The 72,089-nt window shown below is 39.1% G+C and overlaps 2 protein-coding genes across 3 annotated transcripts in view; both read right to left on the minus strand.

The window, feature by feature from the left end:
* Positions 1-6,323: 6,323 nt before the first annotated feature.
* On the minus strand, positions 6,324-57,149 carry EFNB2 (ephrin B2). Its single transcript, XM_028526285.2, has 5 exons — positions 56,358-57,149; positions 34,089-34,372; positions 11,783-11,875; positions 10,950-11,063; positions 6,324-9,534 (listed from the first exon to the last, which is right to left on the minus strand). Exons 1-5 carry the CDS (start codon positions 56,477-56,479, stop codon positions 9,146-9,148), a joined length of 1,002 nt encoding a protein of 333 aa, XP_028382086.1. The 5' UTR covers positions 56,480-57,149; the 3' UTR covers positions 6,324-9,145.
* A 6,521-nt stretch (positions 57,150-63,670) lies between these two features.
* Positions 63,671-72,089, minus strand: part of ARGLU1 (arginine and glutamate rich 1) — a 23,702-nt gene continuing 15,283 nt past the window's right edge. For both annotated transcript variants that reach the window (XR_004899918.1, XM_028526729.1), the window contains exon 4: positions 63,671-64,525. Coding sequence is in view for 1 of the 2 variants with exons in the window: in XM_028526729.1 (XP_028382530.1) it covers positions 64,361-64,525 (165 nt within the window). In the remaining variant the exon portion in view is untranslated. The remainder of the gene's footprint in view (positions 64,526-72,089) is intronic.

The raw sequence follows: 72,089 nt of genomic DNA on the forward strand, positions 1-72,089 counted from the left end.
AATGTTAGTTATCGAATCCACATTGTATATACGTGGGAGTTCATCATCCTGATCTTTAAACTCTTCTGTATACTTGAAATTTTTTAAAGTAAAAAGCTAAGAAAAATGAAATGAAACTAAATGATAAAAAGCATCCCACCATAAAACAGGAGGCTTCCCAGATCTCCTGTCTTTTTACTTCTGGGTTGATATGGATGGAATTCAGCAGTAGCCATATTAAAATCTCAAAAGCAGACATCAAAATCTGAATTCAAGACACATCAGAGAAAGGACTGGTGATGATAGTCTGTAGTAGAACAAGTTCTCTAAAAGCATTTCTATCCAGGCCTATAAAAGGTTAGGGCAACCTTATTAAGCGTAACCAGACTATTTAAACTGCTTAATCACTGTCATAATCACAGTACCTGCTTGGCCGGTAATGCCATTTAAAACATTCTGTAGCATATTTCAAACACTCTTCTGGAATCTGTTCTTCAAGTTAGCATAAATGAGACTCTTAAAAACAATGCACAGGGGGATGAAAAGCCAGATGACTTTAATTTATTCTTTCCACGTCCTTGAGGTGGTGGTGACTCAAGAAGAAAGTATGTCCCTCCAGGTCATTCTTTAGGGGGCAAGATATGCTGCCATTCCACTTGACAGCTGCCTCTCCCTGTGTCCTTAATGATCTCTACACACAAAAGCTAATGAGTCCTGCTGGTTGCATTACACACAAACCCTGATGGTTCCCACATTTGGCAATTCTCTGTAGCCAAAACCCTGTCCCTGCGGCATGCGGCCAGGGAGCATGAGAGAAGGAACCACCAAGGTGTATTTTTCATTGTTTGACAAAATAAGCCATAACTTCCTCTCTGGGAATGGGGAATAGTGCTTCTGCCACGTCCAGGAGACATTTTTTATAAACTCATATGTGACTGCTACATACAGTCTGAACTTCTGACACTCGTGCTCCTGGAAAATGGTGTGTTCCAGGCTTTTCCTGAGAGTCAGCCAACAATATGGAGAAATAAGTTCATGTAAGTTAAAGTGAGATTAACACAGTCATTATTTTTATCTGAAATATTTAAGGGAGTTGGTAGCAGCCCCTTATCTTTCCTCTCCCCTTTTACCAGGAGGGAAGTTAAAAGGCAGAGACCTGGGTTTCTGCAGGAGGAGCCCTGCGTCTGCTCTTCTGAAATGCTTATGCTGCCTGTAATTTGCAGGTCACTCTGGCAAACATCCAGCCTCTCAGACTTTATTTTTTTCCTGCTGTTTTTGAGCTCAGTGCTAACTACTGTTAGCAGACATAAAGCTCTCTGCAATTCTTTCCTCAGAACTAGTTACAAGAAAACTACCAATTATAGCCAAGAAACAGTCTTTCAAATACACATACACATTGTAATGTGGGCTGGAAACCAATTGGAAACATTTTGATTTGCCCTTTAAGGCCAGAGGCAGGCACTTAAGGCAAACTCCTAGGATGTTCTGAAGAACAGTCATACTAAATTTAGCATCTAACCAGCAGTTGGCATATATGTAATGAAAGATTTAAAAGGGGAAAAAATTCAACCCACACTAACAGAAGATACAGGTGGATGTAAACAGGACTCCTAATAAACACCTTAAAAAAAGATATTCCAGAAATAAAAGAGTGGTTATGATCACTATTACTTCTTATAAACGTGTCTGAGTTGCTTAATTGTTATTCGTGAAAGTTTTTAAATTGCTGACTGAACTGTGCACTCCCTAACAGGAGGAATCCCATGCTTAGTATACTACACTGCCCCACATATGTGAAGTACAAAATAGATGCCCGTTGGTTAGGTGAACAAATTAGTGTGTGTATGTGTGTGTGTGTTCAGCATACAGAAGCTTCTAGACTTGTAGAGAAGCATGAGTCTGTCTGGGTGGGCTGGTTGTTAGCATTGTGGACCAGTCCGATGAAAGGGCTTTAGCTGAGAATGGCTGAAACCATTCTTTCTGCCTCCACATCGTGGCTCTCTACTCAGCTGTATGTGTTCATGGCTGATAAACTACAGAGATAACATATTTGGATATGTTGTGTTTCATAAGCTACACATCAAAATGAGATGCACGTAATCAAGTTAAACCTTGGGAAATCTCCATGAATATCTCACAGAACCCATGCTGGGAAGGCTGGCCTCGGTGGAGGAACAGCTATGCGGTTTGTCTGAGGTCTAAGAAGGAGCCAGCCATTCCAGACAGAGGTGTCCCGATGCTGTGGGCTGTATGCTTTTTCTCTGAGTCAAATGACACTTCATCCAAAGGGTGGACAGGAATCCAAACTATGCTAACATACACATGTAGAACAAAGAAATTTGGAGTTATGTTGACAGAAACCTCTCCCATCTGAGTAATATGAAGATTACAACCAGTTAATAAAGGACCAAGAGACCAAATATGTACCGGAATGAAAGATGAGTCTGAACAATTCCCACAGCTCTTTCTTCCCCCCTTTCTTCACTTGATGGATCCTAGAGCTAAACATTTCTACCACATTTTTGTTTTTTTTTAATGCTGTGTTAAGGAAGCCACTGCACAAAAATGACATATTTTTTTGTACAAAAAATGAGGAATCTTGTAGTTCTTGGCTTCAATTGATTATACACAATTTTCTTTGATGACATTTATCTCCCCTACTGTTTTTGGACTTTCAAAGATAGTCACCATAGCTTTAAAAACAAAACACATACACAACTGCTCATCTCATTACTAAGCATGCATGGCACTTGGGAAGTAATAGCACTATTGTCAACTAAAAGATGTTTTTCAGTTATATAGTTCTTTGCAACCAAATACAGAATCAGAGATATAAATAACAAATGAGGTACAAATAATAAGGATGTGTTCCACATACCAGCATAAGAATGAACTATTAAGTAAGTAAATTAAGCTCAAGACTACAAGGAAGACAAAGTGAAGCTGAACTAAGTTAACCAGTAGAAGAGACCACCACCAATACCTAACATGGTTCCTGGCCCATGGTGAGCCCTTATGAAATATTTAAATAGAAGATGGCAGCCTGCTTGCAGGGAACTGAGAATGTTTTTTAAGAAAAGAAAGCCACTTAATTATGTATGAAAGGCTGGAAACACAAGAGCACAAGTCTCAGTTTAATCAGTCTAAATCAGTTGTTGGTTATTGGATTTTCTGAATTTTGATGCTAGGAATGGGAGAGAACCAACAGCAGAGCTCTGAGCCCTGACGTGGGTTTGTGATGGAGAAGCAGTAGGCAAAGGGTTAAATGCAGCCAAAGGGGAGGGGGTCCACACAAACAACTCTAGTGGTCTTCAGAGGCTTGCCTGTCAGATGCCAGGATAAATAGAAGCTTGCATTAAGATACTTTTGTGCAGATGAAAATGCTGAGGGCTTTGCTTCAGATCCTGCAAAAAGTTAAAAGTGACCTTTATTACAGTCCCACCCTCTCACTTTACAGGTGTGTCTGAGGAGGCACAAAACATGAAAGGATTTGCTGAAAGGTCGTGGAGCAATAGGCAGCAGAAATAGAGGTGGGAGCCAGGTCTCAGCTTCCATTCGTTTAACACATTTTATCAACTAATGCTTTGTAGTTATGTATGTGGAGGTTGTTTTTTTTTTTTTTATGAGAGGGTGGTTGTTTTTTAAAATATAATTAACTTCAACAAAGAATTGTTTTTAGGAGATTCTATTAATCAATTTGTCACAGTATAAAAATCTTGCAGTGAATGAATGTATCTTTAGCTTTTGGCACACAGTTTAATCACTAAGAATGTTTCATGTACCTGATGTACTGTACTTTATCACAAATAAACATAGCATTTTAATGTCCTCAGATCACTGTTTCTATACTTAAATGAAGGGTAGGAAATAGTCCTTTCCATTACAACACTGAAAATCTGCCTTCAAATATGTCTAGAGTATAAATATCACAAACAGTCAATTGCAAATCCTCTGAAAACAAAAACAAACGCAGAACACCCAGGTTAGTGTCCTTGTACTACATAGCACTTCTCCCTCCTTTTGAGCCAGCAGCAGGCCTATTTGCTTCCCAACCAAAAAGGAGAGTTACTCTTTTTCTATATGCATGAACAAATTGAATTTTCCTCCTTTGGATGTCACTTTTTAGCTTTTCCTGATTCTTCTAGGGGCTGGGTGCAGAAGACTGACAGTACGCTGCACAGTCCAATGATTGATGTTTTATTGATTTTTTTCCTCATGTCCATCGTGAATCTTCACCACCGTGTTTGAATGGACAACTGTTTTACCAAAAAGGGAACTGACAACAGCGAGCGCTGTTCTGAAGAGCGGCCAGCTGGCCGGGACAACACTCAGTGATGCAGTGCAGTGCTGTTGCAACAGCAGGTTCACCTCTCAGACAGCACCAAGAGCGCCTGATTATACAACCTCTGCGAGAAGTGTCTCTATGTGAGACTCCTCACCAGATGAAAAGAAAAACAACTGGGCCCATTTCATCCTCTCTTTGTTGAGTTTGGAGTTTACTCAATTTGGAAAATGTGGTTTCAAAAACAAAGTGGAAACAATGACATGGTGTATTTGGTCATTTAAATGATAAGAGAGGCCGCAAAGCAAATGTTGAAAATGCAGTACTTCTTTTTCTTTATTTTATTTTTACCCAAACCAATCATTAGTAATCTTAGTATATAGAGTGGAGCATTCAGCTTAGTGACTTGGCTATGAATTGTGCCTCAAAACTTGGATTTGCAATGGAGGGTATTTAGATGCAGCAGAATAAAATGCTGAAGATGAAACTACTATTCTGGCATCAACTAAAATTGTGGGCCTCTGGAGTTTTTGTTTTAGGAAGGAGAGCATTTGACATGCATTGCTTTGATCCAAGCACTGTGCTAACTAAATGCGGCAAGCCCCCTGCTTCTCAGACCAGCCTTTCAGGAGAATCCCCTGGGGAGGGCTTTCAAAAAAAATTCTACACTTACTAGCACTATGAGCTGGGGCAAGCCAGTTGGGCCTGGAAAATCTTCTGGATCACTTCCTCATTTCAGTGGCCTTGCTCATCTTCTCTACCTAAAATACCTCCCTGCTAGTGGTAAGGATTAACCTGAAATAATGTTGATAAGAGATCTGAGCACCTGTCCTACCTAGCAGCTGCCTCTGCCACAGCTCCAGCACCTCTCAGGTCCTGCAGGTGATGATGATCTCTCCTGAGGGAGGTAAGTCTGGTGACCAGTCTATATATACACCACAAGAGCAAGGGAAAACCCTCCCGACTGTCAGAGTGCTTGGTCACCTTCCCCAAAAAGGCCAGCATTGAAAATGTGGTTGAATTCACTGCTGGCCTATCACTTGCCTCAATCCAGTATCACAAGGCAAAGCATGCATTTATCAATGTTAAAATTTTTCCAAGAACATTTGACTTTTTCCTTCCTCTGGGATTATTCTGAGAAGAAAAGTGAAGCTGTTGATAGCAAATTGCTTTGTTTGAATGGAAACTAGAGCAATCTGGATTAAGCACTGAGATAACAAAAGTGTGTTTCCCTCCCTTTCTTCTCACAGCTCACTTTGTATGTTTACTATTCAGACTGTGCAATCCAGGTGAAATCAGAGCCATTTTCTGTTCAGGATGATTAGGACTTTATAAAACTTTATGATAAAACAATCCTTGTGTGAGTTCAATCGTTTTCTGGGGAAACCAGTGGGCTATCTGCAAGGTTAGCACTCCCATTAAGTGGGTGTCCTGCTTTGTTTGAAAAATGGGCACAGAAATGTCCACAGGCAGAAGGCCCCAGATAACTACCATAATGAATAGGGTATAAGGTAAATTAAAATAAACAAAAAAAAGAAAGAAAAATGGAAAGAAAAAAGAAGAAAAGGAAAATACTTTGAAGGCACTTTTTCCATAGGAAAAAATATTTTATTTTTTTAAGAACAAATTCAATTTGAAACAGACGTGGAATATGACTTCACGGATTTCATTTTCTGGGGGCTAACTGCAATGTGGAACTAAAGCAGATTGAAACCTATGACAGGCTATTAAAATAAAACAAAGAAAGAAAAAAATATTTATAACTCAAGCATAATACTGTGTTACTTACAAATTGGACAACGAAATTTTAAATAAATATTCATGGTACATAATTACGGCACAAATATGCAGCAATTTGGCAACCTTTTATACCATTTTTTTCCTCATTACAGTGCAAAGGGGAATGACACTGCCGTTTAACAAGCTGTAGCTAAATACATTGCAAAATTCAGATTTTATACAAAACATCTTGCTTAGACTTTATAAAAAACCAACATTGCTCTATGTACACAATCTGGGTAAGAAAAGCCATTTCTGTCTTGTTTGCATGTGTATTTTTATTAAAAAGGTGAATAAGGCTACTGTAACACCCCAAATCCATATACAGTAAAATCTGAACCTATTTACAGCATCTTCACTTAAACATTATGGTGCAAATTCCAAAGTCAGGTGACTACGGATGATAATACAAGCAAGGCATTTACAGTAACTTTCCAAAGCTGAACCAACTTCAAATAAAGGGACAGTTGGTAGATTGTCATATTCTGCACCAGACACAAAACAGACGCACAGAACATTTTTCAATTGGTCGCAGGTAACTCTTCATCATCTGATTTTTCACAGTTTAGAATATAACCAAAATGTAGCCAACCAACGATACACACATTTGATTTCATTAAAATCAGACTATTTCCCATTTTGCCCCGTCTTGCCCCTCTCCCCCATCCTAAAGGTAATTTTAGATGGCTTACAAGAAATTCTTGTATGAATGCACATAAAGGAGAAGGTTGGGGTGATGGAAAGAATTACATATGTACTGTGGCTGGTCACCATGGCAACCTTCCACAGAAATATGATATAGATATATATAATATATATTGCAGATATATATTATACATATATGTACACATGTATACCACATACCCATTCATACATACACACACACACACTTTGGACCAACATCATTTTCAGGTTCAGGAAATAGAGAAGAATAATTTCTGTTGCAACTCATTTTTGCAGGTCTTCACTGGAGGTTCAAGAACCTTAAAATGCTGTTGCTACATTTTTTCCTCCCAATTCAGAAAGCAAAGTGTTACCATAGTAACAGGACTATGTTAAAGATGTCTATTTTGCATAGCACATAAAAAGTAGGTTTCCTGTTTACTTATTTTGTTTCCCAAAGGAGAGGGGCTGGGGGGAGGGGGTGGGAGGAGGGAGCTAAAGCCAGACTTTAAGCTGAACCCCTCTCGATGTGACCTGGTGGATTCTAGTGAACACTTCAGCCATAAGGCAAGGGAAAACACAACGCAGAAAATAAATGCCGGAACATCTTGTCATTGTTAAATATATGATGCAGTAACATCGATTTCCTGGTATTTGGGGCTTGCATTTCCTAGTCTACACTTACGTGAGATGCCTTCAGAGGGCTTGGTTATTTTTGTATTTGCTCTCATTATTGTTATTTTTGGAGCAATGTTGTTTTTCCAGAAGAAGCTGTCCAATTTTTTTTTCTTTTTTAAAGCACTGAGCATTGGGACCACTTAATTGCCACAAATGAATTTCACATCTTCTGGTGTATATTGTGTGCAATCTTAAAATATATATTAGTAAAAATCTTTCACTTTATATCCCTTGTGTTCTATACACCTATTATAAATACGTCCTACACTCCTTTCCCCCCTTGACATCATAATTTATTTCTGTCTTAAGGACTCTAAGAGGTTTGCCATATGTGCTTCACCTTGACACAGAGCACCTGTGTGCAGCCTTGCTCAGTACCTGCACCGTTGGTCCCCGCAGCCTGGACAGCACCGCCAGAAACCAAAGTGTCGTAAGGCTCGATTGGGGAGGAGGGATGGGGAAGGGGCATTAGGGGGACAGGGGAATCTGACCTACCTTTAATATATGAGAATTATTTAATGATGTAAATGATGATGAAATTACAGCCTGTTTGACCTTTGGCTTTTAAACTTCTAGGTCAGATTTGGCTCTCTGCTATTCTCCTAAATGCTTTCCCTGTGTTTAATAAAATGTGATAAGTATAGCAGCTGAGTCTGCTTTAAACATCATCCAAAGCAGACTGACTTCCCTACAGCTTCGGAGCTGTACATCTTATTGCCAGTACCACAACAGTCCTGTGGGATCTCCCATCAGCGGCCTGCTTTCTCCCTTCCCTCTCCAAGCCTGCTTCTCTACCATCAATGCCCCTTTGTTCCACCCAGTGAAGAGGGACTATTTTTTCCCTGCACATTACTATTTGATAAGAGTGAATCCTTTAAATGCAGCCAAGCCGCTGTGTGTGTTGTTGTGTCTCCTATTTGCCTCTTAAAATCTTAGTGAAACCAAAGTGCTGTGCTACCTAATTGTTTTTTTTTTCCCGTTTCCCAACTTTCTGTTTCAGAGGCAGCAGCGTTGACCTGTGTTTGCAAGACAACCCTTTCTCCTAGCCCACTCCTTTCCACCAACTCCTAGTCTTCCTCACTGACAGTCTAGTGTCTGGCAGGAAGGCTCCTTCTTAGCAAACACAATTTCTATAAATGTATTATTACCCATTCAATTGTAGCTGTTGTTGCAAATGGTTGGAGCAGGAGACCCCAAACATTAATGTTCGATTAGTGATACAGAACGTGGTGTGAGAGGAAATCTCATGTGAAGTACGGCAGAGCCCTGGATAACAGGAGTGTGCAACAGTGAGGACTAAAAGTGAGAGCTCTTTACAAGCCCCACTTAGCCAGAGGTCTGTGCGACAATCGTGGAGCACACCCGAGGTATTTCCAGGTGTGGCATCCCCCCCGGGGCACCTACCCAGGATGCTCAAGGCTCTCTTGTCCACCAACCACTCTGTCTCTTCCCTTGGCTTCGAGTAGGCCTGAGTGACTGCGGCACATGGCTTCGAGGATCAGAGGTGTCAGGCAAGCGCCACAGTCCTAACGGGCATCTTCTACACAAGTCTTCCAGCTGTCGGTGAGCATCTGTATTCACCACAGCCGAAACGCTACTGACTAGGTAAGCTGTCCAACTCAACGGGGCTCTTCCGAGAAGGAGTGTTCCCTCCCCCCGCTGTGCTTCAGTCCACTTGAGACACAAGGGGTCATCCAACCCTCCATGGGCTGGTGGCAGCGGGACAGTAAGTTTCCTCCGGGAAAGCGAAGGCACTGCCAAGTCTCAGACCTTGTAGTAAATGTTTGCTGGACTCTGGGGAGGCATCTCCTGGACTATGTACACGGGGTGCCCATAATCCCCGCTGACCTTCTCATAGTGGGGGCAGAAGACACTGTCTGCAGTCCTCAATGGGATGATAATGTCACTGGGCTCCGAGCCATTGTTGTTGCCACTGCGCTTGGGTGTGGCCAACGTGCTAAGGGACAGCGTGGCCGTGTGCTGCGGTGAGTGCTTCCTGTGTCTTCTCCGGTACTTCAGCAAGAGGACCACCAGCGTGATAATGATGATGATGAAGATGATGCATCCTGAAGCAATCCCTGCAAATAAGGCCACTTCGGAACCGAGGATATTGTTCCCAGAATGTCCGGCGCTGCTGCCGTCTGTGCTAGAACCTACACGGGTTGAGAAACAACCAGAACAGTTATCACTGCCCGGAGTGCTAACAGGCTGCTTTTAGGGCCCTTGAAAAATGTGAAATTTAAGCAGGGCCAAAGATTTAACTGGCAGGTAGACTTTGGAAACCAATTACCTTGTTTAATAGCTAAATGTAAAAGGTAGAAGTCAGCAATCAATGTGAAAGCAGATGTGACTCTAGATGTGCTTTTCATGCTGGTCCCAAATCACGTTTCTTTTTCATACCACGTGGATGGGCTGTGACAGTCAGCCCTTGATCTTGCTTCATACCTGAATCCTTGTCAGCCAGCCTGTGGCCACGGCAGGGGTAAAAAAGGAGTGGCCTGCACTGCTCCTCTGCTTTCCTCTAGAAATGGGGGCTTCCTGGGAATCCAAACCCCTGTCTTCTCCAGACAAGCCCTGCCTACCCGCAAAGCGGCACAGAACACCAGGGAGTGATGGAGCCTGGGAGAGTGTTCAACTCGTAACTCGTTTGTATTATTTGATTTACACTTAAAATATATTTGGAAGGCAGCAGAAACTCTTATGCTGAACAGACTGCCAACCCAAATGTTAAGCATTAAAAAATTGCCTGGCACCATTATATTATCCATTTATCAGTTTGTCATAAAAATTTGACACATCTTATCACTGAAAGTTAGAAATAACAACTCCCTTGCTTGACACTTGGAAAGAGACAGAATATTGCTACAAATGCTAAATTCGCATGACTACCAACCAGGCATACAGATTCCTAATACAAAACTGCTGATGTCTGCTCAACAACTACCATATAAAAAATCCATTAGCATGGTAACAAATGCATAGCTATTTGTTCGAAGACTGTTAAGTAAATGAAGTTAAATGACAGCCAATTTTGTCTGGTATCCTCATCTTTAGCCAGGAATCTGTTTAATATTTTATATTACACTGAAAATGTACAAAAAAAGTTTTTCTACAATAACTGCCTAAAAAACATGGCATTGTGTAATATTTTAAGATGTTACCATCTAAAATGTAGAAGAGGATCAGTCAGGCACTTTGTGGATTAGATATAATTAGATGAGGGATTAGAACATTAATTATATATACATTAACATTGGTTTTAAGCTAGTGTTGCAAACAGCATGAAAAAGTGTCAGCCAATGGAAATAACTTTGTTCTGAGAAAGCAATGCTAATAATCGGCACTTACATCTGATGAATTCCATTCTTTTGAATGTAGGACTTATGTGCCAGTGAATTATTTGTTCTTACTTAATAATTAATAACAGCTAACTGACAGCAAAGATTACTGACTTCAGTAACTACAATTTAATCCTACTGGTATGCATGTACTTCGACTGTGTTCTTCCTCTTGAGATACTAAGTGTATTGTGCACACAGACCTACACACACAGGTCACACTGATATACCTGGATTTGGCTTGACAAAGGGACTTGTTGTTGAACTTCTTCCATTTGTACCAGCTTCTAGTTCTGAACGTCTTGTTGGATCATTATGCCTGGTTGACCCAGCAGAACTCGCATCTATATGGAAAACAAACGATTACTTACAGCACAGACATCTGATAAAATCTAGCTTTAGGATCTGGATATATATCTCAAGAGGCATGGATAGCAGTGAACATAAGATTCTCTATGCAAACTACTATGAGATATAAGAATATCATGTTCCTTTTAAAACAAAACAGTTATACTAGTTATTTCAGAGTTTTAGATTGTGAGGCCATCTGTGGAAACTATAGGGATTCTTGCATTTGGCAGGCAGAGCATTGCAGATGACATTTCAATTTAACTGAGCAAGTTGATTAACTACTATCCCAATTTCTAATTAGAAGGATAATTTTTTTCTGCATAATAGGTTATCTGTAAATGAAAAGGCTCAACAAACAAAAGTCCCTGTAGTCGAAATGCAGAAATGGGCAAAAATGCAGAAACTGCATTTTTATTCTGGCTATTTTAATTTTGAACCACAGAGGTGTTTTGCTTTTAAGAAGAAAAATATATATATATACACATATGTGGTAATAGACATTCTACCTGGCTGACCTCAACTTTAATCCCCCAAAAAAGAAGTCTGTTACAATGACTTGAGGAAATCTCAGTGGCTCAAGGTGCAGAGAAAGGTTTGCTTTCAAAACTAAACTGAAGAACAACTGAAGGCGAGTGTTAGCAATACTGGTGCCACACTAGCTGGGGGCTCAACCAGATTACAGTGGCTTCATGAAGCAGCAGATGGTCTTTACCTTGTCCAACTTTCATGAGGATCTTCATGGCTCTTGTCTGGCACACCCCTCCCTCCTGGTTATCCAGGCCCTCCAAAGACCCATTTGATGTAGCTGATTAAAAATAAAATGGACAAAACAAAAAAATAAAGAAAAATCAGGAAATCAATAAGCCAACTTTACATGAACATGAAATGTCTGAAAACAATTTGAAAAATAAGAATTACTCTTAGTTACAGGTTTTCTGAAAGTATGGGATGCTGAAAGTCAAAAATAAAATAAAAGAAAGAAAGAAAAATGGATACTTTCAACACTGCCACATGTATGCTATCTAGTTTCAAATTTACTTAAGCACTTTCTTCTTCCATCGTAATCAACTGATTTAGTAAGAGTATATATATAGATAAAAGGGACAGCATCTTCCAGAAAGCTTACTGACTATTTCAGGGTCAAACTCAAAAGAGCAAAGTAGTTAATACGGTAATTTCAAATGTGGTAATCATCACACAACACCTGCTTCCTCTACTACAGATTTCCTGCTTCAAGAACAATTAGCTTGATGTGCCCTGTTTGTCAAGCATCCAAGTTCTGTAAACACTAAAAAAGACTCCCACACCCCCTTTCTTCTTTCCCAGCCTCACTCGAGCTTAAGAAGTATATTGGAATCTAGTTTTTCAAATTCTAAAGTCTGTCCTCTCATTTTGTAGTCGACCAGAAAGAATGTGTGTTATTATTACCAACATCCACCTTAGTGAAACTCTTCAATCAACTCCCTGCTTTAGGACAACGCTGGGTGGGCAGAGGGGACCATACACATCCCACTGCTCCATTAGGGTCCTGTGGCAAACCAGGATGCAAGGCAAGGATTCTAGCAGCCACTTGCCTCATTCCCTTTTTACTTCAAGAGGGAACAGAAAGAGGAAGGACAGGACATCTGCACTTTCGGCATCTCTTTTTTAAACAGTCTATGCTCTACTCCATTTAAACACATCATTGTTTGTCCTTTCAGGACAGTGAGTCCTGAGTTGCTTTGTAACTAAAGCTGTAAAAAGATAGGCTGGCAGGTACTTCTCTGAGGAACAGGATCTAAATTACAGGTCAAGTTCCAGAAGAGAAAAGAAGGTGCTAGACATTTTTATTCCTCCAAAGTTCAAGGGGCAAGGAACAGAAGTGTTTCATAATACCTTTCTGCAATGTAAATTGTTCTCTGCTTTGATTATCAAAGTCTTGTCTACTAACATTGTACTTTTAAAGGCACTGAAAAAGGGACAGACTTTTTGGTAAAAATAAACCCCATAAACATTTTTTAAATGGACTGTTTGTTTTTGAGGGCCAGCAAACAAATCCTGGATATGTGCATAGAAATATGCATATCATGGATAAGTAAATGAGCTGGAAAATAAGACAGTTACTTACTTGGTCTTTGTATTCTTGGGTTATGGACTTTTTACTTTCACTGTTTTCCTTGAAAACAATGGCTACCTCTTCTGTGTATAAATATCTCTTTGCTTATCTGAGCGTTTCCTTCAAGCTCTCAGTCTCACAATCATATCTCACTCTCCTGCTATTGCTGACACAGAGTTTCTCCTGGGAAACTGGGCAAAAGTTGCCATAATAATTTGGGGGGAGTAAAAGTAGATAGTAGCCTCTTGCAGATTGTTGATAAAATGTTTGGCAGATAAGCTAAAACAAATACTTAAAAACTAAAAAATGTGAATCTAAGTAAATCATCCCCCTCCACTTTTTTATTCTACTTTTTCCCTTTTCCCTCCCTCCTCTAAAAATGTGCCTAAATTTCAAAGTACCCTTTTCTCTTAAAGAGTTAGAACAGTATGGATATCTATGAGTAGACACTATTTCTAAATAATTATAGAGCAGCACTATAATCTTTACTTAATTATTTAGTGTTCTCTCATTTGATCTTTCTCAAAAATTAAAATATGTTTTCATACAGAAGAAAACTACAAGATTTATGTCTCTTTTTTTGGCTGCTGGTTTCAAAGGTTTATTTTACTTAGATCAAGTGAAATCTTAATGTTTTCAATTCATATACACATAAATTCACCCATATGGAAAAGTACCCAAACTCAAAGTTAAATGACTATCGGGGATGGCTGGGATGAGGGGGGAGTAGTGGTGGAGGGGGGAAATGGAGACAACTATACTTGAACAACAATAGAAAAGTTAAAAGTTAAATGACTATCTTTTTCTTGCTTAACACTAAGCTGGCAAATGATACTAATAGGAGTTGAAGGGTAATGCACAGGAAAAAGAATAGGGGAGAATATAGATTTATTTTAATCTTGAGAAGAGATGGTCAAAGATTTAGGTTTTAAAGAAAAGTAAATGAAGAGCAGAGAGTTTGACAAGGCAAGGAAGAGAAGAAACACTGACAAATACAATTAAAAATGGTATCTGCAGAGATAGAAGCTACTAACTACTACTACTTTGTCGATCTGGAAGCACAAGGTATGCCCAACATTTGAATAACTTTTTCTTTTGATTTTATTTGTAAGTCAATGCCTTTTCTCAAAGCTCTCTGTGGTTTACCCAAAATGATGTCTGACTAACCCCCAAATATGAAGAACTCTATAAGTATTCAAATGAAATTGAAATCTATAATTTATAATCCACTGACTATAAGACAGAAGGAGGACAGTTGTGAGAATGAAAATGCATTGCATCTTTAAATGGTTAAATTTTGTTTATTCCTTGGGGGGAAAAAAGTCTTTCAGCCCTTATAATGCAGCAGGTCGAGCCCAGGGACCTTGACTGTTCATTCAGGTAAATCGAAAAAAGCTCGAGGAGGACTAGATGGAGCAGACAGACAGCCTTTACTGCTCACATTACAGGAGCACAGGTGGCGGCAGATCAGCCAAGCAGGACTGCATCTCTCTGAGTCACAGACTTGTTTTAAAGGGTCCCAGACAAAGGGGGCACATGTCTTGCATGTGACTCTAAACTACATTATCTTAGTGTGTACATGCAGAGGGAAAAGGTCAAGAAGCAATCACACAGGACAAGAAGCCGCTCCCAAAAGGAGATAACGAGGGAATTACAATCCATTTCCAAAGCAATATACACTCCTTCTGACCAGGGGCCTTCCGGCCAGCCTTCCATTGTGGGGGTTGGAGGAGCCATGTCCAGCACGACACCACACTCCACCCCAACACTGCTCTTCCACCTCACATTCTTTGTATTACATTCTTCCAATAGGGGACCTGTGAGGTGAGCATGTTGGCGCACTGCATCCATATACCACAATTACAGTAAAGGCTACAACCCAAGAACAACAATGCAAGACAAAATCCAAAGAGACCTAGGAGAAAGGAACATCCCCAGGAACCTAGAAAATTCCACCAAGTTGGAAAGGGGTCAGAGGCTATGGCCAATATACAATTAATCTCAGCTCCTAGGGCAGTTAAGGCTTGGGATACGCTGTGAGAATTATTAGGTATATATACGCAACACTCGGTGTGCAGAATGGCACAGATGCCCTCTTGGGCAGTGAGTAAATTTAATGCCATTCTATTCTGCAACACAACTTTCCTCATTTGAGTTACCTCATCAGAATCCAGGGCTGTACTATACCTGGTGTGGTTAAGGGCTATTACTATGTGATTTGCTAGGTCCTTAGTAGCTTCATGGATTAGAATAATACCAGCAGGAGGCACAAAACTGGCTAAGGTGTAGAACCACCAGTCAGAGCACTTGACTCAACAGTGTGCCCAAAATGAGTCCCAATTTCAAGGGACACTTGGAAAAGTATTTGACACTCAACCCTGAGATATATGGTTCTCTCCAGGTGCAACACCCAGTCCAATTAAATAGGAGGTAAGGCCTACCTATTGGCCACAGGCCCATAAAGGCCCACAGGGCTCCCCATGGGAGGGGATGGGCCTATGTCCCACTAGTAGATTGCCCCCAGTGGTCTATAGCAGTCATTACCATTATCTTCTTGCATAGGGCTGCCAGCCTCCTTCCCATGAGCTAAACAGTTTCATTTATAGTACCATTTCTGCATTCAATACACATGGGCAAAGGTTGTTGCATCTCTACCTGTGATAATGACAGCCACTCCACACCGTCCCAAACTGCATATGAAAGCCATGGCTTGGTGAGGTTGGCCTGTTCCCTCATGAGGGAAAACACTTTTTCACGCATCTGCTCGAAGAAGAGGTGAGGAGCTTTCCAGACTTGCAGCTAGTCCCCAACATGTCTGGTTCGCAGGGTGGATCCACCACGGTAGGTTGGCAGGGGCAGCAATGGGAAATTTAGTGCAGACCCAACAATCAGAACGGTTGCTGATGGCTGCTAGTATACCAGCCCACCCTAGAAAGGAGATTCCAGAGAAGAGTCTAAGGGTGATGTTTTGTCCCAGCCCAGGGCGTGGCAGAGACTCCTGTGTACTTAACTGTAGGTGGATAGGTGCTACCCAAGGTCTAGTGAGGAGGTTGATGCGAGATGCTTGTCCTACCCTAGGCCATTAGTTCAAGGTTCATGGGCATTCAGAAAGGTGGGTCATCCACCCCTGAAATGAGCTAGAGTCAGTCTTCAGGGCATCTTTCAAAAGACCATTGTACGTTTCAATGAGGCCAGTTCCAGTGGGCTTGTATGGTAGACACAATCTCCAATTTATATTGAGGGCGTCTGCCCATTCTTGTACTTGATGTCCCATGAAATGGGTGCTTTGGTGGCTTTCAATGACATCCAGTTTCCCATAGGCAGCACAAGCTGCTTTAGGCCTCAGATGGTGGCTCACTGTGTGGCCTGCTTGCCTGGGTCAGCAAGTCAGTAATTGTGTCCATGCACATCAAGGCATAGCATGAGCCTTTGGATAGGGGTAGGGGACCAATGTAGCTGACCTGTCAGTGGGGTATACCCTGTTGCAGGCCACCCATATCTTGGGGCAGCTGGCAAGGTGATTCTCTGCACAGATGGTGCATTCCTGATAGGCTGTGACTACATCAGAATAACAGAGTGGTAGGCTCCAAGCTTTTACCACTTCCTAAAAGGCTTCTGTCCTGCATGGTGCATCTTTCAGTGGAGGAACTCAGCCATATCTTCTGCTGGAGCTTCTTCCAACCAGTGGATGTGTGCCAGGTCATTGGCCTTGGTATTGCCAGGCTTGCAGAGAGGTCAGTGTCTACTGACATGGTAAAGCGTTATTACCTTTTCCAGACTATGTTCATAAATGTCCTTCCATAAATCCTGACCCCACAGGGGTTTTGGAGCCACCTGACAATCATCTTGCTGCCAACAGGGCAGCCACAGGGTCAGTCCTCTGTATACTGCCCAGCGATCTGTCACTGGTCCAGGTTCTCAGGTTATGACTATCCACACAGCTCTCAACTCAGCCCATTGACTTCTTTGTTCTATGTCATCTTTCATCCATATGCTGTCCATACTGGGGTGGTAGGCCACTGGCCTCCAGGGAGGTGGCTAGCCCTGGCAGGAGCCATCACTGTAGCAGGCATCCCCAGGTGCAGGGGCTTCTCCCTCTTTCATAGTAGGCCCAGGCATGGGAAGAGGAGCAGGGACCTCTGTGTCCAGGTCTTGATAAGTAACCAGGCACAGGAGTTGCTGCAACTCTTGGCTCAGAGGGCCAGTCGCTAGTTTGCTTCTCTGTTGGAGTTACACACTCCATTTAGGCAGAGTGGCTGTCTATGCTGCTGAGCCCTTGGGTCGATTTACAATGTCCTGTACCCATCCACCGATGGGATAGGTAGTATGTACTAGAACCTCGATCCAGTAATGTTTACCAGGAGAGCCTGGTAAACAGCATTCACTTGTTATTCTACTAGACTCTATCATGCTTCCACCCCCTTCCAAAGCTGGGACCAGAAGCCAGTTGGCACTTTGGTGCACCCTTGCTGTTGCCCGAGGCCCCAGCCATAGCCCTCAGGAGTGACGTGGACATCTAAATCACACATGTGAGATTGATCTATAACACCCAGGGCTGTCTTCATTGCTTGGTTAGCAGCCTTACAGCTTTTGCCATGCTCTTCCTCCCAATCCCAGGTGGCACCTCTGTGGGTGAGGCGATAAAAAATGGTGCACTAGCTACGTGTGGTATAAACACCAGCCAGTACCCTCCCTAACAAACCTAAAAATTCTTGTAATTGCTTTGGCTTTTGCGGGATGGAGAAAGCCTGAATCTTATCTGATGCCTGGTGGCAGGCATCACTTTATCTCCCCCAACCAAACAACATCCAAGAATTTGGCAGACAATCTGGGTCTCTGGATTTTGTTGGAATTGACTGCCCATCCTCGACCCTGAAGGTGAGCCAAGAGCTGAGGAGTGGCACACTCTAACTCTTTTAAGAGAGAATCAGAGTTCAGCATAATATCATCAATATAGTGGTATAATTTCACAGATGATGGTACAGTCCATGAAGCTAAGTCATCAGCCACACGGCAAACAGTAGGGCTGTGCAGGTAACTTTGAGGCAAAACAGTAAATATGTCAACTGGCAGCCTTCTCAGGTGAAGGCAAGCTAGTTCTGGCTTTCAGGATTAATATCAATAGAGAAAAAGACATTAGCTAAACCTAATACATAATGGTATGTGCCCAGCTCATGGCTAAGCTGGTCTAGGAGGCTAATTATGTGAGGCATGGCTGCAAAGAAAGGGGGGATTACCTGATTTAGTTCTCTATAATCTACAGTCATGCTACAAGTTCTATCCTGCTTTCGGACTGGCCACACTGGAGAAGTGTAGGGGCTGTGAGCTGGGCTGATGATGCTCACCCTAGCCAGTTCTTCTATGGTCTTCCCAATCTCCTTATGACCACCTGGAAGGTGGCACTGTTTTTGTGGCCACTATTCTACAAGGAGTGGAAAGTGACACGGGGATGTCTGGCATGCCCCCTCAAAACAGCCTTCACAACTCACATTTGGAGGCAAAACTTCTCCATGGTGGTCTGTAGGTATGTGTGCCAGCTAGAATGTCAATTCCTAAGATACACTCAGGGATAGGGAAAACATATACCTTATAGGGGCATGGTGGTAAATGCCCTATTCCAAGAGTCAGTGTTACAGCCCGTACCCAAATGGACTGTCCTCCTTAGCCATCAATGGCAGTTGGGCCACCGTAAATCTCTCTGGGTTACCATAAATAAGAGAATATTCTATACCAGTAGTTCAACTAAGGCCAACACTCTTTGTACATTCTTTGGGGACCAGTAAATAGCTACTTGTACATGTGACCTCTGGTCCCCACTGGGTCCTCGTAAGCAGGTCCCTTGGCCATCTTCCTACGCAAAAACCTGTCCCCATGGCTTGTCCTCTGGATGGGCCAGGGGCAACTCCACAAGTGGGGCAGCCATGAAGCCAGCTGAGCTGAGTGTCAGCTTTGGGGGTGCTGATGGGACCATTCCAGCTGACAGTGTCCATTCTGATGTTCAGGCAGTAGATGTCGTTACAGGCTGGAACTGTTGCTGAGGTTTTGTTGGCTGCCACAGACTTACAAGAGTGCAGTTAGGCTTCTTGTCTGTCTTATCTGTATCTACGCCAGTCTCTACCAGATCACTCCATAGTTGTTTGCAGGTTACTTTCACTGGACCTTTCTGCTTATGTTTCACAGATTCTCTCCTTTTTTTCCTTCTTTGTCCTTCATCCCTACCTGTCTTATCCTTCCTTTTGTCTCAGTAGCTCTACTTCCCCTAGGTTGGCAACTGCATGTGCCACTTCCTGTACAAAATTGCCCACCTTTGTGGACAAAATAGGTATCGGGATGCCAAAGTAAGACAGGGGTGCTGTTTGTACAACCTGGTCCCTCATATCTGCAGTAAATCTTTCCATACCTGGACCCTTGGACTGTGAATTATAGATGGTGTGTTGCATCCCCAGCTCTGGAATGAATTGTTGGAGTTCTAGTGACTCTAGTCACTAGACTAGAACTAGTGTTGGAATGACTGTTGGATGGGTTAGAGGAGGGTAGATACTCCTCATTAGGCCATACCACCCTACAGCCAGCCATTACCCATATAAGGAGGGTAGTTGTGTGATTGGCTTGGGCTCTGGCCCCATGAATTCTCTGTCTCAAAGAGGGATGGGTGATGACAGAAGACATATTTTAATTCATACCCCATAAGCAAAATGCCATCAGCCCCTCTGTGGCATAGCCATAACAGCCACCTGATGATGGATCTGGGCCCTTTCTGTCTGAACCCAGCAGCCAGCTCTACTAGCTCAGCAATATAGGGGCACACTGCAGCGTGAAAAGTCTGCTGGCAGAGGCGGCAGTGGAGCGCCCTGCAGTGCCTATGGCTGTTGGGTCTTAATCTTGAGTCACAATCGGACAAGCCATAAGTTTCCCTTCTACCTCTGTGGCCTCCTCGCTCTCATCTATTATGCTTTCTTCATCTGAGACACTTTCATTTGCAGTTGTAGGATTCCACTTGCAGGGGCTCTAGTCACACTGTGTCATGATCGTTCCTATACTGGTGGGTGCCATCCCTGTAAGCTGGCAAAGCAGCATGCTAGGTCCTGTGATTGCACAAGGGTCTGTTCTAATTGTCACCCTAGGGCATCCTTATTGTCTATCCGCCATTAGAAGGCACATGTTCCTGTCTAGTTTCAGTTCCTCTTCTAAATGCAAAGCACATACCTCTGCCTTTATCTGTCTCTCAGTTACCCTCTATAGCACTGCCAACATTAACCAGCACATAGTGGTGGCAACATGGCAGAGGTCTTTCTTTTTCTCTAGGCTGTACCATTCTCCCACATGCTGCAAGGTTTGTAGGAGGCCACAGGTAGTTTCAAGGATACCTCTCCAACCCCATGGTGGTCCCCATGTATCAAGAAGGCTTGCCCCTTGTACAACATAGAATTTGCTGGCCAGCCTGGGATTCCTCCTGGCACCCCCCGCCCCCCACTCGGCATAACGTCACCATAGTCAACTCAACTTCGGGCGTTTTGAGCGTATCCAAACCCTGCCAACAAATAAGACAATTGTAACAAGGGAGGTCCGGCCTGGGGGCCTTGATTGCTCATCCAGGTAAGCTGAAAAAACCCCAAGGAGGATTGGATGGAGCAGACATAGACAGCTTTTATTACTCACTTACAGGGAGCACCTGTGGCAGCAGATCAGCCAAGCAGGACTGCATCTCCCTGAGTCACAGACTTGTTTTAAAGGGTCCCAGACAAAGGGGGCACATGTCTTGCATGTGACTCTAAACTACATTATCTTAGTGTGTACATGCAGAGGGAAAAGGTCAAGAAGCAATTACACAGGACAAGAGGCCGCTCCCAAAAGGAGATAACGAGGGAATTACAATCCATTTCCAAAGCAATATACACTCCTTATGGCCAGGGCCTTCCGGCCAGCCTTCCATTCTGGGGGTCAAAGGATCCATGTCTAGCATGACTCACAGCCCTGGTGTTGCACAGAGAGAAACCCATAGAAGCTACCTTTGCAGAGGTTTTAGATAATTGAAGCTATTGCTGATTTGGTGGAGGGTACGAAGAGAGGGGAGGGTGGGAGTGAATGGGGAGAGCTGGCTAAAGGCAGAACATTGTGAGTGAGGACATTTTTTCTCCTACATTCCTGGACTCTGCTTCTTTTCCCTTTAAGTCAACTTGGAGTTGCAAAGGTTACTGGAAGATATTTTTAAAAATGCATTATTAGTGTTAAAACAATACCCAAATACTTGGCTATTTAAAAGGTTAAAATTTTAAAATACAGTTCAATATTATGTCATGAAAAGATTTTTATCCTAAATTAGAAATGATCTATATTGTCATGGAAAACCCTGTTTTAAGATATTACTATCAACCGAAACTTCAGCAGGTAAACTTTATAGCAAGCATAAAATAATTCAGAGTAACTTCAGCTTATTTTATATTGGATCCTGCAGTAAAAATTAACCTCTTTCTTCCCTACTACCTTATCTGGGAGTGTAGGCTGTGTGGTTTTAATTCTAGAGGTCTCCCAGTCCCCACCTTGAAAATTGCAGAGCTAAGTGTCCTGTCCTGACTGTGCCTCTCTACAGGCAGAAAATGCTGAAATGAAGCCACAAGACTAATGTTCTGATTTCTCCTGCAATAGCCAGTCACCAGGAGGCTTTAAAAGGTTTAGTGGCTGACTTTGAAAAACAACAAGAAATTGCTAATGATTGGGATACTATCTATTTCCATTCAGGAAACAATTTTGCAATTATTTTTATTGTTGATTGGAATGTACTGGTAATTTTTAACATAAAGAAAGAGTGAATATAAATTGTTACCTCATTATACATTGTTTATACATTGTTTTTCGTTGTATCTCTCTACCAGTATTATCTAATCCTACTATAGTCAGTATTACTAAATGGATGAAATTGCATTTAATCATTTAGAGGCAGAAAAAGAACATTGTTATACCTAAGCTTTTAGTGTGTGCAGGCTTTTTTTTTTTCTTGGCCTGGGGAAAAAGACTATATAAAATTAAAAATTACTAGAAAAGTTTCTCCATCTAGTTAGAAAATAAGTTTAATAAAAACACACGGGCATTTTATAGCCTGCTTTAAAAGCTTTTGCTTCAGGGATCTAATTGCATGTAGTCAGTATACTGAAATCACTATAGTGTTCCCCCAGGGCCTGATTTTCAGTGGGTGGAGATCATTGCTCAGCAAAAAGGTACCCTGAGTTCACACTGCTTAAAAGTCCTCTTCACATTTTAAAACTACACAGTCAACATCTGTGGTTTCCCATTAATTTGCACATGAATTTATCTTCAGTTGTTACTCTCTGGGAATAGTATACTGGTTATCTGAGCAGAAAATAGAGAACCAGTGAGTAAAACACTAAAAGGGCAAGAATATTTCTGGTTGTGTTTTTTGGACTGTGCCCAAGGAGAGGAAGTAATATCACATTTAAACGTGCCTTCATTTAATTGTTACTTTTTAATTTTTATTTGAATTGTTGTTAAAGTACTGTTTTCTGCCTTTTACCCCTATCACATTTAATTGCTATTGTTCTGCACCCTAGAGGCCTAAACTGCTGTACTGGATCTTGGCTGTTTTTAGTCTATCATATCAGTAACGTTGTGCTAATCAGATGGAGAAGTCAACTGCTGGGTTGGTAATGATATATGTGCCACATTCACAAAAAGGGCAGGGATGAGGGCAGCTCCCCAAATTCTACAGAATAATAGTTTCACAATGAAGGAAAATTCTTAGGTTATAATGGAAAGAATGAATCATCAACATATACTAATAATTTGGAGGATATTTCAAATGATTTTAAAATGTAGATTACTGGGATGGGGCTGGTATATGTGGGGGGTGGTGGTTAATGGACACTCAAAAGCAAATATTTTTATCAAATTCAACCAAATAAGTCCACCAAAGAAAGACATACTCATACAGGGTCAGGAAAATCAGAGTTTAGTTTTCCAGCAACAATGAAAACCTTGTATTTATATAAAGCTGTGTTTGACATATTCCCTCTTATTTGACTATGAAACAAACAGCATTTTATGAAAATTCTCATCCCATTTGTACTATCCTTTACTATCATGTCTTCATATGCTATGCCGGTCCTGCTAGACTTCTTCGGCCAGCTTTCCCACACATCAGTCTCCTTAAGCTCAAGAACAGTCTTCTGAAGAACCAGAGTCTATTATTACCTGGCAAACTTAAGAACTAAAAGAAGCAGAATCAAGTGATAAATATAGAAAGTAAAGCCAGAACAGTAAAATAAACATGACACACAAACTAGGCTATTGTTTTCCTTTACCAGGGCTAAAAACCCTTTGAGTGTCTAAAGGAAGAAAATGGAAATGAGATATGTAAGTTGAAAACAAGGAGGATGATAAAAATATAATTACTTGATGCCAACACACAACCCAGGACAATAAGCTCCATCTACTTAACACCCCGACATCAGTTCAAATTCAAATATGTGATGCAAATTCAAAACATGTACTATAGAAACCACCGAGATTCAATGTCAATAATTCAAATTAATTCAGTGTAATGCCTTGGGTGTCTTGGTTCTCCTTTCAGATACCAACTTAAAGGAAAAAAAATCAACATGAAAATAAAGTTCACTGAATGCCAAAAAACAAATACCTTTTTTTAAATTAATAAAATCCTCTGAAACAGAATCATCTGTATGATGTGCCAAAGGGGAGAAGAAAAAATTCACTAACTTCTTCCTCTTTATGTGTTTTCTTTGTGGATTTACAGTGAAAGAAATGAGGGCTACACCATCCTGACCTTCCAAGGGCCCTGTTATTTTTGCTTGGCATTATATAAAAAACGTTCAGCATTACTTCAAATAACATGACATTTCATCCTATAATGCCTGATCTTAAAGTAAAAGTTTGATAAATACTTCTTAAATGGCCTCACAGAAGAAAAATACAAGGAAAGATATTTTCAAAAAGAAATACATATCTGCAAAAAGCTTTTTAAAAAATTCTCTATGTGATAGCTCTTACTGGCATTTGATGAACTGATTTTAGCATGTGGGAAATAGTTCACAGTTAAAACACTGGAGAAGCTACTAGTGACGTAGGATGTGTGTGTTTCTCACTCAAGGGATCAATGTTACAGTACGAAAGAATCATTTTAATTAAAACCATATCACTATGGTTGTGTTTTGAAATTTTAAAGCAGTAAATCAGGCATCAGGAAGTAAGATCTGGCTTAGCCCCAGTGACTTCCATACCACACAGTTAATTATGCTTCCCTGCTAGACAGACAGTTCAGAAAAATGAATTTAAAAATGAAGTCACAATTTAGACTTTGCCTCTTATATTTTAGCATTTAAGTATGAATAAAGGTCCCAGGTCTCTAGTATAAATGGATGTTCTTAATAAAAAGATACAATTTTATTTCCACAATTTCAAATGTTTATCATTCAAAAAAAAGGTTTAAAAATGTAAAAACCTTAAAAGAGTTTAGTAAACTGTCTTTGTGTGTTCACTAAAGGATTTAATGACATTACTACTTCACCATTTTACATTACTTTTTTGGGAAGACGGGAGATAAAATACAATGCACACGGAAGATAAAATACTATGTAGAACTGACTATTATACTTCATATCTCATACATCATATGAGATTTGGAAATTGAGGATCAACCTATTGAGAGAATAGTAACAATAAGAAGTAATAAATACTACATCTAGAAGAAATTCTGCCACAGCTTACTCATAAAATCTTTTAACCATTAAAAACTCAAGTAATTACAAAAATTCAAGTAATCATTGCAGATACTAAGAGCCATAGTTATCTTTGATAAAGTAGTCCCAAAAAGTCACTGATTACATACAATCCAAATGAAAAAGATGAGAAGCAGTGAATGTGTGTGTGTCTATGAATGTAAGGGTGTGTACATCTAGGTGGTATATATCACTGAAAAAAATATACACTAAGCCCAACTCAGTGCACTAACACTTTTCTGACAAAGATCAAGCAGTCCTGGAAATAATCACCTGTCCTCCGTATCCCACCCCCTTCTTTTACTAGAGGCATGATTAAACACATGATTCTTTCTGAGTGGTTTACTTTACTTCCCCTCAAAATATTGCTTGCAATACCGTGTTTTCTTTATTTTTACTAAATTCTGTTTTAAAAATCCCTTGTTAAGTCTAAGATTTTATTGCTAAAAATTATAATGATTTTATACAGGTGGAATCTCTCATTAAGTTAAAAAAACAACAACTCAACATGGATCCATTAAAAGAGCTTTTCATCTAACATGCTTTAAGGGAGTTTATCTTACCATTACAGTGATTTAGACAAAACTAACATCATGAGCATGTGATAATCAACAGTAAAAGAATAATTACCTTTATATATGAGGGTCAATCTTAACATAGGCCAAAACCTACTAACAAAAAGGAATTGTGTTTTAAAAATAGGTACCCAGGTGATCATTTCAATATAATAACCACACCCACATTAAAAAACAAACCAACAAAAGAAGAATAATGTGAGAGTTCTAAAGATAAAACATAATTCCCTATTGTCTATATTAGCTTAATTTAAGTATTCAGATTTTTAAAAATGAGACGTATCAGTCAAAAGATAGTGATAATATCTAATGAAAATATTTTGAAACAATGAAGACATGAAGAAGCATGTGTTTGAGTGAATGATTATTTCTAGCCCATAATCCACTGCTCACTCCTGAGTTTCTAACAGTCTTAATCATTAAACTATCTTTGTGGAGATATGGAAATGTCTAGATAACAAAGGGTCAGAGTAAAAAGTTCATGGTAGAGAGGGGGTGCACATCCCACAAACCTCTTGTTCATTCTACTGTCACTAATCACATGCAATGATATTAATGACCCAGTAATTGTGAGACCGCAGCACTGAAGTGGAAAACATCCATCTGAGGCAGAGTTCAGCTCTGGGTGGCAGAACTTCACCAGTGACTGAATTAATGTTTGCTGACAGTTTAGAATACAACACTGCAGATGAGAAAATATGCCACTCTCATGGCATAACAGCTTAGATGGACATGAATGTTATTTGCTTTGACCATCCAGACACAAGTGGTAACCCTAATAAAATGCCCTGTCTGAATTTGCCCTAAACATGAACCTGATTTCATTCTGGGGACATGTCCTCTCCTCTAAGAATCCAGAGCAATTTTCCACATGTTTGCTTCAATAAAAGAACACCTTCATCTCCTGGTTTAATATCAGAACAATGAAACTAGGCTACTTCACTAATGCAAAAAAGCCATTTGCTAAGCACATCTGTCTTTTAGCAACACACAGCTGGGCTCCTCTGTGAAGTGATCAATTATGTGACTGCCAGGTTTTGCCAATCAATCCACCCATCCATCCATCTATTCACCCATCCATCCATCCAGTCATCCATCCATTCATCCAAACTGCAGCACCTGTATTTTGCTAAGAAAATTTTTAGTTTCTTAATCCCTCTACTTGAGAGATTTATATTCTTATAATTTTACTATTTAGCAACCTTTTATTGAAGGCCTTAAAGTGCTTGGTAACATTTTTTTAAAAAAGGAGCATAGTATTATGGAAGACATGAAAATAGACATCTAAAAAAAATTCAGAATATCTGACAAATTGCTATTAGAATCATCTTATCCCAGTGGCCTGCTGCTCTGTTGGAGGTTCTTCATTCAACTTTGGAGCATATGATTGAAGTTTGTTACTACTGAAGTTATTTATACAATATAGGACTAGGCATCAGCAGAACATGTTTGATACATACATAGAATTCATTAGGTATGCATACCTATCACATGGGGGTCTTTGCTATTGCTATGGATGTGTTATGAATGTATATACATATACTCTTCCCTGTAACTGCAGGTGTGATGTGATATATACAAATACTATCTTTCCTCTCACTGTGTATGCATTTATATGCTTAGTCACTCAAGAGACACTGTCATAAACTAATGGCATTAGTCTAAGGGTCTGACAGCCCTGGTTTGAGTTTGACTCTGACATTTCATGGCCATGTGAATTGTTCTAAATGACTCACACTTTCAAAGTTTCAGTTTTCTCTCAGTGATAAAAATGTCTCTATCACCTGTGTTTCAAGACTCCAAGGTGAAACAGAATATGTGAGGCCACACTTCCCCCTGAGTGATCAAACACCCAGCCCAGCCTGAGACTTCATAAGGTTAGGAAAAAATGTGTGACTCTTAAGAACAACATAAATAAGTTTTTCCAAAGTAATCTTTTGTGTCTGTCTATGCTTCTTGGCTATTTCCTAAAGTGTAATATTTTGCTTTAAATTTTGATCTTCATGATGAATATTTAAAAGGCTATTAAGAAAGAAACTTGTTCTGTCTCAAGCTTATATTAAGTCTCCAGTATTGTTCAATTATTTAAAAGTTTCAGTGAACTTTTAAAAAGCTATCAATATAGGTGTTAGAGATATTAAGGTATATTTTATGAAATAGTAAAGGTGGTTTTATTTTGAGCAATTCCTAAATAGTTTCTTTTTTTCCTAAGTAACCTACTTCATTTCTCACCTATTCTTGCTTTGCTGTTATTTTGTGTATGAGGTATTGGTTTCTTCCATCGCTTTGAGAATCAGAGTCACCTTATTCTTTCATTGGTTATTTTGGGAATTAGAAATAGTGCTCACAGGACTCTGTCTACCTCTAAATGAGATAAGCTATCACTACTGCCCGTGTGATGCCATGGCACATGAACAATCTCACTCTACCATAGCCTTCTCTTCCTAAACCCTGAGTGGCCTGAAATAAGTATCGCAGCATCCATGACTCTCAGACACTCAAGCCAGAAGTTTCTCAGCACAATCTCCAGTTAAGCAGAAGCCAAGGCTTTACTCCTTAAATGCAAAGAACTGAAGCTCTCTCTATTCATCTTAAATTCAACAAGGAGTCTTACTGATAATACTCTGGGAGAGCCTTCAATACTGTCAGAGAAGCATTTCACATTATGTTAAAAAAGATAGGAATGACACATCTAATTATCAGATTAATGAAATGGCATACTTTCCCAGTTAGTCTTGGTGACAAGGCAACTATGACACATTTTCCTCCTCTAGAAGAATATTTATATTACATTAGGATGCTTCTAAGTTTATCAATAGAAACATAGCACTTTATCTGTATATTAGAGAACCAAGAAAAAGCCTGGCAAAATTGGTTAAATGGCAAGTGGGGAAAATGCATATGGAAGGTTCCTACCGGTCCATGTCCTTTGGGTCTTACAGAGGATATGCTAGGTGCTTGGGCAATTCCATCAACCAAAAGGAAAATAAATGCGTGCTTCCTGGTAAGGGAAGCCCACGGACAAAAGAACTTTTATAACACTCCAAGAAGACAAAGAGGGAAGATCTTATAATTAAGTTATGCAGCATTACTGAAACTTGTAAATTTCTGGAGTTTCATTTTATGGATAGTTTTCAAATAAATGATACTTTCCTTAAAAGATTTTATTTATTTATTTTTAGAGACAGGGAAAAGGAGGGAGGAAGAGAGGGAGAAAAACATCTATGTGATAGAGAAACATTGACCAGCTGCCTCCTGTACACACCCCTCAACCAGTAGTGTCTTGACTGGGAGTTGACTGGTGACTCTGCCTGGCAGGATGAAGCCCAACCAACTGAGCCACAGGGGCCAGGGCTAAATGATACTTTCTGAGCCCATCTTCCCCAACCCTAACTTAAAGGAAAGCACAGGTTTGTCTTACCTTCTATCTCATACATCCTCCCCTACTCCAAAAAGACTCATGGTTGTATTCATTTGGTGCCATGGAGGTAAGCACTTTACACATATTTCCGCATTGAAACACGTATCATCCCAAGAGGGCAGGCATTGTCATCATCCTCAATTTATAAAGGGTCAAGGCAGAGACTGGTTAAGTTACTTGTTAAGGGGCGTTCAAGAACACAGGCCTGTCCGCCTCCAGACTCTTAACTACTACATTAATCTGTAGTTTTAAGTGGTGTGTGTGTGTATATTCCCCAAACACCAAGATTCTGATGAACATTCTATCACAAAGATGACAGTTGTAGGTTGAAAATAAAAATGTGTACAAATACTTGAATTCAGTAATTACATGCCAGGTATCAAACATAAATCTTTACCCCAAAGTCAGAGGACATTAAGTGATAGGTTGATGTAGCCATACCACTAAACTTGATGGAAAATGTAGCTTTTGCTACATTTATCATATAAATAATTCATAAAGTAAAGCATATAATCATGTCACAGAGGCCATACACTCTTATATACTTTAAAAGAAATCTAAATGTAAAAGGATATTTGAAAGTTCCCATAACTATTTTGCTAGGAAAGATACAGTACATTCAGAAAAATTTAGTGCCACTTTCCATACTACTCCCCAGATATAAGTAAAGCAAAAACAAACAAACAAAAAACAAACAAACATATAGCCACATTCAACAAAAATACAGGAGTGAAATCTCTTCTGTTTTAATTTTTTAAAAATAGTGTTTCATTATATTTGTGTCAAGTGTTTTAATTTATTTTGCAATTTTGCTCAGCAGTGGAGTCTATGCCTAAAAATAGCAAAGCTGACTGTGGAGTCTTCCAATTTTATACGCTCTGATTAAAAAAAAATTGCTTTGGAGAACTAAACCAGTGAAGGGCTAAGAATGATGACTCTTCTAACTCATTCAGTATTTCTCAAGGAAGAGTTTCCCAAGGCATGGAAAGTGAGGAGTGGCTTTGGAAGGATGGCTGTAAACACGCAGGGTGTACCTTATAGAACAACTTTTAATAAAAACCATAATTAGAAATGCCACCCTTTAGGCTGTTTTCCACAAATCTATGTCCTGGCTACAGATATGAAGTAAAATAACATAAAAGCCACGTAAGTTAAGTTGGGAGGTTCTCTGAGCATGCGGTGTTCTAACAACTGGGTCATGGCCACTGTTCCCTGAAAAAGTATTAACACAATGGCATTCATTCTCATCTACGTCTGACTCAATTTTTACAGTGTGATGAAAATCTCTTTGTAGCTATTTTGCAAGAATTTATGCTAAGGTTGGTTAACCAACCCACAGAACCTTCATAAGGTTGGATGTTGCAAAGGGCCAACACACCAAAATTGTTGACTCATTCAACTCTATGACCTCTAAAAAAAAGTTGTAAACCAATCACAGGAAGTGTCTACAGAAAACTTCATGGCACAAATATGGATGAAGGCTGAGAACATAGTTAGGAATGCTTTCCTAATAGTAACTGAAGTGTTTACTAAGACAGAACTTCCCTTGACAACAGGCAACTTTAGAACAGTTATTCCATAAGCTCTTTTTAAATGTTAAGGACATAATAAAAATACCTATAGATTATGTAAAATGCTTACATATATTTAAGGTAATTAAGAATCTGAATGTAACATAAAATAGGGCTTTTTCACACCAAATGATCTTAACATTCCCACCTTTGGATCATTTAAGATTAGGAGATTTCATTATGCAAGTTTGGCCTATTGCTAATTACTGAAATAGGTCACTTGAAAAAGTCAATTCTGAACATTAAGAAAAAAAAATATATATGTATATAAAATTTTGCCACATGTCAAAGCAAATAACCATCTATAAGAATTAGTGAGGATTCATAGCATTTTGTCATGTCGTGAGTGGATACTCATTAGATTTAAAAATATATTTCCAATTAAAAAAATTATATTTACTTCTGAAATTCAAGAGTATGATGCCTGTTTTAAATCTGTTAATACTACAAATCAAATTAAATTTCTTTAAAGAATTTACAGCAGCTCCTATCCACTTCAATTGGAATAAAGCCACACTAACAAGAGACCCTATATTTGATGTGCACATCCAATCATAAAATGGTTGGGACCTGGAGACCTCCATCATTAGCCAGAACAACAGTAGTTTCTAGAGAAGAAATTAAAATTCAAAGAAATAAAGTGACTTTCTTGTTAAGCTCAGAGAGCAGGACTAGAACCCAAATCTTTGGACCCAGTGCTCCTGGAATCAGCTCATCTAGAAAATTACCCTACACCAATCCAGTTCATCAGCAATTTGGACTGTTCCCCTCCAAGGAAATGGAGCACTACTTCAAAGTATCAATTTTCTTCTTTCTCCCCACGGGAAGAAACCAGGAAACAATAATGATGATTTTCATACTGATACTCTTAATTGTGAAGGTACTTACTAAATAGACATTAAGATTTGGAATTAAGCCTATGCCATATATATATATGCAACTCAAAACACCAGTATGATTAACTGTCTCAAAATGAATTGATGGTTTGAAGTATTAAAAATATACTTGTAAATATTAGTACTTTTCATCTTGCTACCCAGTATAGTACTATTTTAAGTAGAATGTGATTGTGTGTGGGGGGTAGGGGTTGGGTGGGGAGGAAGGACAAGGGAGAGAAAGATTGATGTGGAAAATAGTCACTTCTTAAAATCTCTTAACTGTTTTGGTGCCTTGGGATTCTTGAAGAAGCAAAGAAAGTCAACAGTAACTTTTTAAACTATTTTAAACCATTCATTTCCTTTCCAGGGAAAGCTGTATATCAATGAGCTTTCCTGTAGGCCGGGTGAGAAATTGGCTTCTGCATTTTCCCAACTTGTGAAACATCTTCCTATGTCTGTGACCGGTGGAAGTCTTTAACTCACTGTGGAGAGTCTGCATGGACTTCCTTGCACACTTCTGTGCTTTGGGCCCTTTACCCAGCCCTGTGACAATCACCCAACCAGCAAGCAGCATTCAAATAGCCTCTCATTGTTTCAAACTTGAAACCCTCAACTCTTATTTTAACAATCCTTTTATCCCCGGCTACCACATGCCTTTGTACTGTAAATTATAACTCTTAAGGAGAGCTCTGTAGGGCCATCAAGAGCTCAACTACCTGCTAATGAACCTAATATGAGTTTTCAGGAAAAGAAAAATAAGAGATGCCATTATTGTGTAGACTACTATCATAATGAATTACAAATTAAACCGTGCTTCTAAATACAAACCTATCATGTGTTGATAATAAGTCATTCATTATTAAATGTTGGCTACATTAAACAAAAGGATGTTGCTAAAGAATGTGTTTATTTGCATTTCCTGCATATTACGTCAGACTAAAGGCTAACCCCATAATGTCTGCTGAAATCCTACTTGTACTCAGTGGGAATTTACAGAATTTACAAAGCCGTCTTTATGAAGTCATAAACTAAAGTATGTAGAGGAGAATCTGGGTCTGTTAGCTGATCAGCACGGAAGAACCAATTGTTGGACTTGGGGTGCAGGTACAGTTCTAGTGACATACATTTAACACCATAGGAACATCTGATACTCTGGGGCATCTGCTCTTGCTTTTCAGGTACCCCACCCCATGTTCTTTATATCTTCCATCCTACGGGGGAATTAACCTTCTTACTGAGGTCACTTTTATTTCCCAATAAATGGCATGCTAAATATTAGTGTCCCTGGTAAACAGTCTTACTTAAAATGTCTTTTGAAAAACACTGCCACACTTCCAAAAGTTTAAGGTTTCCATTTATTTTGCCTAATAACTATAATGTATTTTTAAAGATTTCTGTTATTTTGTATACTTTGCTACTCCATCTACTTGTTTCATCCCTCAGAATGCTTTCATTTTCATTTTATAATAATTATTTCTTTAGCTATATAATTTAACACTCTCCCTTTTTCTTTGTTACTTATTCTTGCTCAGCCACTCTCTGTGTATCAAACTGATTTAAAAATAGATTCTCAGTCTCTGTAGCATTTCAGGTTTGCAGCAAAGAACAAGATAATTAAACGGCTATGACCACTTTTGTTTCAATTACTAATATAGTAAAAAATAGTATGTCATTGAGCACTAAATCACTATTCAGTGAATTATTGATTCTGAGCTTAAAAAAGAGCAGTTAGTAGGTTGAGAAAGCAGAGTTTTAACCTGGTCACCAAGAGATGGGTGGGTGCAGCCCATGGACAAGCAGTTCACTGTTCCCTAAGGAACTGAAGCGTGTGGTAGCAGATAAGTGGAGACTCTAACTCAGCAATGTGCAAATTTTAAACCAAGAAATGAAGAAAAATTACTTCTTTGCCTCAGTGATGCAAACAGCGGTCTCAGTCACTGAGAATGCAGTGATAAAACCCTGGCCCTGGACTACCCGTGGTGTTCTGCTAGCATGTGATTTGCACTTAGTTGGCATGTGCTCCAGGGGGTGCATCATATGACGACACAGCCTCCTAAGTGGACAGCAGTTCAGATATAACTCAAAGGATACATAGTGTCTGTTTGTGAAGCAATGTATCAAATCACTGATAGATTTTTTAAAAAGTAATTGGTTGAACAACCCCAAGTTTTGTCATGTTCTTGAAATTTGACTGTACTCATGTATAATTGTGGTTTGCATGTAATGTCCATCCTCCAAATTTTTGAGCTCCATCTCTCCAATGCCTTCATGAGGAAAGGATATATTATACTATCTTGTTACTGTCAAATCCCTAATGCTTAGGCACAGTTTCTGGCATAGAGTAAATACTAAATGAATGAGTGAATGACAGATGGATGAATGGATGAAGAGAGAAGTCACAGTACAAGATTTACCCATTAAATTCCACCAATGGTTCTTAAAAATAGCCTTGTCAGTAGAGATGCTGAGTGTGTGTGTATATATACATGCACATTTATTTCAATACTATAAAAACTCTAGGAGATTTTTTTCTCTTTAGGTATTTATATTTAATGAGTAGTATTAGTACAGGATCCCATATTCAATTAAGGTTTCTTAAAAAAATAGACAATTTTCAAAGATACACCAAATATTTGCCACAATAATAATTTTAAGGAAACAAAAATTGATACAAACCTATTTAGCTTACCCTAATTTCTATAAAATAAATAAATATAATTATACTTACATATAATGTAATAATCTTTGTTCTTCTGAAATTCTAGACCCCAGAGGTTAGGGCTGAACTCCTGAAACTTGATAGTGAATTTTACATCTTGGTCTGGTCTGGCACAGTTGAGGAGAGGCGTGTTTTCCTTCTTAATAGTGCATCTGTCTGCTTGGTCTTTATCAACCATATAAACTTTATAATATTCATACTGGCCAACAGTTTTAGAGTCCACTTTGGGGCAAATAATATCCAATTTGTCTCCTATCTGTGGGTATAGTACCAGTCCTTGTCCAGGTAGAAACCTAAAAGCATTAAAAAAAAAAAAAAACAAGACACTGAGTTGATAAAAGTTGACAGTATTAATAATCACAATATAGCCAGATTACGTCAGTAATTCTGATGTCAGTAATTCCAAACTACAATTTGATAAATCCACACTTCTATATACCAAAATATCTTAGTTCAGATCAGCAAGGGATGAATGCTTTTTGGAATTAAACCTTAAAGAAAAGAAAGAAGGAAGAACTGCTCTCCTTACCCTATGCAATAAGACCAGTCAACCTGCTGACATTTCTTTACTATCCCCTCGCTTAGAACAGTTCAGTGCTCCTTTGTGTAACTTCATAATAACTTTGCCTCCTGGTGAGTCAGACCTTCCCACCTGTTTGTTATTTTTTAGCCATTGGCAGCCTTCGTTTATTGGGCATGCCACAGAGAGATGGCACTGGTGCCAGAGAACAGTGGTTGCACTAATACTTTGTTGTCTTGTTAGTTTCCATTGGCTGTTGATGTTAATTAACAGACAAGTTTCATCAAGAATGTTTCAAATTACTTATCATAATTAGTCAGTCACTGATCAAACAATGGGTTTTTTATTACACTGAACAAAAGAAATGTCTTACAAACCCATAAAAGATAACTAGAAATAATTAGTTGTAGTACTGATTCAGCTGCAAGATGAAGAGTCCCTGACTGGCAAGGGCAGCAACTACTGTCCTTGCTCCACCCACCCTTTTCCCCTTCCCTTGAGATGTATTTGCTCCAATTAATTCTTAGAAGCAAATCTTTAGAACTATGACAACTGATACAATATCCCCTTAATGCTTACAGCTAAAAGCTTTCACCCTCCCCTTCCTCCTCCTTGCTAGCCATGCTGCTGAAAGATCTTTCTTAATGGGGAGTTTCTCTGAGAAACTGAAACAAGAGCTTTCTAATGAACATCCTTCTACAAATGCTAACACTTAGAAATCCCAGCTCTTTCCTCTGTAAGCAGCCAAGCCTTCAAGCTCATTAAAATATTAAAGCCTGAGAACAAAGCAACATGCCTGAATCCTTCCAATCCAACCCTTTATTTAATCGGGAAGCCCACCAGCCATGACAATTAATGGGTTGTAATTCACCAAGAGAAAGCCAGGATGATGAGGCACCCCCGATTTCAAATACATACCGTGGAAACAGGTTATGATTTATGCTAATGAATGGTATTAATTTTCTGAAAATGGCATGAGGCTGGTTATGAGGCATCACAGAACATAACAGAAATTACACTACAGAATACTCTTCACAGCAGGAAAAATGCATGTTGCAGACAGCGGTTTGTCAGCTTCCTTGGGACACTGTTTTACAATCCCAAAGAGAGAGTAGTATCCCTTCCCACTTTTTTACTGAGCCTTTTAAGCCAGGACATATGACATTTATTCATTAACAAAAAGAAAAAGAACGAAAGGAAGGACGGGAGGGAGAGAGGGGAGGAGGGAGGGAAGGATGAAGAAAGGACAAAAATCACCTAACAAAATTTCAAAATGGCTTTTTTTATAACAATGATGAATTTCACAGAAACATGTATGCATACTTGAATTTCTCTACAACTTTTAACAAATGAGGACCACCACTTAGTAAGAGTCATAAGAATCTGTCTCTGACCTTCTTGACCATTTCTACAGTTTTCTGGGGAAACTTTGAAAATTCAACTCCTGGAAGCAGCAGGACTCCCTGGGTATTCCCTCCACCTCCTGAGTGTCAGGTAGTCTCTCTAAGTAATTCCATCTGCTTTGTGAATAAAACAAAAACTCGGAGTTCCGGTGGAGGTACTGGAGGACTGAATTAGGATGTCTGTGGATGAGGCTTTTCAGCCTTTACCGCAGCCCCCCACAGTGATTCTGATGTGTCTCTCTGGTTAAGCAGTGGGGGCAGGATGCCTAGCAGTCAGTACAAATGAGATACGGTGAGCATGACCTCACTCACCTGCCTGACACGTCCTTTTTTCAGTTTTATTCCTTAACCTTCTTAAGAAAATCTTCACTGCATCCAAGAACCAGAAGCCAATTCCTGCTTGGGTTCTCACTCCAGTCCAAATATTTTCTACCTTAAATCTCCTCTTTTAGTAACTGGCATAGAGCGATCTCCACATGTAAGATGTTGTTAGAAGTATTCCTAAATCACAACCAAGGTCTGCAGCCTGGATGCCTGTACCTGCCTCCTCTCAAAGTTCTGATCTTTACACTCATTAACTTTTACATGGACCACAGGAGGCTTGCGCATGCTTTAGATATCAGGATCCTTAGCAGCCAGAGGGACATATTTTCTTGTCCTTCCAGTCAATTATTTTTTTTAAATGCATCAGATCCACCTCCACCCCCACCCCACCACACACACAAACTATATATCATCTCTTCATATCTTAGAACACTCTGACATCATACCCTATGTCTAAAGTTTGGCTCACTAAGCTCTTTCTCCATTCAAAATGCTCCTAGGATCCTGTTTTTTCATGAGATAAATTTTATTCCTGTTTAACTGAAGACTCATCAGGTTTCCTCCCACCCATGTAAGTAACTCCTCATGACTCTCTCTTCACTCACCGACTCTGAGTTACAGCTTTTACCAGTGCTGATGGGTGGGGTCAAAAATTTATAATGACATTGGCTGGTATTCTACACAAATCTCCACATTATAGACCACATTTTCAAAAGGCACAAATCACATGAGAAGTGGTAACAGTAGTGATGCAGGAATGATATATGGGGAGGGTAACCCACGAGATGGCTTATCAAAATAGAAGGGAATGGGAAGAACCTCAAATTTCAATAAGATTATTTAATATTGCTCAAGGAAAGTAAATCTCAATAAAACTTACTATTTCCAATGCTTTGAAAAGAATCAGTTCACTTTTCAATATAACCTGTGGCAAAAAATGAAGCAAGAATTTTATCCTTTTCCCTGAAAAAGTAATCACTTCAAGAGTTCCTTAAAAAAATATGGCTTCTACCCTGGCTGGTGTGGCTTAGTGGATTGAATGCCAGCCTGTGAAACGAAAGGTCGCAGGTTCAATTCCCAGTCGGGGCACATGCCTGGACTGCGGGCCAGGTCCCTAGGTGGGGTAGTATAAGAGGCAATCAATCCATATAACTCTCACACATTGATATTTCTCACCCTCTCTTCCCCTTTCTCTAAAAATAAAAAAAACTAAAAAAACAAGAGAGAAACTGAAAAAACAATCCCATTTACTATATAAAAAATTATTGCTTCTATGTTTAAATCCATACAAAAAGACCCAATACTTGAGTGCTTTACGGGTTTACTTTTTAAGCATATATATATATATAAAAACTGGTTAGCATACCAGAGACTTTAATTGATGAAGTTATAGTTTCTTGGCAGACGAAGGGTGTGGCTGAGCATTGAGCCTGAATGAATCACAGGTCTCTTGCACACGTCACCACTATGTGCAATGGAGCCCCTGAATCCACCTTCTTCCCTCCCAGGAACCTCACAGTTTCTCAGGCAACATGGGAACAAACAAGAGTAACGTAAGTATAACAACTAAAGCAACTTATTTCATTCCAGAGCCTGGGTGATAAAAAGAGTAGAAGATCTTATCATCAGAGATTTACAATCTAGCTCCCTAAGGATAAGCAGGTCCCTTGTTGTCTGAGTCAATACTGAATACCCAAGGGACTGACATATGGTAAATGCTCAATAAGTAATGTATTAGCTGAAAAAATGTGAAAGAACAAATTGAAACCAAAATATACACAAATAAAATTAAGTCAAATTAGGTGCCACCAACTATTTGCAATTATAGGCATGAAAGGAATTCTCAAGATAGGACCACCTAGAATTGGGACAGGGCTGTGGTGACAGCAAAGATGAGATTTCCAGAAGGCACCATCCCAGGCATGATGGTGTTTCTGGAGAACAAGGAGCTATGCAGACAGAGTTTCAGGCCTGTTCTCTCTGAAAGGATTTATGAGTATCAGAGGTCTTCTACAATCCCTTTGTATTAAAAATACAGGGCAATTAACCACCTCCAGAACCACTAATAACAAAAACACGGCTGCTTTTGAGCACTTGCTCTTTGCTACACACTTACCAAGCACCTTACATCTCATTATCTTCATTTAATCATTGTACACGTACCTAACACACAAAACATATGAGGACATATGTGTGTCAAACATGAGGCACAGTAGAAAAAGCCCCCTTTTCTGCACACTTTTCAGTTCTCACTGCATTACATTGAAGCATAAATATGGCTTGTGAAATGTATTTTGTTCTAAGCTGAACTTTTTATAGTTAAGCCATAAAGTTATGGAAAATCAAGAAAAAATCAATATACACACAAGCTTGTGAGCATCACATAAAGTCTAGCTCCATGCCAATCACCTAGGTTGTGCCCAAAGCTGAGGCTGTTTCTGAGGTAAAAGAACTTGATACCATGGCTCACAAAGGCAGCAATCTGGTATCTCTGCCTTTCTCCCAAGGAGGCCAACCAGAAGGTAAACCCCAGGAGACCAAGAACCAAAAGGAACTGCCCAACTATGTGTAATTTGTGTTTGAAATGTAATATTACAGATGGGCTCTAGAAAATTTATGAGAATCATTGAATGTAACTGAAAAATGGGGTGAATTTCCTCATAATACAATTTTTGAATGGAAAACAACATATCCCATAATGTCAAAATCAAGTCAGTAAACATAGAGTTCTATTTCTGAAGCTAGGTCATTATATTTAGATTTTGTTATCTGAAGATTGCTTAGAGGTTTAATACTTCTGACAATATAGTACATCTATGCCCCAAATATTTTGTAACATGCAATAACATACTTATCCTATGCTGACCTAGACAGTGTCAAAAAATAACTATGGTGATGACAACTGACTAATTTTAAATTACTAAGCTGACTATCCACAGCGGATATAAATACAGATTTCTTTCTGTGTGATGAAAAAATGTCCATCTTATAACCAAAAGAAGCATAGAGGGAAAACCCCATAGTTTCAACTTATACTGCACAGGTGAGGTTGCTTTTACTAAACTACATCACAAACCGAAAGTGGTTAGTGGTGTCATTTAATAAAGCCTGCTGGTTTTAATTCAAAACAAAAAACAAAGAAGACCAACAGTGCTACACATCCTACATAGGAGAGAGAACATTGCCAGGCCAGTTTCTTCTCTGAGCCAGGCTACCCAAGGTCAGAGCAGACACCTTGCTGTTTTTCTGAGAAGGGGAAGCTGAATTTTCCTCCTCATTGGGAGAACCTGGGGCTCAGGACTGCCTACTGGACATTGGTGCTGTGGCTTCGCGTTTCTTACTGGATTAGAGGGCTTCCTTGGAACATTACGAGAGTGGGGCGGACTGAGCAGAATAGGCAACTTCTTTGGTTTTTCCCAATGAATCATTCTCAAGCAAGACAACATATGTGATGACTTTGAATCAAATATAGAGCCAGCATAATGTGGAATAAAATGGAAACCCGAAAAAGGGTTCCAAAGTTAACCTGCCTGAAATGAAATGATTTGATGTAAGATATGTTTTTATCTTCTGATTACCTATCGAACTTAATCCAAGTTTTTAAAAGTTACTCTGAAAACCCGAGTATAATACTTCCATGGGGAATACTTTATAACCTAAATTAGACATTAATATTTAATAATCTAAATTAGATCTCTAATTATCTAAATTACACATTTCAACTTCATATTCATCGTTGTAGAAACTATTTTTATAATATAGCCATCATACAATACGGTCTTCTTTAATGTTTTAATCCACACTAGGAACCCATGCTTGTTTAAAAAGCTTAGCATAATGCTTTTAAAGCATAAAACAGCCACTAAGAGTTGAGGGATCATGACACCAAATTTTCTTTGATAGAGCAGAACATCACATGTGATCTCAAGTCGGGATTCTTCTATTGCTCAGTATTGCATTATCAAGTCGCCTGGGATAAATCAGATGGAGGCAGTGATTGCCAAACTGACTCAGAAGCAGTCTGAACCTGGCTAGATGAAACGAGGATTCCTGGGAAGCCAGGAGCTAAGAAGTTTAGGAATAACTGTGTAGTGGAACAACAACTACACTTCCCAGCCCTCTATGGACCTCAATTTCCCCTGCTTCTCTTTTCTCTCCTACCCACTCTTGAATTGCCTGAGACCATGACACATGCATGTCAGGCATCCAATGACTTCTTTCACTTTTCCTAAGGTTGTCTAAAGTATGGAGGTAACCTAGAACAGCCAAATCACTGGTAATAGTATGTGAAAATACACATAAAATACAAATGACCTGTATCTTCTAAAAAAAGCTACACAAGGAGGTCAATGATTGAGGAGTATCTCGAACTACCATATAAATGAGGGCAAGTCAATATGTTGTAACTGAGTACATAAATATCAAGCTGACACAAAATGAAAGAGATCAGGATAAAAACATATTGACGAGAATAACCAGTTTCTGTGTCTAAACAAATTCTGGGTCAGGCAAAGCCCCTTCAGTCAGATATGACAATGGTGTTTCTAATTCAAAAAATGTCAGCTCAGATCCTGAGCCATTTCTACTTACTGTTATGAACATAAAAATCTATTTAAGTATCTGAAATTTCTGCATACTTATGAACGGCACTATCCACATGAAAACAGAACCCTGGTACTCATGTAACAGGACCGATGCAAACCCTGCCAATATGCAAACTGGGGGGACAGGAGATCCACACAGGATGGTCTATCTTTGGAGCAAATTGCCAGGCAAAATCAGAATCCTAAGTAAACCTAGATTACCTTTTTCATGGACAATTATTTTTATTTTTCCTTTCATTTCAAAATTGTATCTTTAGAGTATATGATGCATACTCTAATTTTTAGCTTTCAGTGTTTTTCAGAATTATCTGCAATAAACACTACATGATTTGTGATCAGGCTGGGACATTTCTTTGTACAGTTTCAAAGAATAAGCTATGTCATATTCTTAACCAATTTTTCAAAACTCTAGTTTTTAAAATAAGCATTTAAAATATTTAAAGCCTGCAGACTTTTTAGCTTTTTGGACACAATTCCTTAGAAAGCTTAACTAAAAAGAGTTAATACTGTGAATTGTGATCCGTTTACCTAATCAATCTTTGAACCCACAAAAGCTGTAGTAACAGCTAGCATGCAATGTACAACTGGTTCACTCAAATATGTAAAAAGTATGGGATAGACACAATTTATGCTTAATCACTGAGTTGCACAAATCTAGGCACTGGCTAACATTTTAAGGACTCAATAGTCACTTTAGGAACTTTAGGAACAGGTTTACCTTAGCAGTGGGGACACCAAAAACCGTATTACATCATAACATAGGTTTATTCACAAATCAAAGTTCTGTATTAAAAACACTTTAAGTTTATCACATTTTAGAAAACATGCACACTTTCCCATAAAATACTGTGATTTTTATTTTAATTAAATGTCGAAGACTGCAGGGAAGAAGGGCAGTCGGTTTATAAAATGAGTGAGTCTGCTATTCTGAATGAGGAAAGCACTCTGCTGCTTTGCTGTTAACTGACTGCTCTTCCCAGTTACCTCCTGACAAAAGATGTACGTTGCTCTAGATAAGCCCAAGCACTTGACCCATAACTTCACCATGTACTTGGGCCTAGCATGTCTATATGGAATTAGAATGGCATTAACACAGAAGCCCAAGATTCCATTCAGAAATACTCTATGAACTTGGGAATATAAATATTCCGGAAGAACAACAAATTCACGAGTGTGAATTGAGTAGCACATTTCATAAGCAGGCAGAATATTCAGTCTTGTATTACTTTCATTCAGTGATAGAATGCTGCTACCACTTAATGAGACATTTTCTATGTGGTCCCCAAAGGAGAGATTTTTATAAAATTAATAAATAAAAGCAGGACCCTAAAAAGACATAGGCAATATTAGCTATGAGAAATACTCAGGGAAAAATTTTTCCTTTTTTGTGGATAGCACTTTACTGCCCCCTTTTGCACTTTAACATCAGAACAAGTTTCTGTTCCAACTTACTCTGAAACCAGAGAGATAATGGAGTGTAGCTATAGGATGTCAGGTTTATACAGAATTAGGTTACCAGATCCCACTGCTTGGACTAACAAGTAATTACTTTAAAACTTCCACCGAGCACACCAGCACCACTATCTTTCTCTGGCTTTAAACTTCCAAGAAATAAAGTAGTAATGGGAGGCTGTAATGGACATTTTCTGCTTTAATTCGAATGTGTATGTGTCTTGGAACAATTGCCTGTTTCCACAGGTGCCCCTTCTTTCACACTTTTCTGAAACAAATATTATCTGCAACATGAACCTGATTTATTCAAGGAAAAGAAAAGGAGCATAAAAGCAGGCTCTACAATTTGGGAGTATTAAAGTGTTATACGTCTGAAAACTAATAGGAGGGGTATGTATTTCAAACTTCACACCAATGACAAGCAAAATCTTTTCAAGACAAGGAAAGATGAGAAGCACAGGAATTCAAATACACTGTGAGCCTACAGGCACAGAAACCAGTTTAGCAACTCTTCAAAGTGAGATGCTACAGTATTTGTGCCTCTCCATCTATGCATACACTTGAAAAACGTATTAAACTAGTCTAAAGAAAAGTTTTATTTATAAAATTCTAATCTGCAATACAGAGCTAGAGGACCTCATTCTTGGCCCAGTGACCACGATTTGCATTTAACAGTATGTGTGTGCTGTTGTGTATAATTTTATTTAAACTTAATCCATTTCCCTCTGTCATTCCACAATCACTATACAAGTCTAAGTAATATTAAATTTCGCAGCCTGCAATGCTGCACAACTGAATGAAAACGGAGTTCTTTTGATGTTAATCTTGTCTTTTATTTGTGATACAATGCTCAAAGCACTGGTGGCTAAAGTAGATTTTATTTTTAAATGTTCAAAGGTAATATTTTCAACTTAAATTTTCTTTCATGAATATAACACAAGAATTTAATTAATTTTTAACTATACAATGATTTTCACTGGGAAAAAAACATGCATCTCACAGAAGGATAACCTATAACGAGCTGAGACTGAAACGATGTCTTCATAAGTCAAACTTTAAGTGTGTGATACCCAAATATTATTGTTTTCTTTTCACAGATTCACTGAGACCAGTTAACCTAAAGCAACCTTTACCATAAAACTTTCACACAAAAAAAGAAAGTCATGCCATGAATTTTGTAGTGAGGTAAACAAAACTGAGGGACTTGAGCAGTAAGTCTGGGATGCTATGATGTACAGTGGGAAAGTGAACAAGAGAGTGAATCACTAAAGCCAACCTTTGTCGTGCTGGCTTGACCACGCTGGCTCCATTATCGAAACAGCTATTTCACAACACTCAGTGCAAGCTGCTTTCCCAACTGTAATTTATTTGCACCTGTATGGTCTTGTTCCAAACCGTGCTTTTAGCAAGAGTCTATAAAGGAAGGTGGAACTCTCATTATTTACAGGTGAGGCTACAGAAAGAAAAATGGCTTTCATATAGAAAGAAATTTAAAGTGCATTTCCAGAGGGTTCTCTGTTGTTTTAGATATAAGTGTAGAGATATATTTGATCATCTACCCGAGTGGGAAAATCACAGAGATGAAAGGCACATGTAAATCATACAGGCAATGGGCTGGCATTTTAACGACACAAAGAAATGGAATCGAGCTCTTAGCACATAGCAGTATCAGAACCTGGAATTTAGGTGTATCTTTTCTATGACCCCTCTCATCCCTTTCATTCCCATCATCACATTTAAAACATTTTTTTTCAATTTGGCTTCTTCAGAAAAACAATTCATCCATGTTTAATGGGTGAATAAAACTTTGGTGGGGCAAACAACTCTAAAGGAACGGTGTGCACACCAAAGGGGTCCGGTGCTTGCTGTTCAAGCTGGAGTGTGACTCTGGGACTGAGCTTGTCATGTTTACTCTGGGCCCCGGGCCCCTATCCTCCCAATATGTTGCATAGAATGAGTGGTCAATAGGTGTCTGTGTAAAGAAAGAATAAATACTTTAATAAGTAAGGTTTAAGAAGAGACAAATTCTTTCAGTTCTTTCTTGATGTAAGACAAGATTCTTCTTGCGAGCCAAGCATAATAAGTCTAGCCACACAATTTATAGGGCTCTGTGTAATTGCTTCACAGCCACCTAAATGGCTGCTTCCTGGATGCTTCCTCCTTCCCAGGCTCCAGAGCAGAGTCAAGGCTAGGTCTGTGGTGGGCGTATGACAGGGAACATTTTCTTGTACCTTTCATAGCTGGTGACACCCCAGAGAGTAGAAGGAAGAGAAATAAAGCAGGCTGCACAACAGCTAGGTCTGCACTGATAATGTGTAAAAAAATAAAGCCAATTGGGGTACTAACTTCTATACAGATCACCCCAAAACTGTGAATGGCGTGACAGTGTACTTTGTGGACAATATATTTCCTGTTCAGTCATCATAAGCAGCCTGGAATTACCTTGGCCAAAAAAACAAAAACATCCCATAAGTTAAATACTCTTAAGTTATTCAAACAAGCTGCACTGAACTAAAATGAAGGAAATTGGACAGGAGGAGGTAAGAGGATGCCCTGGAGCCCTCTAAAAGGAATCAAGATCTGGTTGCTTGAGACCTCCAGCTGGCTGCTTGGTCTACAGGTATAAGCAGACGGTGAGTCTCGGGGAAATGCCATCCAGGGAAATGCCATCCAGAGAGGCTCACTCTGAAGTCAAGAGAACCCCAGGCCCACCAATATTTGTCGCCTGGCTTCCCAAAATAAACTGCTCCAAACTTGCAGAACATCAAAAGCCAGATGGGCTATACTGAATGAATCCACAGGCAAGCAGCCAGAATCCCAGTTTGCTATAGAAATAGGCCTGGACTTGATTTGAGTCTTCTCAGCTCTGACAAGCTGGAAGCTGGCACAGCTCCCAAATCCAAAATAAAATGGCATTTAATTGTGACTAGACTCTAAAAAAGATGTCATACTATCTCCTTAGCTTGACACATACTCCACAACTAACTAAATGCAACTCTTCTAGAAAATCTGACTTCTTCTCCCAGCAAAGAAACAATCAAATATTTAAATTTTAAAAATGAAGATGTTAATAACCAGAGGAATAATACCCAGTAAGTACCTTAATATTATATACTTATTTTTAAAGATTTTATTTATTTTTAGAGAGAGAGGAAGGGAGAGAGGAGGAGAAAAATCAATGTGTAGTTGCCTCTCACATGCCCCCTACTGGGAACCTGGTCTGAAACACAGGTATGTGCCCTGATTGGGAATTGAACCAGCGGCCCTTTGGTTTGTAAGCCGGTGCTCGATCCACTGAGCCACACCAGCCAGGGCAATATCATATACTTTTATGACTATCTAGTCTCCACTGGGTACAACCTTGTTACAGCAAATATTTAAAGGATCCATTTAGAATGGCATGCCCATTAGAGGAAAAACTGTAAGACAAGGAAAGAATTATACTCCAAACTTTCTTGTTATCCACCTTGTATGTGCTGCTTTGAGCAAACACATGCTTAATTTAGTATACAAATTCTGCTTATTCCATGCAACAGCATAAGAGAGGCAGGAAATCAGGAGGGATTCTGGAACCAGAGTAATCAGGTTCAAATCCAGACTGTACCACTTATTAGCTAGAGGGCTTTGGGCAAGATAATCAACCAATCTGTGCCTCAGTTTCCCCACTGGTATTATAGAGATCATAAAATACCACTCTCAGATGGTTACTTTGAGGGTTGAATGCATCAGTATCTGTCAAGCAGTTAGAATAGCAACTGGCACATAGTAAGTGCTATATACAATTTTGTTGAATAAAATATACCATGTCCACCACGTAAGTAGGTTTCTAAATAAGAAATATCATTTAATATTAATGCAAAAAATGCTATATTGCCATGCCTACAGGTTATATTTGCTTTCATTCAACAACCCAATCTCTTACTATACCTGAGTAGAACACACAAGTGAATTCTGCCCAGGCCTTCCTCCACCCATGGTGAAGTTGTAAGAGCAGTTTCAGGGTTCTAAATGTCACTACATTAGGGATAGAAAGCACAAAAGAGAGTATCTGATTTGGTGGTAGAAGGGAAATAAGTTCGCTTCGTATAGTAGAAAAGTCTTAAAGAATACATAAACGTCTGGCAACAAAACAACTACAATTTTACATCAGAGACTTTAAAAGGTGAAAGTGCCATGTTATAATTTTTATTATCATTTTACTTTTATTTATTTTGCACTTGCATGTCAAAAGCAAATTGTACCATAGCTCGGCACACAATAGATATTCAATTAATTTTAATTAATAATAGCTGGCATTAATTGATCCATTGTGCCAAGCACAGAACTAAATGAACTCTTTAAATCCTCACCACAATTCTATTACTTTTATTCAGTACTATTGTATTATTGTCCCCATTTTAGAGACAGGACAACTGAGACATAGGGGATAAATGCTCCCACAGTTACACAGCTAGAAAAATAACTGAACTGGGCCTGGCTCACACAGCCAGATTCCAAAGCATGTACTCTCAACTAAACTGAAATAGCACTTGCCCAGCTGTCTGCTTAATCGAATTGCCTGACCTTTCCATGATCAACACAAGCCTTTTCAAGTAAGGTACTGCTAATTCTCATATTAATAAGATAGCTGAAAAATCACTACTGGGTTTGCTATACCATGGCACTGATTTGTTTCATTTGTGAGTTCTGTCTTTGACTCTATGCTCAGATAAAATAATGTAGACGTTTGTAGATGTACACCTTCTAGACACACAGCACCCTCAGCTAATGTGTTATTACTTTGAGTTGCTTATTTCAGATACCTACCGTGACTTTGCTTACAAATGCCTGCTCTCTCTCTGGGCTGCTTTTCTAGACACTTCTCCAGAATAAACACCATTCCCTTCCTCTGTGTTCCAAGTGCACAAAGTTCCCATGTGCCACAGCACACACTGCTTTTGCTTCCACCACGATTCCCTCTACTCCTCTTAGGATTTAAATCTCTTGAGGGTAGAGACTGTTCTTTGTATTCTCAGAGCCTAGTAATAAGACCTCACAGTTCATAAATGCTTGTTGAATAGATCAACGAATTATCCACTATCAATGATCCCTATGACCTCCAAAGGGGAAAAAATGGGAGCACAGAGCAGTGAAGTAGGACCAGATTTCTTCAGAGATCCCAAAACAGCCTTTAAGAGGATGATAACCTAATGCTGACTAGTTTTCCAAAAAACCTGATCTATGGCAATGGTTCTCAACTAACTGAGAACTAGTCAGAAATGTAAATTTCAAGTCCCACCTAGACCTCAGGAAACCGGAAATCTGGGGGCAGGGCCACAATCCTGTTTTAACAAGCCCTCCAGGTGATTCTGATGCCCTAACGTTCCAGAGCCACTGGTCTCTAAAGATCGACCTCCAGTATAGCAGGTGATACGTTAACATACGTTTGGGTTGTGTTTGTTCATTCAACTAATACTGGATGTCAAAGCTAGCTACTAGATAATGATGAAATAAAACAATTCTTGTCCCTGCCTTTTAGGGACAGGTGGTGAAGAAGATTAAGACTTGAATATGAATCATGACTGCAGTGTATAATGATGTTCCTGTGCCCTAGGTATTTAATCAAAGTGCTGTGGGATTACAGAGAAAACATTAGAAGAAATTATGTTTGATCTACTACATCATAAAGAGAGGGCACTCATCTAGGGGAAACTGTGAACTTTATAGATTGTTCACTGTAATAAAAGATCCATTTTTCTATAGGTACAGGCAGATTTGGGACTGATGAATACTTGTTTTTATCCAAAATGTACCCCAAATACAGTTCTTGTAGTTAAATGAAAACTGTCATTTTTAAATATCTTCTGCAGGTTGATATATTTTGAGCTAGACTTGAACATAACTGGCCCAGCTCCAGTCACTTATTGGACAGTTCCTATTCAGACAAATATTTTCTGGCCAGATTCAGAAGCATTACATCTGATGGTGGAACCACACTAAGCCTCACTGGGGTCTAGGCTGGAACATGAGAGGCTGAAGAGAAGCTGGAAGAAGACATTTCAGACACTCTGATTCTCTAGGTCAGAGATTTTGATATACACAGGGGTAAGGTATCCTGCAGGGAGTGTAGACTGAGGAGCTACAGTAGGGTAGGCAGAAGGCAGGGAGTTGCACCCCCCTCCCCCATCCTGCAATGCACACCCCTACCAAGCAAACCAAAGCCTAGGACATTTTCCTGCAACACTAACACATTGACATACTGGTTTCAAAAATGTGGGTAGCACTCGTAATTATTCTAGGTGATACAGGAATAATCCGTACATGAAAAACAGTAATGCCTTGGGTGCAATAGGTACTTAACTAGCAAGTTTTGGACAAATGGTCCAGGGACTGTAGTCAAAACTATATGCAACCAAACTTAAATGGAGAAAATGAACTAGAGTGTTTAATAATTTTATATAGAACCTATGAAGAATCTATAATACTTGCAAAGTTTTCAAAGCAAGGCAGAGCACCAGTGGTTCATTCCCAGCATTCAGAATGTCTGCCCACTACTGGGAATAGCCAGAACGTTTATCTACCCATGCTTTAAAGAAAGAAAACAGCAAACTATTAATACCTCACCATAGCCCATTTTCTGTATATTCTGTTTAGAGTTACTAAGAGCAGAAATAACAACTTGTTTTTCTTTAATGGAGCATTCTCCTACTATGCTTTTTATTTGAAGTCAGCAAGCATGCACTCACCTGTCACAAAATGCTTTGGGCTAGAACTACAAGCTTGAATTTATACATGAAAAAGAAAAATAAAGAGCCACTGCTGATTTGCTTCAGGAGCAACAGCAATAGGTTTACCTGGCATTCAGTGAGCATAGAAAACATTTCATAATTGATTACCTATTCTAGATTTGGTGATCAATTCTGAATCCGTTAGCTAGATTCAACCATCCTTATCTTTAACACTTGTGAAATATGTTCACAGAAGGTAAAACAAACCTAAATGTTGGATGATGGTTAGTAAGCAAGTGGCAAGGCTTTTCAGCCTTATTTCTCTAATCACTTTAACCCTGTTCCTAATAGAAAGCTAGAGGCCAGGGCAATCCAACTTCTTCTTTTGTCATCTGCCTGCCATAAATATGCACCAGTTTGCAACAGAAAAGCTGAAGGAGGCCGCAAGCTTGCTGGACATTTATCATGCTCTGTTCCCTGTTAACAAGCAAATACTTTAGCTGAATGGGCTATTAGCAATCATTGTCAAATGTAGAATGCAAGGTGCTTGGATGTGACCAGCTTGTAAATTACAGGGTGTCCCTTCTGTCTGATGAATCTAGACAAGTGCAATGGATCTTTTGATATAGATTAATGAATTAAGTTAGAAAGGAAGGTAAAGAAGTAGGCACTAGGTATGGCAGGTCTGTGTGCAGTCATTTAAAAAATATTTTTAATCTATGACAGCCACATAATAAAGACCAGAAAAACAGGCAATAAGTGCAATAAATCTACAGCCCAAAAGAGATGATCAAGTCAGCTGTCTCAGAACTAGGAATAATCAATGAAATGGGTCTGAAATAGAATACTTAGCACTAATGAAGATTTTCAGACACTCACAGAATTAGTCCCCATGTTTCTGTTAAGAAAACAGCACTGAATCCCCTTGAGCCAGCCACTCCAACACAAAAAACACTGGGGTGTTTGTAGCTTTCAGTATTGTCAATGTCTTAAGAGTTCAGGCTCTCCTAAAGAACTGCTAAAACTTTTCTTCAATGCCAAATAGGAGGCAATAAAGCAAGTATTTCCTTTTTTTTTTTGGTTCGACCCAATTGTGGATGTCACTCTGCATGTAACTCAATCATGGCTTCAATGGCTTATTTTGCTTAATGACTAAAATGGAAAGCGTGCAAGGCAAAAACACAAGTACAGCTTATTTACAAGGTTGTTCAGTACAAGGGGCAGTAAGATTCAACAGCATGACGATTTTGTTGTTGTATTTAACTTTAAACTGGGCAGTACAACACTTTTGTAAGCATTTTGTTTACATGAAGGGTACACCTATCCCATTCAACTCAAAGGTTAAGACTCACATTTATGAGTAAAATACCACGTAGAGAGAGCCCATTAGTTTGGGCATATTGGATTACTAATTATTGGGAAAAAAAACTAAATTCCTCCTTTTATTTATCTTATTATATATATATATATATATATATATATATATATATATATATTTCTTTTTCCAGGGTAGGAAGGAAAAACTCAGAGAAGAGCTTTCTGGCTGAGAGAGAGGGAGAATAACGTTTACCTTTTCTTCTCCCACTCTATGCGCGATGGCTCAGGGTCTGAGAGATGGATGAAATCAAAAGGTCTCTGTTTTCTTTTCAGATAACTTGAGCCCTACCTATCTCCTCTGGTCTCTGTTCCTTCCCAGCATGTCCCTGCCTGAAGCCCAAATAGATTAAGGCAGGGACCGCCAAGTGCAGTTAATCCTACAGAATGGCTGCCGCTGTTAGGCCAGGAGTTAAAAAGAAAAATCTTGCAGGTCTTAACAACTGCAGTGATGTGAAATTTTAATCAGCCCCAATCTCAATCTCAAAAAAAGGCAGTCAATGAAATCTACCTTTGCCATATTATCTGCCACCAATGAGCAAGAACTGAACAGCTTTTCTTTCCTGCTTTAACCATCCCAGGCCACAAGTAGGGCTTTCATACTTTCTAATCCGAGTTTCCAAGTCTGTGTGGTTCTCACATAATAGCCAACAGCCTGGAGCAAGGGCCTCCGCTTCTACACCCTTTTCAGAGACGTGTCATTTCTAACATCAAGCTAATCTATATGTTGCCATGGCTTCACCCTTTATCTGCCTTTACATCTTATGAACTGCATGGATTTACCACATTATTTTTATCTGAAAGACAGAAAATGGTGGTTTTATTGCCATACAATCAGATTACTGCTGCTAGTTTCTCTATGCCTTTTTACCATACTTCAATCAAAAGGGATCAGTTTCTTTATACTCTGCCCTTGATTTACATTACATCTGTAAAGACCTAGTCCGAGTTGTAATCCCCTTATTAACTATGACCAGGGTTGATTTGCCTAAAAATAAAAGCAAATTGTGTCAGACCCTTTCACTTTGTTTTTGATTCGGAACTACAAAATGGATTACTAAAGAAATCTTCAGAGTTCACACGGCTAGTATAGTACTGAATTTAAAATGAGAATTAAACAAGTTAAACAGGGGAGCCATGTCAACGGTTTACATTTTCCATCATGGGAGATAGGCTGAATTGTTTATGTCTTTGTATTATTTGGCTTTAGAGAGACAATGAAGCCATAGGAATTTTTCCAAGCTGTTCGGAACACTGTCCCATTCGCTATCCGTCCCTCTTTGCTTTTCTTATATTCCTCTCCTAGCCTCATTCTAATTTCTCCCCTAAAAAGTGGTTGCGGGGTATGGAGTTCTTCCCTGAAAGAGCTAATTCCTAACTAGAAGCTTATAGTTGTATGGGTTCTGCATATTTTAATCAAAATATTTTAAACAGTTGAACACTCCTATTTAAGGCTCTACCCTTCTACACAAAGGGTGAGCTCATAAGCAAATCTATGTAGATGTATGATAAGTGACCTGAAAAACAGGCTCTTTATGTCAGCAGCAAATGAAGGCAGAGATTAGGCAGATAGGAGTACCATTTTAATCATTATTCTTCTTAGAAGAGTGCTTCTTTTTGTCTAATTTGCAATGCAAGAGTTTAAAAATAAAGTTTTCATAAAATTGTATAAAGGAATATCCTTCTTTAAATTTTTTTCTCTCTTGATGAGGATCTACAGTATTTCCTTCCCCCTCCACTCCTATTCCTATGACAAATCACGGCAGTCATGCTGGGATCTCAAACAGTTTTCTATTAGAACACACGGGGAAATATTGCTCTAAGGTAGATGTTCATACTCAACCTCCTGGGAGCTACCTGAAGCATTTCAGGGGAAGGCCAAATAGCAAAGATTTAGTCGCTCCTTTTGCAATGTCAATTTGAAGGTAATTATTGTGGTATTGTGGGTGATCCACCAATTAAAAGACTTATCTCAGTAAATTTACAGATAAGAGGTTTTATAATAATTAATCAAACATACACATTATTATTTCAGCTGACTCTGTATGAGGAATCTACATCCATCTGTAGTGTGTGTGTGCATGTGTGTGTTAAACTGACCTGGAAATGATGCCTGATTCACCTGTCCTCATACTTTTTTTTAGCCTAGGAATCAGAAACATTGAAGAATGTTGAAGTCATTTGCATTTCTTTGCATCCGTTGGACAAGTGTCAACAGCTATGCTTTGTGAAAGATTTAGAACCAAGGGCTTAACAAATCATCTTAACCTCCAGCTCCCGTTTCTGAGGCTTGAAGTTGTAATTGCTGAGGTTAAAATGTGCAGTCCCTAGACACATGATTCCCAAATAAATTCTCTTCTGGTCTGAATGAAGGCTACCGAGCATATTGTGAGATATTGCTTTAGCTCCATCTTTGTGCTCTCTCTGGCTCAGTTGTCCTGGGGAACAACGACAGTCCATTACCTACAGTTTATCATCCTGACAAAACGTGAGGAATGTGGATGTGAAAGCACTAACAATTCCACCCCTGGCGCTTTGTGCTTTTTTCTCTCTATATTAAAACCGACAAGATTAACCCAAACGCAAACTGTGGAGCATAGTTCAAGGGGCTATTCAATCAGTGCTGAATGTGCATTTGTTTACCTACAAAAATAAGAATTTCAGACACAATGGAAGGCAGGCTGGCTTATATATGGTATTGAATAGACTGTTTAAACAGCACTATCCATTGTAGTTTATTTTATCAATCTCTGACAGGTCCGTATTTATTCTGAGCCTGACTGTGGTGGAGCCCATGTATTATAGGTTATCTGGACATTATCCGGCCATTCTTTTCTATAAAGCCAATCAATATCAGGAACTCAGCATTATGTGGGGAAAAATGACATGGGAAAAGCAAAATGCTTTGTTAACTAACTAGTATGTGGTGCATAGGAAATAGCACCCATGGATATAAGAAATGAATCCTCAACTGAAATTTTCAACACTGACTAGTGTAATTCATTATAGAATACCATACTAATACAAACTTGTTCACTCTACAGTGAAACCAATATATTTTTTAAATAGATAAGTATTTTATTTGGCAAAGACATCATGCTTGGAAAAAACTGTTCTACTGAAATGTTAATTACAAATGCATGAAAACCAGGCTTGCTATTCTCTCTGAGGTATAAAAAAAAAAAGAAAAAAAAAGCTTAAACAACCTAAATGGCTTCAACTGACCCACCTCTATCAGAGCCTATGGATGCAATGTTAATAATCTAACAGAGCCACTGTTTCAGTATATAGAACTTCTAACTACTGCAAAAACTCTCAGGGATGGGACCAGTGGACAATGTGATTAAAGTGGTATGGAGACAGTGAATTTTACAAATGATTTTCTGGATGCTCTATCTAAACAGCTGCTGCGTGCCCCCTATGTCCACCACCTGCTAAAAAAGCTGACCCCTGAATGAAACAAATCTAATCAATGATGGTTGCTTCATTACAAATGAATTGTTCCTCAGTTCATATGAACTGACTTGAAACTTCATTGCATTTGATTACCTTCCTGCCACATCACATTGACTAACAAACTTTTCCCTGGAAATATATAGGCAACTTCCCTCAAATAAAGTGTCCCCTTGACAAGAGAGGTTTTTAGTCATTCCTCCAAGAAGAAATCTTTCTGATCGTTCAGGCTAGCATTCACAGCTACATACTTTGGTAAGTAGACCTTTTCCAGGGACCAATTACCCAGTCCTCCAAGCAAGCCATTATCTTGAGAACCATAAAAGAAATTCTACTCTTAAGGACTGGAGCAATCAAGCCAACAGCAACATCAGCAGTACAAGGAGGCAGGCTTCCTTGTCTAAAATGCAGGCCTCCAGTAGGTCTCTAAATCTGTGGCCACAGCTGGGAAAAACAGACTAATGCTAATCAGGACAGTCAGTAAATAGTCACCCCTACACACATTAGGAAAAGAAATATTAATGTCTAAACTTAACATTGAAATAATTATTGCTTTACCTTTTTTCCCAAGTATGTATTTTCTAATGCTCTTCCCAGAAACACAAACTAGTGGTTAATAAAGTAAAAATACACATAGAGCTGAACGGTGGAGGGGTGAATGGGGATTTCTTGACTAGATTTAAATAAAAACATTAAGTCCTGATGGGAAAAAAGTAAACTCCACAAGACAGCCCGTCAGTGAAAGTGCAAAGTGGAGCTGAGCAGGCAGCCTGGGGAAAGAGGTGAGGGGCTGGCACCCCAAGCATTGTGCATGGAAGAGTGACCTCTGTAGGCACAAAGCAAGCACTGGCTGGCCTCGTCGCGGCTCCCCAAGCCCGGCTCCCCGCACGCCTAGCCTGGGCACCGGCTGCTGCGAGCAGGTCCGAGCCCGGCACTTTCTGGCACCACCTAGTGCCTCCCGATTCGGTATCAGTGTGAAGATGTTACTAACATTAATTTTTCAGCAAATACAGCATCTTACACTAAAAAAAAAAATAAAATAAAATAAAGACGTCCATACTAGATCAAGCCACATGAAAGGAGAATGCATTAAGTAATTTTTGAAACATGAACAGTGTTGTTAAGTGCCACCTAGTTAGTACCATGCATAAACTTATCGGATTTACAGCTGGGATGCTTCTGACCCTTGTAATGGGGAATTCTTGGTAAGCTTGTTGGTGAATCTGAAATTGACCACTTTTAGAGGAGTGGATATATAATTTTTAAAATTAAGATGTGATTTCTAAACCAATCTTCCATCTCTTTACGCCTAAAATTCACTAGGCCATTGCTTTTGCTTCTTATCTCAAATGCTTACTCCGGGATCCAGCCAATGTCTCCATAGTTTTCCCAAGTTTCCCAAGGCTAAAATTTCATGATTCTGTAATATATTTCTGGCTGTGATTCAAAATATATCCCAAGAATGAGGTGATATACAATACTGAGTGCACAGATGACTAATTACGAGTTATTTAGGGATGGATCGCCTTTCCTAAATTCTAAATGTAACTATGGTGCTCACACTTGAAAGTTAATTTCCACGAGGCCTGGCCTTCTCCAGGCTGCACTTTTTGATAAAAGCCAGCCGGATCTAAGGATCCCATTCTCGTCCAGGTTCCCCAAGCTTGAAGGCTTTAGCTAGGGCCGTAAGCTTTCTCAGAAAGCTTCCTTACAATCACGTCAGCTACACGGACCGCACAGAGTTCGGGGACATTGGTTTAAAAACCAAGGGAGAGACCGACGTGCAGAGGGTTCTCCAGGAAAGGCCAAGGCCCGATTCCCCGGCAGAGAGCAGAGGGCTCGCCTCCGGAGTTCTTCCGCGGAGCTGGCGAGCTCTCCGAGGACCGTCTGGCTGGTGCGACACCGCGGAGACGCGCTTGCTCCGGGGTGCTATAGACGGCCCTGGGACACAGGCTCCCTTCTCTGGGGTATGCCCCACTGCCCCGAGCCCCGTCCCCGCCCGCCCCCGGTCTCAGGCCGTGCTCCTCGGGGGTGCAGCATCCCCTCCTCTCTCCAGAGCCCGGCAGCCCCTACGCGCCTGCCAGTCCCGTTTGTGCCCTTGTTCTCCATCCTCCAGAAGAAATAAGGGTCAGACATTGCGATCAGATACCTACGCGGACGAGACACCGGAGCCTCCAGGGGCTTTTTAGCGTCGGTGAGCTCAAGGGGGAAGGGAGGTGGGGGTGGTGCTCCTTCGGGCTGGCGCTCCCGCTGGAAGGCCGAGCCAGAAGACTCTACCAAGTGTAATGTGGCGTGGATCGGGGACGGGGATCTAGGAAGGGAGCGGGTAATACCGAGATTCCATAATCAGGCTCTTCGTTTCCACGGCCCAACCCTTCCTCCCGTACGAACCGCGGGGCACGGCAGACCCGGGTGTGAGGGTGATTGCGGATACCACTTACTTGGAGTTCGAGGAATTCCAGTAGATGGGCTCTAAAACTATCGATCTGGAAATCGCACTTCTGCATAAAACCATCAAAACTCCCCAGCAGTACTTCCACACGGAGTCTCTCCTCGCAGCCATGGCCAAAACGCTTCCAGCCCCGCGCACTCGGGGCGGCGGAGGGACGGGGCTCGGGCCGGAAGCCCCAATCCTCCAGGCAGAAAAGGGAGAAACCACAGGCAGCTGCGGGGCGCGCCGAGCAGCTCCAGTGGTCGCGGAAGCCAGGAGCGTTCTCTTTGGACCTCTCAGGGCGAGAGGCGGGAGCGCACACGCGGGGCGCGGCGGCGCGGCGGGCTCGGGGCTCCAGGTCGCCGCGCCGGACCCAGCTCGAACCGCCTACTCCCGTGCGGCTCCAGGGTGCCGGGAGCGGGTCTGCAGAGAGGGCGCGTGGCCGGGACACAAAAGCGGAGAGACGACTAGGCACGGGCGGCGAGCGCTGTGTCCCGAGCGGGGCCGTCCGGCACTATAGATCCAGGAGGGTCGGCAGCGGCCCGAGCGCACAGGCGCTGCGTCGACACGGTTCCATGTCCCGGAGCTCGGAGCGGTGAGGGATGTCTCTGGGAGCGCGGGAGCCTCCTTACTCCTCGCGGCTCCCAGCCTGCAGAGCAGGCAGGCTTGTCTCGGTCGTAGCCACGGGCGCCGGACGCGCGCGAGCCTTTGTGCGCGGAAGAGGCACCAAGACCCGCTCTGCGAGCGGCTACTCTAACCAGTCGGCACCACTGCCCTTGCAGAGGAGAGTCAGCGCACCCAGCCCGCTGTCAGAGCACTATAAACGCGGGACCCCGCCCCACGCTGCTCAGCCCATTGGTCCTCCGTACAGCAACCGCGCGTTGGTTGGGCAGCTGCACCGTCGGTCATTCGCCCGGGTCAGACATTGGGCGCCGCAAGGCGGGGCGCCGGCTGACAGGTGAGCTCCTCCCTTGGCCCTTAGGCGGCGGCGCGAGCAGAGCTGAGGCGTCCGCGAAGGAGAGGGGAGTTTGTGCGGCGTTAGGCCGGGGAGTGGCGGGGCAGGGATGCGGAGAGGGACCGCCGAGTAGGAAAGGGGATGGCACGATGCCACCTGTCCTGGCTCTCGGGACGCGACTTGATTGCACGGAAAGTGTCCTAACTTTGAAAGAGGGACAACGTCGAGGGCGAAACTTTCCCTGCAGAGTCAAAGGCACTGCATTTCCCAATGCGTCTTCCTCCTTTGAATAAAATGTCCCCTCTGCACGGTTAAACTCACACCCCGCACGTGCATTCCTTCGCTAAGGAAGAGACCCTACCAGGTCTCTTAAGTGATGGGTTTGAGACATGATTTTGGTACCAAACATCTGCTGGGGACCAACCTAAGCCAGGAGCCAGGAGATGTAAAATGACTCCAGGGGACGAGGCGCTGGCGGGGCAGTAAATATTGAGGCGCGTGGACGTCCTGGCCCCTCAATCTTCGTGCCTTGCTTAGCACAAAGACACCACTTCTTGCAAGTGCCGCCCGCATGCCCAAGACTGCCACGGGATCTTATCCTTAATTAGCCTCCGAGACACACTCCCTCTTCCCCAAGGTGACGGTGAATGTAAGGGTGACGCTATCAAATAGTGCCCAAACGAAGAGGTGGCAGGATTTCTTCTTGTGTTCTTGGTGAAGTGCTTTTCCAAAGAACAACTTGGGTGAACGCCACCTTGTCCACCGCTTCCACGGACCCACAGCGCCCACTAGCGGCCAGCTTGACATCTCCGCGAGCGAGAGCACGTGGTCCACCCACCCAGACCCAATAGTCTCCCCCTCCCCCAATCTAATCACACAGAAAAAGTCCAAAGGAGACTCTTAAGTGACCAGCAGCAGAACACAGCTGAAATAAGACATAGTACAAATGTACAGTTCAGTTTTTTAAAAAATAAGTATGCCGTATATCCACAACATGCTTTAAAAAACCCCAAACCCTGTCTACTACAGGATTTAATGATTCAGATGTGAACCAGGCAGTATTCCTGCAATTGTATTTCTTTGCCCACATTATTCGCTAAGCTAAATTTGAGAGAATTTCCTCGTTTAGACGTTTTTCTTCCTGCTCTTTTTTTAACAACTTTTGAAGATTTTATGGTGTATTAAGTATTCGGTTTTTAAAACAAATTAACGTACATTATGTAAAAACTTGTGGACTACTTTAAGATCGAAAAACCTTTAGGAAACGAGGTTGTGAATACACTTACATTATTCCAAGCTGATCTGTGTAAGGGAAACTTTATATTCCTCAGTTGCAAATTTTAAATAAGCCTCCAACATGGGGAAATAATTTTTTACAAAGACTCAAAGGCAGTAAATGATTCCAAGCCATCGGCAGATTCCCAGAGGACCAAAAAAACTAGGAAGGGGCAGGCAATATTACTCATTAATTTCATGAGGGTTAAAAAACTCGTAAGTGTAAAACATTTAAGGAATTCATTTAAAATTTATTATAAAGCCAGCTTAGGGATTTTTTATAAGAACTAAAACTGAGTGTTATCTCAGTATCAAACTTACAGAGTAACGTTCAAGTTGTGACCTCTCCTCTTAGCTCCTATACCCTCTTTTCAACTAGAGGAAATAAAGGAAATTTGCAGTGTCTGAAAATAACCATGACTTCCATTTTTAGTAAATCAGATAATTTTCATATCCACAGCATTTTACCTTGGGGAAAATATACACACACGGTAAAAATCGCTGCTTATTTTTGACCAAAAAATAAAATCCCACAAGAGATTTCTATTGTGTGGTTTTAGTATGTGAACATGCATCAACTTACTTTAAGTAAATGTGTAATAATTAGCTGTAGAGACTATGTGAAAAGCATCAGGAGTAGCAACGTCAGGTTGCTCAAGTTCCACTGCTGTTGAGTAATTTTAGTAATTCAAACCATTACCCCAATCCATATTATCATGCCAGGCCAACTCCCCCCACAACCCCCCCCCCCCAAAAAAAAAGTTGTACTAGTATGTACAAAACACAAAGTGGAATTTTAAAGCATTCCAACCCAAAAAGAATCAAGCACATTAGTTTGATATTTCTTTGTATTTGGACTTCACTTTACAATTATTGGTTACTTTTGAAAACCTGTAATATACCAGCACATAATTAACCCATCAGAAGTAAGTTTTAGCACAGGAAGTTACTTTAAACTATTTCTAGAGTTCTGAAATAAGTTTCTAAAAGTCAGATTAATAAAAAATTTGGGAATTTGAGTCAATTATAAAAATTGATAACTATAAACTTAAGTAAATGTCAAGTGGCAAATATATTTAATTCCAGCTTATAAAACCAGAGAGCAAATCAACCTTACTAATATTTCTACTGATCCTTTAATTCTGGATCATGTGCTGATCTTTAGAACTTAGGTTTCCTACATACTCCTTGAATGGTAATCTATCCATTCCAATATGTACTTCAAGAGATATCTTTAACATAACTTCTGTAAAAACAAAACCAAAGCCTTACCTAAATGTAACATTGCTGAAAAAAAATTTCTGAAATTTTATGTACATGATTAAATGTTGTTCAAGCCATGAATTTTCTATGTGGCTCTGAGTCTCTACTAAAACTGTATTTTGTTTCCTGGCATTGCATGCAGTTTATTTCATGCAAGTCACATTTTTAGAACCCTTCTGCAAATCACATTTTGCTCAATTTACTAGGAAGACTTTTTGAACAGGTAGAAAATAAAACCCTTTCTTAGATCAACTTAGCCACTCCTACCCTATCAGCTTCTAAAATTCAGATTACACATTGAAGTGTCTTAAATCTTATTTAAGAATTTGGTAGAAGTGTTATTGCATTGTGCCCTTGATCAAACAAAAAATTCCCTTTGGGAAATTTAATGACAGCTCATACCTTATAGACAACATATTCCTTATGAAACCAAAATACCATTATTTCCCACTATAGTAGTCATTTAAATCTCCAGCCCCATCATTGCTTTTACATTATTAATGCAAAAGCAGCACATAGGGAAAAATAGTTATGGCTCCAACTATCTTGGGCACCTGGTGTGAAACTTCATTTCCTTATTTGCAAACCAACACGTTTAGAAGACCAACCAAACTCCAGTCACTATTCCAAATGAGATTAGGTAGTTTGGTGGAGATACATGTGTAAATACCTAGCTATGTAGTTTTGACCCTATCACCGGATTGTAATAATTCGAATTCTCTAAAGAGCATTTCCACTTTAGGGACTGACACAGACATACTGTCTACTCTAAAAAGTTAAATGCTGCTCCAACATAGGTGGCATTCCTGGCAGCAGTCATTAGATAATGGATCTCCTAAAATGGGTCTATAAAATAACTTCTGCTCCCACTTTAACCCACCTTACAGTAAGATATTCAACAGCATTTAGAACCAGCTGCAATTATATATTCTTTATTACTTGTCATTTATTTAGTCCCTAGCGAAAACCTGGAAAGTGAAGGAAATAATCATATCTAAATGTATATGAAGTATAAACCCATTTTACCCTAACACCAATAATGCCAGATTTAATCATCAACAGTATACCAATCTTAAAAAATACACTGAGATACTATTGAACACACACGCACACCTTTGCCTGAGTAATAGTGAAACTGCCGGACTGGTAAATGTGCACTTTTAACTTACTAGCTTCACAGAGAAAGACTAAAGAAATATATATAAAAAAATGCTGCTTGAACATCCTCTCATCAACCACGGAGGACGCAGGAAAATAACCTCCCCCCCCACAAAAGACTTCCAATGAAGTTCAATCACACATGCACACCCTTCTGATACTGAGTCATCTGTTATCTCCTTCCAGTGTTTCCTAGCTGCAAATCAGTTACTCTAGTACACATACACAATTATTAGATCAGGTGACAAATCCGCTACAAAGTGTGTAGTGAAAACCTAAACCTTCTAGGTTACTGCACCACTAGCAATTCTGAGACTATTGACAACTTAATTTTAAAATATTAGAGTAAAATAGCATAAACAACAAAAGTAATAGCAAAGGAATCAAGACAATTAATGGCAAGTGAAAATGTTGGGCCTACTACTTAGGCTTTCAACACTCATTCTGTATTTCTAGAGTGAAGTCCTTAATTTCTTTTACTTTCAGTGGTCTTTTCAGATCCTTTCACTAATTAATAGCACTGTTATTTGAATGCATGTAAGACTACTGGAGGGAGTGATAGGCCTCAATAATTAAGATACCCTGGTCTTTCGAATTTCTCATGGCCAAGTAATACAATACAGTTGAATGGTTCTGGGTGTAGAGGAACAAAAAACAGAACTAAAAACAGTTCTAGTTAATAATAAAAGCTTAGGAGAAATTTAAAGTGACAAATGGAGGATCGTTAATATAAAATGAAGCATTAGAAATAATATAGAGTTCAATTAGCCAGAATTTTATGCTTATTTTACTTCATAAAATGAAAAAGCACAAAGCCACTGAAAATTCTTAAGGTACTGGTGGCCACACAAAAAAAGCTATGTACATATATTAGCACAAGTAAATGACTCAGTATTTTAACTGAGAGCAGAAATGGCCTAAATTGCTACATATTTATAAGGTAAACTGGAGCATTTAATCTTTCAATACAAACTCCTTCCCCTCTTTGCATTTCAAGAATCCTCACACCAAGCTAATTTAAAGGTTTAGTTACACAACTGACTCAATTCTGAAAACTTCACAATCTAATTGGCAATAACTACATTATTTTAAATACTGCAATAAAAATAAAGTCATCAATTGAATCTATAATGCATTAAAAATAACCTAAAAATGAAATTGTGAAGAAAGGCATATTTAATAGCTAGGAAACATCTGAACTACTAACAGACTGGGAGAGAATCTGAACTTTTATAATATGCACACAAAGGCAGTGGAAACAAAGAAAACAAATTACTACACATCGTTGCAGCACAGAAAAGATTGGGTGTATTTTATTAACAATTACATCCTCTTTCCTGTAGCCTGGCACAGGAACAATTTCAATATCTGATTTGGGTCTCCAACAGCAAGCAGATACTGTAATTATGTCACTAAACAACTTACTGTGATTTCACACCATATGTGGCAGTAAGAAATTTTTTAAAAATTAAAAGGCACACATAAGTTGATTTTAAATATTTTCAGTCCAGGCTACTCTTAGATACAATGTTGAGAACACTTGTATAGCAAAACAATTTTAAATAAACATTTCCGAAAACCTGAATACACAGCTTAGGAACAACGGATCTGTATCTACCAACCCCCCCCCCCAAAAAAATTACATCAAAAAAAACAAGTGTGAGAATCATGAAATATTTAGAGCTAACCTATATTTAGAGGTTAAAAAATAACTTATAACCAACCTATATTCTTTAGGTAAATGAAGTGAGTGTTTTAGTGTAGTAAGTTACCATGTTTACTAAAAAGTCAGTTCTCACTACAGTTCATGCCTATTTAAAATTCTACCTTTAAAGATATGTAGACTGATTTTATTGTTCCTCACCACAATTAGACTTACTGAAGAGCTCAAACTAAAGCAATAGCATTTTTCTTAGCATGCATACACTAAGCATTCTACTGTTTAGTCATTTCAGTAACTTATGTTTTCACTTTTAAAGACTGATCAAACTGTCTCAAAAAATATTGGAGAACATTTTCTCTACTTTGATGTCATTTTAATGCATCTCAGATAGCATTTTTATATTCATACTCTCTTCTTTAATAAATGTTTTAATACCAGTACTTAAAAGAAACATGTAAAGATAAATGAGACAGAGTCTACTCTGTTAAGTCATCCATATCACATGCAAAAACAAACCAAAAACTTGTTTTAAGTTTAAATGTCCCCAAAATAAACGTGCAAGTACTCTACACTGAAGATGATTCAACTACCTCAGCCTTTTGTGAAAGTACAAAGCTAAGTTCTTTCTGATGGCCCACTAAGATTCTATGAATTTTAGAAACAGTTTTCTATAGTCTTTGTTAAGTATTATTTATGGTGATAATATTTATATCCTAAAACAGAGGTACAGGATTGAGAATTTAAATCTTTTTCTGGGTGCTTAGTCTTTCTTCAAGATAATACTGATGTTATAATTACTGCATCAGCGTAAATGAGTATTTGTAAAAATAGCCATTAAATACTAACTCACAGGTATATTTAATACACATATAAATCCTATGTTAAAAGTATAAATGAGAAGATATATATATATATCACATAGTTCTAGGATTTATAAATTGTTGACCATCAAAAAGTAAACCACCCTCTTTAAGACTTAACAGAACTTAAAAAAAATTGCTTCAACATATGAATTTAAGACTTACTTTATTCAGCAAAATCATTTATTTACACAATGGGGAATGCTGGTTTGAGTTTGTCAATGAAATAAAAACAAATTGAACAGAGACAATACTGAATTGTATATATTTTGTATTAGAGCTGACCAACTGTTTCCTTACCTGTATCAGGAACATCAAGAGCAACAGTATCATGAGGACACTGATTTAACAATATACCACAAAGGTTCAGTAACACCCCGGGAGCTTCCAATGCAATTACCAACTTTTTCTTTTTTTATAAATATATAAAAAAACAAAAAGTCAGCAAAACCAGCATTATGATGTAATAAACAGAGTATAACTCCGAAGTCTGTGGGGTCAGTAAAAACCTTATCAGACCATCCATACTTTATAAAATGATCTGCTCTTTTCCAGACCACTAACACGGAATTCAAACAGGTGAAAAATATATCACTTTTAGAAGACAACAATGATCTGATAAGGATTTGACTTAATGGAAGGAAGGGGAAAGAAAAGGAATTGCAGAGCATAGCCCCTATTAGAACAAGCTAACTTTCCAGATTTTCCAAATTAAAAAAAAACAAAAAAAAAGCAAAACAAAACAAAAAAAAAAACAACAAACAAAAAAAAAACACTTCAACATGAAGCTACAATACAAAGTTTTTCCATTTTTCTTTGTAAAAAGTTCAGTTTGCAATTTAATCCTGGGTTTTTAATGAGAAGGACAGTTTGGGCCTGGACTTCCCCTTGCCCAAGATAATTTTTTGTTCTTCTTTTTGTTGACGTTGTCGCTCTTGTTCTAGTTTCATCCTTTCCTCATGAATCTTTCTTTGTTCTTCAACAATTCTCAACTGTTCTTCAGCCTGGAATTTAAAAAAGTAGAAATTTTTATGAATTCATGTCTTTTATTAGTAATACTTGGGAAATCAGGTGAGAATTCATAATCAATAGGCACATACAATAGTATGTTTAATAAAACTTGGCCTAAAAGTACACAAAACTGAGAAGAAAAAATACTGAGAAATTAGCAAAAATATAAGGTTATAGAAAAAGCACTTACACATTTTGAAAATAGAAATTTCTACAAATCATGTCTTGAAATCAGTATACATTTTGTCCTGTTATCTTTTTTACAGATACCTTCAGTACTATCAGATTAACAGATTGTCAACTACAAACCAAGGAACAGATTTATTCAGAGTATTTTATCTACAATTATGATAGCTAGATTTGTAATTAGCAAGGCATAAAAAATTACAGAAAATATCCTCACCCTACTGAAACTACATTATACTGTTAATATAAAACCAAGAAATACCACAGACTTCTTTCTTTGGAGAGAAATTAGGAAACTTTTTTGACTTGCCTGACTATAAAATTCTATCAAATTTCAAAAGGACTCATATAATTAACTCCTGAAGTGAATTTAACTCCTTCAGTCTTAAGCAACCAACTTCCTTACAGAGTTCTATAGATTTCCCCTCTTTACCAAGAAAATAGAAGCCATTCTCATCATCTCTTCCTCATCAAGTCTCTCCTTGATTCCCCAAGATATCATGCCCACTTCCTTAAATCACAACCAGGTGCAACTCTACTACTGTCTCCCAGGGGACGTTAGGCAAATGTGCGGTGGCAATTTTGATTATCACAACTAGGGGAATGGGTCCAGCCATCTGGGAGATAGAGGACATGAATGCTGCTGGATACCCTACAATAATGCACAGGACAACCCCCCACCTCCAAATATCTAACCTCAAATGTTAATAGTGCCAAGGAAGAGAGAACTTGCTCAAACCCTTGAATTCTTGAATTTTTAATCTCATTATCAATGAGCTGTCCTCTTCCCCCCCAGCTCTGATCTTAAAACATTCACTGCATCCTTTGAATGCCTTTCTATTACCAAACTCAAATATTAAAAAGACATTATTTCCATCTTCACTAATTCTACTAGTTATTTTTCGCATGGTCAAAAACTAACATATGTTTAGTGACCTTTCTCTATTCTTCTGTTTATTTCAACTTGAGTCTCCTATTTGTCTCCACTGACAGGTAATGGACTCAGCATACAACATAAAACATTTAAATTTTGTCTTATGGGTAGAAAAAAGCCCAACTTTTACATACATAATGAACAAACAGGTTTTTCCTACTTTTTGCTTTCAGATGGAGTGGTGGTGTTGATGGCTATAGACTAAAAGGTGAAAGATAAGGAAGTAGGGGCAAATCCACGGTAATACAGGTTAAAGAGGAAGAATATCAGAATTAAAAACAGTGGGACCCTGGCCAGCTGGTTGGTTAGTGTCATCTCGATACACCAAGGCTGTGGTTTAAATATCTGGTCACAGCACATTCAAGTACCAACCAGTGATTTTTAATTTTTTGAAGTAACTCCACACTGCTTTCCACAGTGGCTGCACCAATTCGCATTCCCACCAACAGTGCATTAGGGTTCCCCTTTCTCCACATCTTCACCAACACCTGTTGCTTGATTTACTGATGATAGCCATTTTGACAGGTGTTAGGTGGTATTTCATTATGATTTTAATTTGCATTTCTCTGATGATTAATGACACTGAGCATTTTTTTCATACGTTTATTGGCCATCTGCATGTTCTCTTTGAAAAAGTGTCTATTCAGGTCCTTTGCCCATTTTTTAATTGAACTTTTTTTTGGTGTTGAGTTTTTAAGTTCTTTATAAATTTTGGGTATTAACCCCTTTTTAGATGTATCAGTGAGTATGTTCTGCCATTCAGTGTGTTGTCTTTTCATTTTGTTGATGGTTTTTCTTTGCTATGCAAAAACTTTTTAGTTTAATGTTGTCCCATTTATGTTTTCTTTTGTTTCCCTTGCCAGATCCAGCAATTCCACTTCTAAGAAATTTATCCGAAGAAACCCAAAACATGAATTTGAAAGAATATATGGCCTTGGATGGTGTGGCTCAGTGGACTGAGTGCCAGCCTGTGAACCAAAGGGCCCCTGGTTCAATTCCCAGTCAGGGCACAGGCCTAAATTGCAGGCCATATCCCCAGTAGGGAGTGCACGAGAGGCAACCACACACTGATGTTTCTCTCCCTCTCTAAAAATTAATTTAAAAATTTTTTTAAAAAAAGAAAAGAAAGAATATATGCATCCCTGTGTTCACTGCAGCATTATTTACAAGAGCCAAGAACCAAGACTTGGAAGCAGCCCAAGTATCTATCCATCAGTAAATGAATGGATAAAATAGCCATGGTACATTTACACAATGGAATACTACCGGACTATAAAAAAGAAAACTTTACCCTTTATGACAGTATGGGAAGATCTGGAGAACATTATGCTAAGTGAAATAAGTCAGTCAGAGAAAGAAAAGTACTGTATGATTGCACTCATGTGAAAGCTAATGAACAAACTGACTAACAGACAAAATAGACACATACTCATAGACAGAGAGCAGGCTGACAACTCTGGGCATAAATTTATGAAGTTACGGGGTTATGGAGAGATTGAGCAAAAAAGAAAAAAAAAGAACTCACGAAAATGGACAACACTATGGTCATTGTGTGTGAGGGGTTGAGTGAAAGAGAGAGGGTAAGGGTGGCATAAACGGTAATGGAAAAAATACAATAAAAGAAACCAGTGAATGCATAAATAAGTGGAACGACAAATTTATGTCTTCCTCTCTCTCTAAAATCAATAAATTAAAAAAATAAAATAGTGGGAATCTGATGGGTAGGCAAGATGGAAAAAGTAGATTTTCATGTATTTCTAGGTCTTCGTAGTCTTATAAGGTGGAAAATGTAACACACACACACACACAAATTATCTCTTCCTACTCAGATCTTTTTCCTAAACTGCATTTCTAGTGGGTTAATGAAAACCCACCAGGGAAAGCTCTGGATACCTTCAATATTGAACATGGTCAAGATGTAAATTCCTCTAGCCTAACACTAAAATGTATGTCCTTTGTATCTTCTCTGCTGCCATCCACATTCTATAGCTTTTTGTCTCCTCCCTCTTTCCATGACACCACCAAATAGTCTTCAAGTTTGTTGATTCTTCTATTATGTTCTTTCATTTGAAGTTTCTTTTCCATTTTCATTGCTACCACACCAGGTCAAGGTACATCTCTTACAAAGCATTACTCTCTCACGCCCTCAAACTTCCAATGATTTTCAATGTGCTCAAAATATGGCTTTATTTCCTAAATTAGCATACTATTTAGGACTTTCTATAATCTGGCTCCAACTTTGTTTCTACTATTCTCTTTTAAATTATCTTTTCTATCTTGCCTCCCTCTCCCTCCTTTGCTCATGCCATTTTCCTCCTATTGAAATCTTACACCAAAATCCATTTCAAATCACCACTCTCTTGCTTAGACTTTCACTGATATTTACAACAAAAAGAATTATCTGCTTCTGATCTTCTAGTGAAATCATATTCCAATTACTTTACCCAAAGTTTTAGTAAATCATCACACATTTGAGTTAAGGGATTGGCATGTATAAATGAATCAAAGTACAGTAAAGACTCTTTGTGTGTGTACATGAGCTTGGGAACTCTTACCAACAACACCCAGACTCACTTTTCCCTAAGGTTCTAATTCAGCCCCTAGGAAGGCAGATTAGAACCTTGGGGAATACAGGGTTTGAACATCATCACAACCTCAACCCATCAGAGAAATTTAATTATATAGCATTTTTAACCTTATTATATTGACAGAAATTCAAAGGTAAAACCAAATGTTACTTTATGAAGAGTATTTCGGCAGTAGGTACTAAAATTGCATCTTCATAATACTTTTACCCAGCAATCTAAGTTTCTGAAATTATTTCTATAAGTGAACTTGCACACATGAAAAATTGTACAAGGTTATTTACTGCAAGCATAGTTTCTAAAGACGGAAAAGCCCTAATATTCACCAAAATGAAACTATCAATAAACTAAAGATCTATAAAACAAAATACTGTGTAGCTACAAAGAGAGAAAGAAAGGAAGAAAGAAAGAAAAGGGATCCCCTATATACTAAAACAGAAAAATCTCCAAGTTTCACTGTCAAGTGAGGAGAGCAAAGTACCAAATGTATGCTACTTTTGTGTAAAAAGGGAAAAATAAAAATGTGTATTTGTATCTGCCTAACTATGCATTGCAAACTCTGGAAAAACAAAACATAACTGAATATGCCTTTTAGAAATGGGAATGGGAAGTGGGTGGATGGGGAAACAGACAGAGGGATTTCATTACTTATTTTTCTAGAAAAAAAAAACTGAATCATGTAATTCATTACCTAGTCAAAAATTAAAAACAAGATTTTTAAAGTAACTTCCTTCATAAACAAAAAAATACTAATGCTATGGAACTGAAATTACCTTTAGATTGGATAAAAAGAATAAAAGTTTGTTTCATTTAGGCCTGCAAATGTAAGAAATAAAAGTACGTATGTATGTAGTGGGGGAACTTAATCTCTCTCTGACTATAGATAACAGTGGAATCCCCAGTGTTAAACACATTCTCATTCATATAGTATCTTACAAGTACTTGATAATGGAATAACTTTTATAAATAAAATGAACCAGCAAATATCCTGTTTTTATGTATAAATATTTGTATTTTGTTCTATTATAGCTTTAAATTAAGCACAAATATTATTCAATTATACCTTGGCAAAAAACCAAATTAACAAAAAAATTAGACTACTTTAGTAAGAACCAAAGCCATCTCTCATTTTAATATAGTGGCTCTCACATGATGAAAAAATTACTTTCTGCCTATCCATCTGTGTGGTAGACTCTACCCCTTATTTGTTTGGCATTCTTCTAAACCCTATCATCCCCCTGCAGTATATGTCTGACTTGCTGTTTCCTTCCTGATGGCCCCACTAGCTGGAGAATATATATTGTTCCTCCCTACTCATTTCAAATTTATGCAAAAGATAACATTATTCCCAATGTGGCAAGGAAGAGGTAAGTGCATGTGTATATGCCTGAATAATATAAGAACTGAATGGTGGGCATCAAGAAGGCCAAAGAGAACGCTCAACTCACAATACTGGAGTAATTATACCCAGGACCCTGTTCTGTTTCACAAAGATGGCTTTCAACCCTACACCCCACTCCAAAAATCAGTGAGATGAAATACACAAAGGCAAAACATACCATTATAGTAGGGCCTACTTACCCTTCCCTTTATCTTTTGTCCCAACCTCCTTTATTTCCTTAGAGGTCCGACTGCCTTTAAAAAACTATCCTAAGTATTCTTACACTGATTATAGTTTTTGAATTAAGGTAGTTCTTTGTAGCAGTCTCTTCAGCAAACATGGATATTAAAAACCTACTACTCCCTACTTGAAACATAAAATTTTACCAAAAAAATCCAGATAGAAATATTTGTTGTAATAAACTGTATGAGAAAGAACGAGAAAATGCTGTATCTAGGAATCGTGCCACTCTACTCAGAAACATGGGATTTCTGCATTTCAACCTCCCAAGACATATACCCTATTTCCTTTTACCACTTGCAATTATTTTTTCAATTCATCATCCCCTCCATAACAACTAATACACACAGCCCACTTTAGGTAAACAATAAAAAAGCATTAAAATGAAATTTGATGTAATTAGTTCTGACCCTTAGTAAACTATATATTAGTAAAATTTTCTGAAGTTATTCATTTAAAAGGCTAAAAAAATAAGGAATAAAATAATTCCTACCTCTCAGGTCCATGGAAATTATTCATACTCCAACCCAATCCAATCTTTCTAGCCCCTTTCCTCTCAATTTATTTTAGTTCCCCTTGTGTTACCTTTATAACCTTAAATATATTTCTGAAGCTTCAACATTAGGTAACATTTCTTGAGATTCTGTATTATTTAAAGTGGAGACAACTGCTTCAAGAAGAAACTGAACTGAGCTTGATATGGAATGTTATGCACAAAATCACTGCACTCCAGAATTTAGGAGAGAAGTCTGATACCTTCAGGATTTTAGCACTCATCTATTAAAATTTCACAAAAAATCTGTACTCATCTAGATGTGGTTCTTTAATATCCTGTTAGTAACTTCTGCCTGTTCTTTCAGGTCAGTTCTTTTGTCTTGGTCATTATTCCCCGTTTGTGGAAGTTTTCCTTAAATGTCTCGTGATCCTCAACTGTTAACATGATTACATCAGGAGGTCTTCCCCAGTTACTACAACAAACTTTCTTTCCCTTCTCTTTTCCTCCTCTTCCTCCTTCTATACACCCTATCACTCAACAAGTGTATCTTTTCTCTTTACAGTGTTCTACTTCCACATTACCAATTCAAGCTCCTATGTTTTCATTGCCTTAGAGACTTCCTTGTTTCCAGTCTGTTTTTCAAGCCACCCTACAATGTCAATATAATAATGTTCAAAAAGTTTTTTGAACAGTTGCCCAGAATACACTAACAGAATCTTAAATCAGCTTCATATCTTATCAACTAGGGATAATCCTCTCACTGATCGAAAATCCTTACTTAACTTTCCCACTATTTCAAGTTAAAATACTTAATTGATATTTACATTTTGTGCCATGCTACTAAAATTGTATATATAACATTAATTAGCTATCATAAGAACTGTGCTGTCTCAACTGATATATGCTCCCTCTTCTATAAATGCCCCATTCTTTTTCCAACCATGTTAGTTTCCTGTAACTGCTGTAACAAATTTCCACAAATCGAATAGCCTAAAAGAACAAAAATTTATTCTGAAGGCAAGAAATCAGAAATCATTACACTGGAACAAACTCAAGATGCTGACTAAGCCACACTCCTTCTGAAGGCTCTAAGAGAGAATCTGTTCCTTGCCTCTTCCAGCTGCCAGGGTTCCTTGGCTTGTAGAAGCATCACTCAAATCTTTCAGGCCAGTACCTTCAATTCTCTCTGTTGTGTCCTCATATCACCTTTTCCTACATGAGTGGAGTCTGTTGGGAATCTTGACAACCTTTCATCATTATGTATTCTCTCTGTTTCTTTCAGTCCAAGTTGGCAGTATTTCTTCTGCTGACATTAAGACTCAAAAACACTGTGGGTCCCCTATGTATACCATTAGAGCAGAGGCTCCTTCAAAGCTTTTCTGGATAATCTCATCTAATCCTGGCTTTTGCTAAAATGACTGCATAATCTCTTCATGATCACACGCATAATCTCTCCAGCAACGGCAAAAGGTTTTCCAGGCATATACCCTAGGCCCTCTTTCCAGAGCAAGTTTTTCTAACAATGAGTCTCCTAATTTAGCTTTTTTTTTTTGTAATCCAGATAGACTGAAAAACTTCCCAAACATTCAGTGCTCATTGCTTTTTACTTACCAGTTCTTTCCTCAATTTATCTCTTATCAAATTTTACTATAAATACCAAGTACAAACCAGATTTCACCTTTAACACTTGGGAAATATCTTCAGCTACATATGCAAGTTCATCACTTAAAGTTCT

Source organism: Phyllostomus discolor, chromosome 11, assembly GCF_004126475.2.
Source record: "Phyllostomus discolor isolate MPI-MPIP mPhyDis1 chromosome 11, mPhyDis1.pri.v3, whole genome shotgun sequence".
Taxonomy (NCBI): Eukaryota; Metazoa; Chordata; class Mammalia; order Chiroptera; family Phyllostomidae; genus Phyllostomus; species Phyllostomus discolor.

Excerpts from the sequence above, each read along its gene's own strand:
- EFNB2 (XM_028526285.2), bottom strand. The coding sequence starts at position 56,479 with ATGGCTGCGAGGAGAGACTCCGTGTGGAAGTACTGCTGGGGAGTTTTG. Across the intron at positions 11,064-11,782 it reads CCTCATGAAAGTTGGACAAG|ATGCGAGTTCTGCTGGGTCA; the intron begins GTAAAGACCATC and ends TTTTCCATATAG. Across the intron at positions 9,535-10,949 it reads CTTTGTCAAGCCAAATCCAG|GTTCTAGCACAGACGGCAGC; the intron begins GTATATCAGTGT and ends CAACCCGTGTAG.